At 39.2% G+C, this 72089-nt stretch overlaps 1 protein-coding gene across 5 annotated transcripts; it reads left to right on the top strand.

Annotated features, from left to right (window-relative positions):
* The first annotated feature begins 17053 nt into the window (after window positions 1-17053).
* Window positions 17054-56485, top strand: epha4a (eph receptor A4a). Of its 5 annotated transcripts, none has more exons than XM_058753406.1 (18): window positions 17060-17298; window positions 18387-18454; window positions 20723-21386; window positions 37793-37948; window positions 42416-42751; window positions 44080-44204; window positions 45272-45431; window positions 45843-45954; window positions 48121-48179; window positions 48415-48552; window positions 48707-48892; window positions 51949-52010; window positions 52134-52343; window positions 52582-52758; window positions 52846-53039; window positions 53659-53817; window positions 54176-55083; window positions 55442-56485. In XM_058753406.1, exons 1-17 carry the CDS (start codon window positions 17199-17201, stop codon window positions 54288-54290), a joined length of 3021 nt encoding a protein of 1006 aa, XP_058609389.1. In that variant the 5' UTR covers window positions 17060-17198; the 3' UTR covers window positions 54291-55083; window positions 55442-56485. The 5 variants fall into 5 exon arrangements, with proteins under 5 accessions (XP_058609420.1, XP_058609389.1, XP_058609397.1 ...); XM_058753414.1 differs by having other exon boundaries at window positions 17062-17298; window positions 48439-48552; XM_058753422.1 differs by having other exon boundaries at window positions 17063-17298; window positions 52609-52758.
* The last annotated feature ends 15604 nt before the right edge of the window (window positions 56486-72089 follow it).

The raw sequence follows: 72089 nt of genomic DNA, 5'->3' as shown, positions 1-72089 counted from the left end.
CACACACACACAATCTGTAGGCAGAATGCATCTTGACAAGAGGCTTCTCGGTGCGGGTGCTTTGTGTTTTGGTGTCAGGAGCAGAGGAGTAACACAGATAACAGATGGATTTATGACAGGGCTTAGGCAGGGATTAGGGCACCTCAGACCTAGATGATTGCACAGCTTATCATGTCACCTTTAGCTTTATCACAGACATAAGCTTCTGAGAAGACCGCCAGAAAGAACGGGAACGAAACCGTGTGGGGCGGGTTAGACAAAGAGAGAGGCAGAAATGCAATGTTAGCAATGAAATACTAGAGGAAATACAGAATGAACTATGATTTTGATAATTGTTTTGCTAGTATATAGTACACACACTCACAATAACATTTGCGCAAGCGTTTTTTAGCAGTGGGAGGAGTGACGGAGGAGGAAGATGGTGCATCTGATGAATGGGGCATTTTGTCCAAAGAGCAGTGGTTTGGGAGATGGTCAGAGAGGCCAAAAATGATGTGATTGTATATTATCCTCCTCCAAATGTGTGTGTTGATGTTAATGCCCTTCATTTTCACATCACTGGTGTGTCTTTGTGGGCAGTTATGAAACCCATAAACTAGATATATGCTGAGAGGTCGTTTACATATTTCTTTGGCTATCTTGGTGTTTTATTGCTTAAAGCTCTCAGCATACGTGTTAATGCGCTATGACTTTATGTTTGAGTGAATTTACGACCGATTTATATTAACCCACAGAAACATTTCCCATGGATGGGTCTGGCGGTATTTTGTGGGCTTTCCCCACGTCTTCTTATTTTGATTTTGAATTTTACAGGATGGATTTAAACACGTGAAAAGTGATATTAGAGGACAGATTCACAAAAATTAATGTTACGATTGCCTCACACTTAAATCTGTTTTAAATCCAAGAAGATTTTTCATGAATGTGAGTTATTTAAAATATTAAGCATTGCAACACTTACATATACATATTGTACACACACTACCGGTTGAAAGTTTGGAATAATTCATAATTATTTATTTTTTTCATGTTTTTGAAAAAGACAGAAGAAATGGCTGCTGAAAAATCAGCTTTGCCATCATAGGAATAAATTACATTTTATTACTGTTCTTACTTCATTTTTTTCATGAAATAAATTCAACCTTGGTGAGCATAAGAGACTTATTTAAAAAGAAAAAAAAAGTAGTGTATTACTACTCATATTTTACTTATACATATAATATAGAATACTTGTATTGGCAACACTTTACAATAAGGTTCATACAATAATGTATTAACTAACATGAACTAACCATGAGCAATACATTTGTTACTGTATTTACTAATCTTCGCTAACGTTAGTTAATAAAAATACAGATGTTCATTGTTAGTTCATGTTAGTTCACAGTGCATTACCTAATGTTAACAAGATTTTAATAATGTATTATTAAATTTTGAAATTAACATTAACAAAGATTAATAAACGCTGTATAAGTGCAGTTCATTATTAGTTCATGTTAACTAATGTAGTTAACTAATGAACCTTATTGTAAAGTGTTACCCTTGTATTTTTATGGGACTAGTATAAATTGGGCAACATAAAACATGACATTTTATACTTGAGGAAAAATTCAAATGTTAAGGTAACTTAACAATTTGCCAATACTTTTGCGTACACTTTATCCTAAAACTTTATGAAGTGAAAATATATGTAAGAATTTTTTATTTATTTATTTGTTTTTCCTTAAGAAAAATGTTTTATTTTTATTTTTATCATACTTCCTACTTGTCTACTTGGCAAATAAGTAAATAAATGGACATGAAATATTTATTGAAGTTCAAAGTTGAATTTATTGTATTATCAGAGGAGGATCTGGAGTGATACATGACAGTAAAACAGTGTAAAAGATCAAATTTAAAGTTTAGTCATCATTATACAAAAAACATACAAAATTGCAACTGGCCAATCAAGCAAGTATAAGAAGCCAAAACATTGAATAAATTAACATGCATTGTACAAGTTTGTGAATGACAGGCGCTTGAAATCTGCAGAGTTTTCTGAAGGCCTCCACATAAGGAGGATATACCACATTACAGTAAGTTTTTCTCCTCCAGAATACATGCTGGAAACTTCTGAGGGTCCTGTCACTCTGTGAGGGTCCATGGGTGTTTGTCATTGTGTGTGTATGGCAAAGAAACAAAAAGTGCATGCAAAGTGAGAGACACACAGCAGGAATTCAAACAGCTAACTGTCACTTCCTCCCCCTTCTGTTCAGAGTGTGGGCGGCAGCTCGAGATCTGTGTGTATGTGAGTCCGCGCTCGGGTTGTTGTGTGTCTGTATGTGTGTATGTGTGTGTGTTTGGATGTATTGCTTATGTATGCAGGAAAGCCGTTTTGTTTGTGTATAAAAGACCATGACAGAATGTATATTCTTTGATGCCGCTCGATCATGAGTTTGTGTCACTGAAGCTGAGAGAAAGAGACAGTCAGAGAGCCCTGTATAAATAGAGGATGTCTCTCTGGTGTGTTCGCAAGCTGAAGTGTGTTTATAAGCTCTATGAAAACCAACGCATTAGCAAGCTGTGCTGGGTTGAATGTCACGAAAACATGTCCGGGTTGTATTTCTGCATACAATCAAAGAGGGAAAAAAACTACAGATGGTATTTTCATGAAGTAAAATTTATTATTTATTTATTTATAAAAAAAAGGATGATGGTCCATAAACAAAAATGAATTAATGAAGAAAGAAATCTCTGTAGTATTGGATTTATATTCCACTGTTTGTTCGTTTCAGTTTAACACTTTACTTAGTTTGTCAATCCCACACTAAAGATGGACTGTTACTGTAATATATATATATATATATATATATATATGCATATATATATATTAGTGCTGTCAAATGATTAATCGTGATTAATCGCATACAAAATAAAAGATTTTGATTGCATAATATATGTGTGTTTTGTGTATGTGTATTATGTATTTATAACTACACACACATACAGTATATGTTTTGAAAATATTTACATTTACATGTCTACATTTATATTCATATAATTTATATTATAAATACATATATTTAATATATAAACAACATATTTTTCTGAAATATATACATGCATGTGTGTGTATTTATATATACATAAAAATATACACAGCACACACACATATATTATGTAAACAAAAACTTTTATTTTGGATGCGATTAATCGCGATTAATTGTTTGACAGCACTAATATATATATATATATATATATATATATATATATATATAAATCTCCAGTGGCTTTAATATTGAGAACAACTCCAAATATTTATTTATTTATTTAAATGTATTTATTTATGAAAAAGGATGATGGTCCACACACAAAATAATAAACAAAAAATAAATAAAAATAAACAAACAAACAAACAAATAAATAAATAACTTTAATATTTGGATTTAAGTTTATTAAATTACAATTTATGCAGTTCAGATCAACACTTTCAGTTTTTTTGTCAATTCCATCCAAATACTTAGTTATTTATAAGTTATTTATGTATGTATTTATTTTCATTTTTTCTTTATAAAAGGATTACAGTCCATGCACATTAAATAAATAAATAAATAAATAAAACACTTTTTTATTTGTGAGCAAATGATGATGGTATACGCACACACAAAATAATAATCAAAAATTAAATAAATAAATAAATAATAAATCACTTTAGTATTTGGATTTATACTAATTAAATTCCACTGTTTGTGCATTTTAGTTCAACGCTTTTATTAGTTTGTCAATACCACATCAAGAAAGGCCTGCAGTCATAAGAATATTTATTATTCCAAGTGAAATTCAATATTGAGTATAAAGCCAAATACAACACTTTATTTATTTAATTTTAATATCTATTTTTGCATCACAGTCATGTGAAATGCAGATGAAATTGTCATTAAAATCTCAAAAAAATAAAATAAAGACATGTTTTAGCCTATGTTTGCCCTCCTAAAAGTGTGCTGTTGCTAAACCTGCGAGACAGTAAACCCCTTCCACACAGGGACAGGAAATGACATTGAGGTGTTGTAGCTGCCATGCAATCTGTCTGTTTGTCAATAGGTCATCCTCTGAACAAGCACCGAGCCATAAACCCTAAACCTTAATGATATGCTTTATGGTACATGGATGGACTGCGCAGTAGCCTGATGCTGATTACCCAAGATTACGCGGGTTTGAATAGGGATTGTAATCTGCTCGTAACTCATGTTTGTTCAGCGCAGATGTTCAGCCATTGTCATGAATGACAACAAAGCTAAGAGACCACCCTGTATTCAAGAGCGCATGACAATCATCTTAAATGAAATGAGAGATTACAGTGGATTAATGGTCTGAGAAACGTGCAAATGAGAGACTAAATTTCCGTCAATGACAGTGTGTGCGTGTTCGCGTCTGTTGAGTGTACTCAGAAACATGATCATTTCACTTCACATTTCAGGCCGAGGAAAAGTGTAGTCTGAATCTGTTTGTGTTTCATATCACGTGAAGTTTATAAATGTGTGTAAAACTGTTCATGTGTTACTATGTGAAATATATAATGTAGAAAATGTCTGTTAGAAATAATAAACAAAATAAGTTTGCTTTATTTAATAAGGTTTATGTTTAACCCTAGATTTGTTTTTGTTTTTTATTTAAAATACATTTATTTCAAACTAAGTAATAGTTCAAATATATTAACATATTTACTGATATATCGCTCGTGACTTACTGATATAAAAAAATACTACTTTTGCACAATGCAGATTTCCTAATATTAAGCCTTAAATGTGTGTTTAATGTCACTATTGATGATAATTGTATCTTTGAATAATATCGGTCTTTAAAAGCTAAATACTTAAAGTGTACCTGAAGTATACTTGCAATAGTTCCACTTTAGCACAATCAAATATACTTTAGTATATCTTTAGTTGGACTTCAGCACTACTTCTGCATAATTAAAGTGCATTAAGTACAAAATTAGTTGTTCCAATTTAGCAGACTTAGAATGAAATAAATGTATTTTATATATATATATATATATATATATATATATATATATATATATATATATATATATATATATATATATATATATATATTTATTGGAAAAATGAATTTAGGTTAATATCAACATTTTAAGCATCTGAAAAAAAAGTCACAGTTGTTGTAATTATTACAAAATAAGTATAAATTACCTTTCTAAAATATATATATATATAAATGTTTTGCCTTTTCTGTACGAGCTTTTGTACAAGATATTCCACATTTTCTGCCAATTATTGTGAGTCATAATAATACATTTTATATTTTAAGATTTTTAAATATTTTTATTTATATATTTTTATTTGGTATCGTTTATAATTCATATTTTGTGAGGTCATGTATATGTTTAAAACTTTATTTAAGAAACAAGTAGACAAATGTTTTAAAGTAGGTTTTTAAAAAAAAAATATTATTAATGTCAAATATCATCACATCACATTGACCTATCATATCAACTACCCAGATGCACTTTAAGTACACACACACACAAAATTTTCCAGACATATTCTCTAGAAACAAGTCTTGTGGCAATTTTGCATCTAAGTATGTTTTTACTTGAAACCAAGAAAAAAAATAAATACTGATTAAGAGTAGTTTTTCTCTCACAGTACAGTGCTTGTAAATGTACATTTATAATGTCTATGTGTTTCCAAGTCTCTCTCTCTCTCTCTCTGTGTGTGTGTGTGTGTAAAACACTTTTGAGTTTATTTTGGATCAGCGTTGCTGTGGTTTGTATGTTCCCCTCAGACCACATTCCAATTTTTCGACCGCTTGCCAGCTCAAGTCGAGATGGAAGTGGTTCTTGGTCTGAGTAGAAATATGGGGCTCAAACCAGGCCTGTTTGTGTACATGTGTGTATGTTTTGGCTGAACACACAAAACGTCTAGTGCACCAGTGTACGGCATGCTTATAATTCAGCTATACGACTGCATGCGCTCTGTTCCGAGTGTTTGTGTGAGTGTGTGTGACTGTGTTTGGGTCGCCATATGGAGATATTTACTCAGATGTCATGACACAACTGTGGAAAATTCGTCTGTAGATCTGAAAGCACAGATCTGTGCTGAGCCAAGCGTTGCCTCTTGCAGGTACTCCCACGTCCTCCGAAGAGAACCGCAGGGGGGGAGGCCGTTCTTTGTTACCCCCCTCCCTTCAGGAAGAGCCGGGACAGGGAGTGGGAGGACAGCTGAAAAACCCCTCTATTCCCCCTTTTGGTGCTGGGTAAAGCTTTAAACACTCTCCGTCCAGAACAAAACAACCCTGCCGTGATCCCTCTATCTGGCTCTTTCACTCTTTCTGACTCCGTAGGAGCCTCTATCCAACGGGAGATCAAGGTATCAGACTAGGGTGCGGATTGGATTGGAAGTATGAACTGGAAAACACACACTGACCCCTAGACCGCAACTCCCCACACCCATCCGCAGATTACAAGCCCCTCTGTGGCCAGGGCATGCCATCAACGTTATTAATGGCTGCTAAAATGTGGCTACCTCAAGGTCCTGAGCAGAATAAATATCATTCATCACCGGCACAATTCAAACAAGCTAGACAGATGAGTATTAAAGTACATTCTTTTAGCCAGTGGGGATGAATGCACAGTGTGTAAACTTGGAAGGGAGATGTGTAACCAGAGGGGAAAAGTGAAATGTTTGACTTCAAGAGTACGTAGAGAGTGCAAACACACTGCTCTAGTGGAGAACATTTAGCATTTGAGTATATAGGTTACAAATAGCCTATCACTACCTGGTTTATTCGCCTCTCAAGAACCCTAAAGGTCTATAACAACCCTAAAGACATCACTTTGTGCTTAAACTTTGATTGATGTTGTTTTTTTGCACATCTAGAAAATTTTTTATATTCATTTAGTTCTCAACCACAATGCACTCTTAAAAGTAAAGGTTCTTTGGCATCTGTGGTTCCATGAAGAAACTTTTAACATCCATGGAACAAACGTTTCTTTAGTGATTCAGATATTTAGTGACTTTGAAAGTATGTTTTCACAGTGATCCCATAGAAGAACCATTTTGGGTTCCTCTAAGAACTTTCATTGAATAATTTATAAAACATCTAGAACCTTTTTCCACTATGAAGAAACTTTTGGCCAATGGAAAGCTTCCATGTATGCTATGTTCTTCATGGAACCATCAATGGCAATAAATAATCTTTATATTCACGAAAAAGTTCTATTACATTGCTATGAAAACACCCTTTTGGAACATTTATTTCCAAGAGTGTAGCATAATACTAAGACATCTAGTCAGTATGTGTATTTGTTTGTGATATTTGATTTTAAAATGCCAGTTCAAGGTCTTTTTAAGATGTTTGTACACAAATATGATGTTTAAAACCAAATGTGCTGCATTCTAGAAGGATTAACTTTTGCACAGATGTCACAACAATGATAGCATTAGCCAATGAAATAGTACTGTAGCTAACATTTAGCAACTGCTATTTCACCCCCTCACTACTGCAATTTTATGTTTTCTATATTGTTACAAACAAGTCACCTCATCTACATTAGCATGAGCACCCTGCTAAAAAAAACAATAGAAGCCCAATAGAAACCATCACAGAAATTCCAATGGTTTGCATTAAAATACCATTAGCTATTTCCAGTAAAACCATTACAAAATTCCTTTTTGTAGTGTGTTTTTGGGCATTTTTCCAATAGGATTTAACATCCCACCAATAGAATCCATCACATACCAGTAGACATCATTATAGTTTCCATTAAAACCAATATTGTGTTTTGGGCAGGGTTCTATTGTTTTTTTCAGCAGGGCGCAAACACTGCAGTTTGCTATGGCAAAATGCTACTGTATTTATAAAGTTTCAATAGATAAATGTTGTGAATTTGATACAATGGTACTATGATATGCCATGATACTGTATTCTTATAAAGAATACCACGGTTTTGCAATTATGGTAAATATGGTAATGGCACATTTGCAAGTTACTAAGAACTACTGTCTGTCCTATAACATTAGCATGGGTGCTAACAGTTGTGGTTCTTGTTAGCAAAAAATGCTTAGAGTGTGTTTTCAACAGATTTTCTTGGAAAAAGTTGTGATTTTAATACTATGGTACTTCATATAATAGGCTACTGCATTCATGCATGGTATTTCCTTCAAGGTGTTGTATTTAAAGAATACAGGAGCACTACAGTCAGGGGACCGAAATATGGTATAGCCACTTGTTTGTAAGTGTACTGAAATACTGTAAGGACAGAAATGTTAATGAAATACAGCCAAACCCATGTCTCCACAGAAGTGTGTCCGAGTACCTGGAGCAGGCAAAGAAAGTCTTTCACTGTGGACTACTCACCCAAAATTGGACTAAAGAATTTTAATGGACTCCAGCAAATGGGAGCTAATTGGAGCGAAGTCGAGGTAAGGATAGGTGGAGGGAAACAAATGGACTGTAGAAAGAGTCATGTTTCAGAGAGGCACGCTGAGAAGGATAGACACTATAGCAATTAAATGGAAACCGAACTTTAAGAGAGCCAAAGGGAAAGAGCGTATGAGAAACAGTGGAACTTGACGTCCAAGCAAAGGGAACTGCATTCCTCCAGTAAATTGCTGGTGGGGAATAAAGACAACGCAAGAAATGTCAGTCAGACTTTTGAGTTAGAGATGAACAATAAATCAAACTAAGTCCTGTGCTATTCTAGAGTTTATAAGCATGTGGTTTATTTATATTCATAAGCAAAAACCATCTTACAGTGCTGCCATACCAGAGCTGTCTGTTTTGGGAAGTTTTTTTTTTTTTGTTAGTTAAAAAGGGGCTATGTTATTTAGCCTATTGTTGGTTGTTAGAAACCTACAATATTGTATCAGACACAATATGATTAAGTAAGGTAATGCCAACAACATTTATCTATAAGCAGAAAATCAGTAGGCTACATTACATTTCTGAAGGATCTTGTGACATTGAGTTAATGCTCAAAAAAGTTTACAATCACACGAATAAATCACTTAACTTTTATTTAAAATATAATAAAATAGAAAGCAGATTTGTATAACATTTCACAATATTACAGTTTATTTTATTTCATTATTTTACTTTTACTGTATTTTATTTTTATTTTGTGTAAATAAATGTAGCCTTGGTGAGAATAAGACATTTCTTTCAAAAGCAAAAAAAAAAAAAAAAAAATCATACCAATCTTAACCCCAATCTATATCCACTCATGAATAATAATAATAATAATAAGCTCTTATATTGGCCTATAACCAAAATGGTATAGATATAATTCAATATTTCTTATATATTATTCTGAGTTTTTGTCCAACCACGCAGACATGTTTTGTTGGTCCATTCTAGATAGTCCCGTCCACAGTGAAATCTTGTTGCTCTAATGATGCTTGCAATAAAATTAAACTTCAAATATGTTCTGATTGGCTGTCACTTTGTGCTGGATTTGCGCTTTTAGTGAGTACATATAAATGACTTAAACAAGCTGCATTGCACTTGGTTTGGACAGTGTTCTTTGAATGAATGATTTTTCTTGGTTGCAGGGGACACATGGGACAGCAAGGCTCTCCAGGGCTGTTGAGAGGTATTTTTAGAGGCAGGTCTTATCTGAACTCCCGGAGGCCTGAAACTCAGTCCTTCACCTTGCCAGGTCAGGTGCTGAAAAGGGAATCAGCGGGCATCATGGGAACCAACCGGGCGGTGGAGCCAAAGGGGTCGAGGGGTGACCTCACGGTGTGGCTGGGCGGCCCGTTGACATTCAGACAAGACCAAGACCACCAACAAGTCTATTTTAACTGGTACCTTTCCTGCTGCCACACACACTTACTTAAAAAAAAAAAACCAAAAAAAAAAAAAACACATGAACAGACACCTTTATCATCTTAAAAAATGACTCTCCTTGCTGTAAACCAAATGCACTCATCTAAACTTTGATGTATTCTCATAAAACACACATATGCTCTCAATTTCACCCTAGATATATGTATCACAGGCCTTTCTGAAGCTCACAGTAATACCCAAAATAATTTGCTTGTTTATCAGTAAGCATGCCAACACAATTACCACACTAATTACTGCAGTCAGTGCGTAAAATATTACCAAGTGTGAGGCGATGCCTCCTCTCACGCTGTAATATTCATTCCATAATCATGTTATTACTGTAAACGTGGCTCACTTTACGACAGCAGTAATTAAAAACGGCTCTGATCGCACGTATCAGTGGCAGCTTAGTGCTGCCGTACTGTCAGTAATTAACACTGCTGCCCCATCTCTCCCTTTCTTAATGAAATCGCTCAGACAGATCATAGATTTCTCATTCATCTCAGCAGACCAGGCACGGGCAGCTCACCTCCACTGCTACTAGTAAAATAGGGGGGAAACATACCCTCTCTCTCTTTTCTACAACAGTAGAATCGATAATTTAAGCTGCTAAAACTGAAGCTGTGTTTTTGCCTGTAAGCTGTGTTATAGCACTAAAAAAAAAACATGTAATGATAGAATGATATATGAAAGGTTTGCACAGTGTAGCTATTCTAATTTCTGGCAAATTAAAGCAGTGACTTGGAAGGCCGAGGCTTTGCCATGTTCCAAGCGCTGCTTTAAAAATCAATATGCCAAGAGGAACAGATGGGAGAAGGCATTGTGGACGGAATTCTTTACGCGATATTTACATATCTAACTAGGCGACTGACGCTCCAAGATCCAGTCAACTGCTGTCTCAAGACCTCAAGCCTCACGTCTGATGATTTATTAGGCTTCTGGCACTGGTGAAACACACTACCTGGCTGTCTTCCGCCCTTCTCTGCGGGTGTGTGCGGCGGGTGCATGTGTGTGTTTGTGTGTGTGTCAGTTTGCTACTTGGCATGTGTGTGCGAATTTGTGTTCATTTCCATATGTCTGTGTTTGCTTGTCTGGGATCCTACGTGTTAGCGCATATGTCTGTGTATATTTGAAGTTTATTTTATTTATTTTTTTGGTGTGGTTCTATCATGCATTCATTTTTGTATGTTTGCATGGACACTGAAACACCATATCAATGTATTTAAAAAAAAAATATATATATATATATAATTTAATTTATTAATATTAAATTAATAATAACAACAGCAGCTATTATTATAATCAGTAGTAGTATTTACTGCTACTAATAATAACAAACAAATCATAAATTATTTAATTATTACTATTACATTATTATTATTATTTATTATTATTAGTTATTGTAACAACAATAATAATAATAATTATTATTATTATGATCATCATCATCATTATTATTATTACATGTAAACTCTTTACATGAACCACTGAATGATCTTTACATGAGTATGAGTACATGAGTATGAACCACTTCATAGGCGTACAAATGTTTATGTATTCTTTGAGGCTCGTAAAATATTGAATTCTAAGAATAAATAGGTTTATGGTTTTATCTTATTTATAATAAATTAGACTAATGGAGTATGCTTAACGTTATCACATTTATTTAACACAGTTAATGCATTTACCTAATTTGACATTATCACATTTCATTCTGTTCGGTGTGATTTTTAAAGTCTAGTTGGAACAATTCTGACAGGACACACACATCGGCAAATGAGTAAAACAGCTTAATGAGTGCAATAAGTTAATGTTACAGCGGTTCAGTTATATTTCATAGTTGTTTTGGTTTTATTCTAATTAATTTAGTCCATACAAAGAGAACAAGTGACTTGAATTTTATTACTCCCATCTGGATTTCATTTATGCAAAATGTTTCTTAAAAGGGTCTTTCTCAGTTTCCTTCAGTGCTAAATGAGTGTCCTGCTATATTGTTTCTTAGTATTTAACATGCTGAACTTGTTCTGGGTGCTTATTAAAAATTTATAAATCTCCAATGCTGTACATAAATCAAAGCAGTAACCGTGGTCAATATGTTGATATTGTAAGTCAGTTGTTGTTTTCCAATGATAGAGCAAGAGAAAAATGAAATGCAGTGTGTATATGTAAAAGTTACATACAAATACCTGTGAATACTAATGAAATAGTGCTTGTAACTGAGTATATTTGACTAAACCTTATGTATGCCGGGATTGAAATTGGCACAGCAGCTTGTTTTAAACAACAAAATGTCTCGCTGTCTTCCTGCCTCTCTGCCAGCACCTGCTGCCGCTGTGAGGCTCTGTTTGTATGTCAAACTTTACCTCTCAGCGCCATTGAGCGTGGAGCCGACTCTCAGACAAATGGCAGAGGACATTTAAACAAAGCAATATAAGGCTGCACTGAAATAATTCAAGGTTAGAGTTACAAACAGTCATGGCAGTTAGCTTAGTCATATGACAAAAGGCAGAGTGCAGTCTTGCATGACAGATGTCTCAGTCTTTGAGCAATAGTATACATAAGTCACAGAGGTAGAGGTTATGGAGCTTTCTAGAGTATTCGAATATTGTAATGTGTTTTACAGTCACGGATGACTCTCTCTTTCCCTTTCGTTCCTCATTCATCCTGAGTTTTGCTCCGTACAGTCGTGACAGCTGCCTGGTGCGATGGGACCGACAGTGATGCCTTCACCATTCTAATGACTCTACTTATTTTTGAAGTGCTGTAGGACACCCTGCACTATTACACAGTCTATCCGTCTTCACCAAACAGCCACTCCGCCACATCTGAAGCCTGCTTTACTGCTGCGGGGTTGTGGCTGGCACTAGGCTGTTATTTAAAACTCTTAAGAGAAGAAGAATTAGCAAATAGAAACCATGCTAGAGCAAACCTTGAGGCCGTGTGGCACTCGGTCCGCACCACTGTGGGATGTTTGCCAATGGAGGTCTGGAAAAATAAATATAGCTACAGTGTGCAACAGTTTCCTTCGTTTTAAAGGTGGCCACACTTCAGGATTGGTGATTTCTGCGCCTGTGGGATTTGAAAGCTATATAGTGCTTTGAACTAGTGATAGATCGGGTTAAATCTGGCCATTTTGAGATGATCAAATCAGCAAACAAACCACATTCACATTCTATTGACAGCTTTGTCAGTAGATAGTAAACAATTTGTGCATTTATTTATTAATCAGTTTATTTATTCATTTAATGCATGTGCTCATTCTTTATTTCTTTATTAATTAAATTATTTTATTTTATTTCTTTGTAAATATTGTATAAAATAAATATTAAACAGCATATATTTTTAAATAATTTTATGAAGTTTGCGTATCCCATTTGCTGTGATTAAATTTCATTATGTATGTACTGCAGGATTTTGGACAATTCGTAATTTAATTAAGATTCATAAATTAAATTCAAATTAAATTCCTGAATTTGAAGTAAGGTAGCAAGCAGGATGCAGAATTGCAATTGGAATTTTAATGTAAGAAAATGTAATTAAAATTAGTTCAAATTAAGTGTAATTTGTAACTAAAAAGCAGTTTGTTAAAAGACGACTTTGAATGTTGGCTTGATAAAGCCTTTTTTGAAAGTTTCGAAGGGAGATATATTGAAGGATAGTGGATGGGTGGGTAGATGCTGTAGAAATGTGTATTTAGTTGATATATTTCATTAGATTTAATGAACATTCGACAAGGGTGGAAGAGCATTTAATTTCCTAGTATGCATTAGCTGTGCTAATGGGATAGTTCACCAAAAAATTTAAATTCTGCTATAAGTTACAAACCTTCAAGTTGATCCAAATGTGTTTAAGTTTCTTTCTTCTGTTGAGCACAAAAGAAGATATTTTAAAGAATGTTGGTAACCAAACAGTTACTGGTAGCCATTGATATCCATAGTATGGAAAAAGAAAATACTATGGAATACTGAAATGCATACTGTCAACTGTTTGGTTACCAACATTCTTCAAAATATCTTATTTTTTTTGCTCAGCAGAGAGAATAAATTCCTACAGGTTTGGTAAAACATGAAGGTGAGTAAATGATGACAGAACAAATTTCTGCTTCTGCTTTCTAGATATACCGATATCGACCAAAACCCATATCTATCGACCACTAATGTGAACTCAAGGAAAAGAAGTGGACATGTGGGACCTGCTCTTCAGAACAAATTCAACAAATAGCAGTAGAGACTCTGCATGTCATTTACTGTGTAAGTAACATTTACATAAAAACTGTCCAAACTCCATTCGAGTGTCCGATACATTGATTGTTGGGTATCTGATGCTGTAGTTGGGAAAACATCAGGGACTCTCCGCTGCCGATGATCCATTGATTTCTCCTCTACCCGGGGATGAGCGGTTGAGAACACAGGGCAGGGCTGATAGCTTTGTGTTTGATTTGCAGAGTCTGGAATCCATTCACATACTCAAGGGGGAACAGGACTCTATCTCAAACAAAAAGGTCTTTGGGAAAATCATGTATAGAGACAGAGAAAGGGACACCATGAGTCATTCCTCATCTTTATCAGAAGGAGAAAGAGGATTTTATGCAAAAACCTCAGCGAGGTCTTTTTGGATTTACAGAAAGACAGGCACGTTCTAACAAAGAAACTTCTCTCCTCATTTGGTTCCTCTGAAAGGCTATAGAAACATCTAGTAAGCGTATATCTTTATCGGAGATGGAAAACCAATCAGTCTCCAATTTTACTGGGTTCAGTCACATCTCAATCGAGCTGAGGTGAAATAACCGTCTGTGCTGTACTTTAGAGCTAACAGAATACAGAAAGAACTGAACAGCCCAAAGCTCTCCTTCGGTTCTTTGTTTCTCAATCACAAACACCCACATCCTTCTTCAGACTGCTGAGCCTGTCCTTTTAATTTGGCCTGCCTGCATTCATTCCCTTTACTAAGTTTTAACCAATCCATCACACGTTCAATGTTTGCATGTGCACAGGATGTACGCATTAGTGCAGAGTTCCGTTGGATATGAGTGTACGTTGTTTGGAAGGTTCCGAGAGAGGCCAGAACGAGGGGCGTACAGAAAGTAGAAGAGCGTTGTCTTGCTCGAAGTTGGCAATTACAGACCGCACAGTGTCCCTTGGGGGTCCCGGGTGCACTCTGTCTGGAAGCCTGTGTTAGCGTCGCACAATACAGATGTGTGGGCAGATGCCATCTGGGGCTCGGAGAACAAAACCGAGTGTGGGGGCGCCGTTCAGGGAATTCAGTCAGGAGACCCGAGAATCCAGAAAGAGAATGGAAAATGATCTGACGGTAATCAATCAAAAAAACTGTGACACAAATGACCAAACACAACGGCCCAGAGCAAAGCCTCGCACAAACACACCCCTGCCTGTGGTGACTCCCCGCCCACCAGCCATAACGCGATCAATAGGCCTTCGCCAATATGAGCAGAAGCGATTGGCCGAGACCGCTAAAAAGCGAACCGCCTCCTCCTCGGCTAATTGCGCCTTTATGATTGCGCAGTCTTTCGTGCAGATCGAGAAAATAAAACGCCATTCTCTACGTCAAACTGAGTGACAATCGATGTTGGGCGCCCATCTCGGAACGCCAGATGCTCCTCCCGACTTCATTATGCTGGCCGAAATGGTTTCGCCGGAGCAACGGCGTCGCCACAAAGCGTTTCGATGGTGGCCCTAGAGACAAAGTTCCGAACGTCACCTGCTCCTCAGCCTAATGCTATTAAAAACGAGATATCCCAGAGAGGCCCCAAATGTATATGGAAAAGAACAAAAACGTCGCTCCTCTGGCCTATACATAAACAGGAAACGCTAGCTGTGGTCAGACAAATCCTGAATCTTAAAGTCTGAGAAGGCAGCGGAACATGTTTCAAGTCTTCATCCAATCCATTGAGACCAACTTTCAACCAGCATCTTTCAACCAGACACATTCTTTATTGTGAGGACTTGACTAAAAGTGCATTTTTTACCATCTGGCACTTTCCATGAATAGGGTATAAAGTGGGGCCTGAAACTGAAAAGTTTAGTTTTTTCTCAACAAATGTTAAGTGAAGGAGGTTTCTTCAGACAATGTTGAACATTAACCTGTAAATTTTGTTTTTAGAAAAGTTTGGTGCTCAACTCTGGTTGTGGGCGTCGTGAAATGATTGATTGACAGGGGCAGGAGAGGTCATGAAGTGTAGGCGTCCAGTTGATAAAAGCTTAAAGGGTCTCACCCTAACATTTAATAACTTTTAGTCTTTGCAGCAACACATAGTACTGAATAGCGACGCCCGGTTCCCGAATGAATCCTTTTAAAGTTAAGTGATCCGGTTCACAAAAACAGGCTGAGCAATTCTTTCATGAATATCGGCCCAAGTGGTTCTCGTTCGGACATTATAAACAGATCTTTTATTAACTGCCTATACGTCAATAAAAAAATATACGGCAATATGTTTATTTGAACTTATGTAATGTGCCACGCCAGGGTACCAATTACGCAATTGTGCCGAGAACTTAAAATAATTGCTGAATGGTTTTTTTTTTTCACCCTATTGAAAAGAACTGTTTGAAAGAAACGATTCGCAAAAACGAGTCGGACTTTTATCTCTACTGAAACTGTAGCACCGAAGCACTGCAGTTTAAATCTGAATGCAAAAGTGGTTTCCCATTCCTTTATATTTTATGATTTGTTCATGTTTGAAAAATAATTACTGGAGTACTCTTCCCCTGAATAAATTGTCTGTTAGTTGTAATAGAAGTATTTATACACGACCTAGCAAGTTTAGAAACTTGGCTTTTGATTGAGTGTTGTGGATGAGAGACAGGCTAAATTGCAAACACTAGAAGGCGCACTTGCTCTTCACACTATTTAGCTGTTTGGCTTAACTTTAATGACTTGCACGCGCCATACAGACTTATATGACGTATACGGCTATAATAATTATGATCACGGTATTTCCAATATATTATGGGCCATGTTCTGTATGTAAAAGTAGCATTTTAACAACAGCCAGTCTCTCTTTCTCCTTCTTTCTCGCGCGTTCTTTCACACGCGCACTCTGAATTATCTCACACACACAAGTGAGCGTGGGTTTTTATGAATACGCAAAAGACTGAAAGAAGAAAGACTTTTTTATATATATACTTATTCAATTCTTCATTTACCATATACCTGAAGAATGGGCTGGCTATTTACCCGAATGGACAGACTGTTGACTTTTGGTGTCTCGCTGTGACAGGCGCGTCAGGCAGTAAAGATCCGCCCCTCGGCGGTGTTCAGCTGCGCTCTGTGCATCACTCTCAAACGCTAATTCCACCGGGACAGACGCAACTTCGGTCCGTGCGCGGAGCGGAGGAGACGCACACGAAATGACACCAATGGCTGCGCTTGTGTTCACAGCGACTTTTGCGCTAATAATCTGGATACCGACTTTCGTATTAACCGCACGGGTCTACCCTCCTAATGAAGGTAAGGATTTACCAAACCAAGGGAAAATCTCTCCAAGAGTTATTTTTTGTTGTTGTTTGGGTTACGACATGGGACGGTATAGTGCACAGTGTATGACTGCCATCTGTTTTTGTTTTGTTTTTGTTTTTATTTTGAGACTTTATCCCGTCAGCGAAAAGGAATTATAACATTTTTCTCCGAAAGTCCCTTTGGGGATCTCCAAGTGCCTGTGGTTCCCAAATCCGCAGATCTAATGGAAGACTGAGGCATTTTTTTCATCAAACGAAGTTTAAACTCGGACTCTATTGGGAGTAAACACTCTGGTTCAACCGATTTCTAATTTTATTGGAACCTATTTTTTTTCCCCGCACATATATTCATTTATTCATTCATATTTCATTAAATGTGCATGGGTGACCAGAAAGGAAAATATAAGTAGTTCATGACTTATTTCCTTGGAGTGTTTTCACAAGCGAAATTTACGAAATTCAGAGACGCGCACGAGACATATAGGCTACAGTATAATATAGATTTACAGTCTCAATTAAATTCTCTTAAATGTGGCATTACACTGCACACTTTTAATTTTAATTATACTAGGGCTTTGTTGTGGTATTAAATATACCACAAACGCAAATTTGAAAGCGTATATGCATATATATATATATATATAGTCAAATTTGCATTTATTGCGTCTGCCGTCTGCTCATTTTAAATTCTGAAACCCTTAAAAAACACAAGCCTTTTATGTATTCTTTGCATGTTCATTGCACTGAATATTTTCCTCTCTCAAAAGACCTAATTTTGCTTGAGCAATAGCCAACTTAGAATACTGATTAAAACAATACATAATCATGCTCCAATCAAAAAATGATAAAAAAACATATTTTGACCATATATTCATTTGTATTATTTAACCAAATCCAATAAATAGACTTATGATAATAAATCGGTGTACATCGAGGAAATGGAGAGTATAATAACTTTGTGCAGTTGGGAACAAAAGCGTATCAACAGAAACAAGTTGTGACTTAAGAGGTAGTTTGAGCTAGTCATAAGGAGGTTGATGATCCATCTTAAGAGACTCACGGCATTTTGTCTTTCTGCAGTGACGCTGCTGGACTCGAGAACTGTGCAAGGAGAATTGAAATGGGTTGCGAGTCCGACGGAAGGAGGGGTGAGTCTACAGAGAACAGACAATGTTGCTTTTACTTTTATATTTGTGTGGATAACTCTCTATCGGCAACTCTTGAAGGTGTTTATTGTCTTGGAAATCATATTTGCACATGAAAAAGCAGACTAGAGAAATAAAATAACCTTTTTTTTTTGAGCACAGCAGATTTGCTGTTCCACACTGCATAGAAGAAGGTACAGGATCTAACTAAGGCCTCATGTTGTGCCAAAACCCCACTAAAAAAAATATTGATAACGGCTTAAGAGGCATCACACTGTATGCAATCAGTATTTTCTGCATTAGTGCATGAAGCACATAAGACTAATGAAACCTATACAAACATCCATAATTATAAATCCTGACAGATGAAATGGCTTTGTTCTTATAATTTGATGTTTCTTACAGACTGAGAAACGACTTGAGTTTAAGTGCTTGTGCTCAGGGTAATTCATTTAGAAATTTTGTGCTTCGTAATTATAATGTTCTTTTCTGTACATCATTTATGGGTTGGCGTCTTAAAATTCGAGAATTTTCTAGTGCTTGATGTACTGTACATTGCGTATGTGACAATGAAGATTTTCACAGATAGGCTGTGTACAGTATTAAGGCTATGTGCTGATGTTTAAGAATTTAAGTGTTAATATATGTATTTTTTTTTCTTTTAAATATATAAAGATATTTTTTTTAATTTTCCTTTGGAAAGGACAGTGCAATTTACCTCAAGTTAATTACACACACATTATGCGATTTATATAAAAAAGGTTTTGTTTAACTTTTTGGCCACACTAATATTCATACTTGATTATAATTATTATGCAGTTATAGCAATTAAATGTGTAATTATCTTAAGCACCTTGTATTTAGTCAGTATTATTGTTGGTGATATTGTGATGAATTAAATTATGTAGTCGGTGTAAAATGGATGTTCTAAACAAGACTTTTAAAAATATTTCTCAAAAATAGCATACGTCAATATATCACGTTAACAAAAATGTTATATAGTCATTTTTTCAAATGTTTCTTTTGAAATATCTAAATCAATCTGCTTGAGCATGCGTGAAGTTATTTATCAGCGATTTGATTGATTACGCCACAATTAGGCTTCCTTGTTGTCTCCGTACCACTTTGGTTGGTTTCAGGTTTAATGGTGAACTTGGCATTTGAGGAAATGTGGTGCCCCCCCCATCCTCTTCTGCTTTATCTCATCGACCCATTTGATTGACAGGGTCCCGACAGAGCCCCCTCCCTCACGCAAATGTACAGCTATATCGGTGTGACAGCTGGGATTTCTACACTTACGACTTACAAAGAGTAAAAAAGCGAGAAGAAAAGACAGCGTCATAGATCGTGACAGGCCTTTTCAAAACTCTCCTTCATTGCGAACGTCTCATTTGAAACTCTCACCAGCAGGAAGCGTCAAACTCTAGGCCCCATAGTTTTACAATGGCCTAATATGGGATTAATTGTGACCAGGAAGTCAGGGCGTTCTTGTAAATGTTGCTGGGAACTGCATTTGTTTGGTTTGTGTGCTAGGGTGTTTGTAATGGTGTATTATTATTGAAAACCATCTTCTGGCCTTAGTTTCAAGGTTTTTAAACTAACATCTTTCGCTCACTCACAGGGACCAATCATTTTACACAACTACTTCCAAAAATGACTGATTTTGAAACATTTAGAATGTTTAAATATTACTTGCTATTCTGATGTACAGAAATTGATCTTAATATTGTTTTGAAGAAATATATTATGCCGATAACAATGATAAATTAATGGCCAAAGAGTTTGTTTGCAAACTGCTTGTCCAAAATGGATTGTTCACCCAAAAATGAAAATTCTGTCATTTACTCACCGTCATATCCTTTCTAAACCTGTATGACTTTTCTTCTTCTGTGAAACACAAAAAGATAAATGCAACTGAAATATTCTTTGAAATATCTTGTTTTGTGTTCTGCAGAAGAAAGGCAGTCATATGAGTTTGGTAGAGCATTAAGTAGAGTAAATGATGACAGACTTTTCATTTTTGGGTGAACTGTCTCTTTAATTTTTGGAGCAGCACATGCACATAAGTGCACAGAATCTGGCAGATGTGTGATTAAATTCTCATTATCATATCGTAATCAATGAAATCATTGCATCATTGCAGCTGTTGGTCTGTGGAACATCTCCAGCACCGGGAATGGAATTGTGTGCACCTGCTGTGACAAAAGTCTCTCCAGTAGAATTTCTATAGGCCTACTTACCTCTCTGTCTTTCCCTTCGTCTCTCTCACAGTGGGAAGAAGTGAGCATCATGGATGAGAAGAATACGCCAATCAGGACGTACCAGGTATGCAACGTAATGGAACCCAACCAGAACAACTGGCTCCGAACAGACTGGATCCCCCGTGGTGGAGCTCAGCGCGTCTACATCGAGATCAAATTCACTCTGCGCGACTGCAACAGCTTGCCAGGAGTCATGGGAACTTGCAAGGAGACCTTTAACCTCTACTACTACGAGTCCAACAATGACAAAGAGCGATACATTCGAGAGAATCAGTTCACCAAAATCGACACAATCGCGGCCGACGAGAGCTTCACGCAGGTGGACATAGGAGACCGCATCATGAAGCTGAACACGGAAGTGCGGGATGTGGGAATTTTGACACGGAAGGGCTTCTACCTGGCGTTCCAGGATGTGGGAGCCTGCATCGCTCTGGTATCCGTTCGGATCTTCTACAAGAAATGCCCCCTCACCGTACGCAACCTGGCCCAGTTTCCAGACACCACCACCGGGGCGGACACCTCATCGCTAGTGGAGGTACGCGGATCCTGTGTGGACAATTCGGAGGAACGCGAGGTCCCTAAAATGTACTGCGGAGCAGATGGAGAATGGCTGGTGCCTATTGGAAACTGTTTGTGTAACCCTGGCTATGAGGAACACGGAGGAACATGCCAAGGTAAGAGCTCAGATAACTCCCTCGCTCCATTTTTTCCAACAGAGCGTTTCACCAGTCGAGATTTACGCACCTCCCACACCATGGAAGGTAAAAAAATACCCTGATCGCCCATCAGTGATACATTATATAATTTAAGATGAGATCATTATAAGAGAAGCTGACCCGGATGAACTTCTTCCCCCTCAGGGATGTGAGAGTTTACTCAGATGTAGACAGCTGGGTACTCGGCGGATCACTGTGGATTAAGCCAGTGTTGCTATTCGAGAGGTCTGGTTATGATTATGAATCGCCCTGTTTGATATCAAAACACCTCCCTGTGGATTTGTGCATGAGAAACGTTGGCGCTAATTATTTTGTTGGAGCAACAGCCGTGTGGTTTATGAGCAGAATCTGCTTAATTAGATCATGGGCCAAGGCTCTCGTACCCTTTTCGCTCTCATTCTCCTTTGCTATCTCTCAAGAGCATGTGCGATGGTTTTCAGTTCACATTAAAGGGAATAGACGTGATTGGCAAAACACTGAAAAAGCAGGAGAGATAAAAGAAGAAAAGGAGAGGATCAGATAGATTGCTTCTGTCACCAGAGGGCCATTTCTCTTTCTCCATGCCGGCTTTGATTCCCAGTGTCCGTAGTCAGGCCATACGGCATGGAAAAAGCAGTGATATACTGTTTGGGGTAAAGCTGAGGTCAGTGCAGGCAAAAAGGAAGAGCCAGAGGACATGTAGACAGTTTGAGCACGCCCTTTCTTTCTTTTCTGTCTGGTCCAGAAGAGGGTCATCGCTTGAGCAGGGTGATAAACGGCCGACTGGCCAGTCTAACGGCCTTTATTTATGAGCGCTATCTCAGCGGGCTAATTGCATGACAAATACGGGCTGTAATTTAGGGCTCCTGCGGGCTCAAGGGGGGCAGTCGGCATTCACCGCGGGCGATCTCTCTCAGTGGATGGGCTTGTGTGGGTGGTTGAAGGGGGTACACTGGGAAAGGCCATTCTCAGAGATCTGGCCGTTTTTCTTGGCCACTCTTTTATTAACGGAGCTCGCTGGCAGTGGCCGGGTTCCCCACTCGCTCCTTAGCTTTCCTTCTCTCTCCCTCTGCTCTCTTTTGCCGTTCAGATATGTTGAAATGAAGGAAAGAGGCTGTAATTTACTGAGAGCAGAACGGCGTTTCCACACAGACATTTGGTGGAACGATTTATTTAAATCACTTCAGGGCTTGCAATGATGATTTCATTACTCTGAGATATTTGGAAGAGGGCGTTTTTTTAATATTTCTGTTTTCAGGTTTCATTTCCCATCTCACACATCAATTAAAAATAAGTCCCAAAATCTGGTATGTAGAGGATAATTGTTTAATTTCTGGGTACTTGTCTGCACAGGACTGAAATATAACGATAGCCTGCTGGCCAAGAGTTTCAGGTTAGTTGAACAAAACCATCACCCATTGCTCTTTCAAGCCAATTTTACACTCATCGATCTTGCATGTCTGTTTTAATAGCTTGTATGTACATTTTAGAATTTAATGAAAAAATATATAGAAAATACTAAAAATGCATTTCTAAAAATACTGACCAGCAGAAAAAAAAGAAAAAAACTTATTGTTGAGCTTTGGTACCAATGTGAAAAAGGACCAATAAAAACAAATCGCAATTCATAAAGTATTTCGTAGCCAAATTCCAGATTTCAGTAAACAGCCTAGGCTCCTTTTTTATATATATCTTTAAACCATCTTCTTTATATCAGTTTTATTGAAGCTTGAGCCTGTCATCAATAGCTGATTAAGCCATCACATGCTGTCTTCAGCAAGGCAACAGGCAGTTGTTTCCTCATTGAAGCGGGTTCAAAAGGTGGCTTTCTCTCCCAGCATGCAGATGCGAGTCACTGTCAGTTTAATAAGTCTGTGTGTGCAGCCCAGGCCAGGGGAGGGATGCAGAGGTTCACCTTCAATGTGAGGGTGTAGGAGAGGGCGAGAACTTTCTCAATGGGGCGTCCCGAGGACCTTGTGAAAAAAGCCCATTGAAGATAAGGGATACAAGCCCCCATACCCCAGAAGGCCTCAATGGGAGCCTCTCCCCAATTGTTGGGATGTCGTGATCGGGGATGGGGGCGAGAGGGGAGGAACACTAGACAGGGTCAGGGGTGACCCCTGGCTTTATCCTCCTCTCCCCCTGAGAGACGGGGGTCATGGACGAGATTTATTAAGACGTCAAAATTTTGACAGCTGCAGCCTAGACGGACAGGTCCAAGAACAGAAGAGCGAGAGAAGGCCACAAAACAGCCGCCGTTTGGTTAGTGAATGGAGCGGAGACTTGGCCAGAGGATTTGGTGTCTTTTCTTCTTTATAAGAGTTTGTTGTTTTCTCACTGCTCATCTGCTGTGTTGAGTAGGAGGTGAGGACTGAGAGGAAATCTCCGCTTGTTAGTGGGCGTCCGGCGAGCTGGAGACGTGTAAAAGCCCGCTGAGGTGCTAGGCTGTAATGGAGAATGACAGCCCGCTCTCAGTGTTTCACTACACTGTAGACGTAGTTTAGTGAAACAGCACGACAACATGGAGAAAAATCCAACCAACTCGAGTGAGTTTTAGCTCTTTTGACTAATTCACCCTAACAAAATGTACTATGGTATTACTACAAAAATATATCCTCATGATAGTATCTTGTAAGCATAGTAGTACCTTGGTACTGCATGTCAAAATGTCCAAAAACCATAGTAATTTTTGGTACTTTTGTCATATTTACATGGTATTTTACACACGTACCATAGTAGTATCATGGAAGTAACATAGTAAATGAATTTATGCACCATGGTATATGTCAAAGCCACCACACCACAGTAGTACCTCCACAGTAGGAAGTGGTAAAACTGGTAAATGTCCAAAAAACATGGTAATACCATGTCTAATAAATTATGGCACTACCATGATACTTTTTAGTAAGTGATACTATGGTGTTTTTGATGTACCATGCAATACAAGTGCGATAATGTATATCAAATTACCATCTGATACACCATTCAACCACGGTGCTGCCACATTATTTTTTAATGGGTGCTAATGTAAAACAGCTCACGCATATTTAAGTAATTAGAAAGGATAAAGGGTTTGAAAACTAGAGCATGATGGGAAGGTGTGATAATATGAAACACTGCTCTTTGAATCAGAACAGACAGCAGCTAGTGTAACTAGAAGGAAAACGATGCTTGACAAGACATTATTTATGTATGTACACTGAGATAGACTCTCAAGAGAATGGCGTTTGTATCGACTTTACAGAGCAAAAGTACATTTTTGCTTTAATCACACATTAAGCAAATTGGTGTACTTGAGGAGAGGTATTGATCTGGTTCTCATGTGTTATTGTTGAGGCACAGCTTTTTTTCCCGGTGTAAACTTTGCACCTTAGCACCTGTATGCGGTTGTTTGTGTGCCTAATTAGAAAAAGCTTGCATGTGTATCTCATTGCTGTCATAATTATGAGCAGGTGTATGAGACTCATCATCCTCAGCTGTGAGTCGTTTTTGCTCTTTTCTTTGTTAAACAATAGTCACCGCCTGCCAAAATGCTCCTACCTATGAATATTCATCACTTCCTTTTTGCTTTTGATGGCAAGCACATATGTTGATTCCTGTCACGATCCTCCTCAGTTCTCCCCTATGAGCCCCTCCATCGTCCCCTGAATGGACTGTCAGCTGTCCTGGGAAAGAGAGATGGAGAGAGGTGCCCTTTGATATCAAACAAATACGTTATTTGCATATTTCGTCCGTGAAATGCAAAGCCAGCAAACTTGTCTCTCAAAGACAATGGGCGGTTCGTCTGTTCAGCAAGAGCGAGCGAAGGTTGGGTCCATCCTCTTCGCTCTGTGATCATGGCAGCGTGCTGTATATGTTTGAAATAATTTGGATAATATGTTTCGCGTGATTAAATCCAAATCTTTTGAATCGTCCGAGTCTGACGTTTGCGTTTCACATGCAGAGTTCAGACGCTCCGGTCTATCTGCGTCGCTCTCTTGCTGTCTGTATGTGTGCAATTGCTTGCTCATGTGTGTGTTGTTCTCCTTGACCTCTTCCTGTCCATCATCATCCGGTGCTCCCATACGGAAGCTCCCCTGACAGCTCGCAGCCCTTCAGTTGTCATGTTGTGATGGATGCACCGGGGGCGGAAAACGGCCTGAAGGACAGAACTGGTGGGAAGGGTGAGAGATAGAGGTGACTGTCCCCCTCTAACAGACTGTTAGCATTCATGCTAATAAAGTTTAGGTCATATATGACGTGACAAATGCCTTTTTAGTGTTCGTTCAAATGTTATTTGATATCACAGCATTCAAAGTACCACGGTATTACCTTCTGATACAATAACTGTACCTTTGTAACATCATAGTAATTTCTGTATTCTTATATTTTAAGCTTAATTTTGGTATTTTAACATAACAGATAAATTCACAGCATTTCTCAGCAGAGACTGTTGAAACTGTTGTGACTGTTTTGCTAATGCAGATTAGCCAAACTGTTTGCACCCATGCTAATGCTATTTTAGGACTGAGATGAGGTGACAAATGTACAGATTATGAGGAAAAATGTGGTATTACCATGGTACGCTTCAAAGTACCTTTTAAATTAGGGTGAACAGATGCTGTTTTTTAGGAACCTGTCCTCAGAAATATCCTCTTCTTACTATGCGTTCAAGTGTGTTTGTAATCATTCAGAACAATAGTATACATCAAAATACCATGGTATTCTGATACCATCATTGTACATTTTTGTAAGGTAACATTTCTGGATATTTTCACTTAATCTTGATATTGTATTGTCATTGATAAATTCAAAGGCTGCTGAAACTACACGCTAATGTGAACTAGCCAAACTGTTTGAGCTTATGTTGTTGTCTGTGTTTTCCAGGAATTTGGCTGTCCCCACTTTGTTCAAATAGTAACTGTTCAATACCATGGTATCAAAGTACTATAATATGATACCATCATTTTTCTAAGGCAAAATGTCTGAAATACTCAGATTAAGTAGAAACTATCCAGTGTCCTTGATAAATTCACAGAATTTCCCAAGAAAGTCTGTTGAAACTACACACTAAGCATTTTTTTGCTAATGTGAACTAGCCCCCATTCCCTTTTGAGAAATTCTGATAGCGCTAGTCTCATCTCTCTGGTGTTTAATTATATTTTAATTACGCCGTCTGGCACACATTCATTACCGGCGGTCTGGATCCGTTAGATCAGAAGAGCTGAGCTGAGCACAGATCTCCTTTAGCATCACCGGTACAGCGGTGTGGACAGCGCTGTCTCAGCGCCCGCATGCCAGGGTAAATATATTTTTTCGAGTGGATGAGCCTTATTGACTCACTGCTCGAGGGTCTGTCCTCCCATTCTCCCTGATTAACTCAGCATCCATTTAGACTCTGCTCTCCACACATGCTTCATGCCAAAGGGTTTGTGTTCATTTGACAAGATGTCCATCAACGGCGGACATGAGCGTCCAACCCAGCTACTTTATGCGATCCTCCCCGTCAGTTAGTGCCTGGCTCCTTTCTTTTCCCGCTCCATACATGAAGCCTTTAAGTTGGCTTCCACCCAGAAAGGGTCATAGGTCGGCCTGAGCCTGTGTCGGAGGCAGGAAGGCCCAAGCCATCATTTTCTTCTGAAAGAGTCGTTGAAGCTGCTGACCTGTTTTATGCAAGAGGGGCACGGTTAACTTTACAGTTAGCATGGCTGCTGTGCGTCTTTGTCTTCGGGTTTGATTAGGACGCTGCCAAAATTTTCTCTTTACAAATGCACCAGATGGAGCCCATGAATGCAGTTGTTCTTTTCTACTAATGAAGTGTTTATGAAGGCCTAATATGAATGGTTTGATTCATGATGATTGATGTCACAAATTAATCTTATTGCAAGCAACTCAAACTAAATGACAAACCTTTTCTCTGCACTGTGAATGACAAGAACTGAAGTGAGTCGGTGTTTTCTCACTTAGGTAAATATGTGAACGTGAATGAAAGAAATGTTATTCATAGATGTGCACAAAAGCACTTTTTGAACTCTCCATTGCACAAACATGCATACTCGGCAGCATACTCAGGGATTCCTGACTGAAGTGCTCTTCGCAAAACTCTCTCTCGGCACTTCTAGATAGGACGTCAGTTAACAGATGTCAATTAGCTGAGAGTGTGTCTACGAGAACGGGAGCTGGAGAAAGGACAGACTTAGTAATGGGATTATTTCAGGGGTCGGCAGACCTGTTTCCACAATGCAAGGCAACACTAGTGATTAGCCCGGAGGGGTCAGAGCGGCGACTTCACAATGCACATTAATACTGGTAATTATTTGGAGGGGTTGAAGCATGGCTGAATCTAATGCTCGCCATTAGACTTGAGGGTTTATTCCATTCCTGGGGTTTTCGTTAGAGTGGATTGGTCTCTCTCAGACCAGCTGCTGTGGAAAAAGCCACTCGGATTGTTACTGAACGCAATTAGTTTTGACTTTATGTCTTTGTTAGCGCTGAGAGAAAGACACGGGAAAACGGGAGGGAAAGATGAAGAGCATTTGCTGAAGCACTTCTGTAGACATAAATCTCACCAAGGAATTTCAAAACATAGGAATGGAAGCCTTATATAGAAGCAGTGAAATGTAGCTACATGTTGTTGCTTAGAAGTTTTTCTCGCTAAAATGTAACTGTGAAATCACAGTAATTCATTGTCCTTGAGGAGAAAAGGCTTAGCTACATTTTTAGCTTGACAGTAGCTCAACGGTTTTCAAAACTGCCGCTTTTTCAGCTGCAAATTTTCATTAACTTTTTCAACAAGTGTCAGTTTAGCTTGACAAAATGCTGTACTGCTGTCACGTTGAATTGCAAACTGAAGCAATTCTCAAACAAACTAACAAAAATGTTCATTAATTAATTTGAAAAGTCACTGCATGGCAATTTCCTTCTGTTTTGTAACAAAATAATGCTAATGTACGAAGGAATTTTTAGTTTAATTTATTTCTGATTATGTATATGTTTAATAATTTCATCCTAAATTGGATTATCTTTACATAAATTAATGATTTATTTTATTATTATTATTTTACATACATTTTATAATCAAACTATAATTATAAAGTATTTTACTTAAAAATATAATGTAATGATATTTCTTTCTGTAATAGCTTCAGTGTAGTTAGCCACTTTTTCTTAGTAGCTCGTGTAGCTTCTTTTCTCTCTCTTGTTTTTAAGGGTAGCTTGACTGTAATTTAACCTCTTTTAAATCATGAGTAACATGACGTGGCAAGATAAAGTTTCAGATGGCTTCCCCAACACTGCACAGTAATAATACCAATGTTCTGTCATGTTCAGAGCAGGTGATACGAGATGAAAACTGTATATTTTTCCAAGTGTTCACTAGAAAGAAGACTGTAATCTGAGAAGTTATTTTTTTATGCAGATAAAATGACCTTCCATTTATACATCATTTAACATAATACACCCACTACAGGAGAAGATTTCTTCACAACGTTTAAACCAATCAGCTAGGAAGGAACCAAACTCATGCATTTTATAATTAGCACGCTCACACTCCTCTTGGCATGTGAACGACCTTTAACAGGATTACAATGTTGTGGGCCTCCTCTAACACATGTGGCTTACTTAAATAAGCTGAGTATGTTACTCTCAACAGACTCCCAGTGCATTTATGTGTGTGTACACACAGACTTTCCCAATCTAACCACACTTGCATTTCTCTCATTTATATTTGAACTCCTCAACCTTCCAACACGAACACACGTGACTGAAAACAAAGCAGAAAACTTGAAAAAGAGACTGTTGCGAAGTGTAATTCACTCATCGTTGCTGTGGTGTTGACACATTTACCCTTTAATATCCTCTCCTGGACATTAATCCGAGAACCCAGAAACGTTTTCTGCTCGCTCACCACCTCATCCGCACACACCTCTGCTCCGAGGCACGAGCTTGTGGCCACACACTCACAGTAACCACAACCCATAACCCTTTGCATGTGCATTCAGTATGTCTGAGGAATTCTTGCGCTGTGTCGAATTTTGGCTCACTTGAGAGAAAGAAATCTAGTCTTAATGTTGCTTATTTTCACTGTAAGTTGTTACTGCTTTCTTTGGCTCTGATTTGATGCATGTAATCAAACCGTTAGATTTTATCCATTCCGTTTGAGATTTAAAGAGTCTGCCTGTTTCTCCACTGCAATGTTCTCCATGTCATGAGCTGTTCTTGGTAGTTTTTTTAAGGCACAGATTGCTCGCTAAGCAAGAGCGGCCATTCAACGGGCAGCATAGTGCATTCTCCCTGTCTTTGTGTGGCAGCCTCCCTTTGAAGGCCCTTGGCTAAGAGGAGGTGGGGGACTGAAGCCGACAGCGAGAACATTAGCATGTCAAAAGCTCCTAGAATCAATAAGGGCCTTTTTCTATCTCTCTTTTTCCCTCTCAGTTTCTATCTCTCTCTCTCTCCTGCTATATCTCTACCCAGAGGCAACGACCCTTTCTGGAATCAACCAGCACTGTACAGACCTTCACTTCATTTGTCCATGTTCACTAAATTTAGCATAGGTGCTGTCTGGAAAACTGATGCTAGAACTTCCCAAATTTAGATTTTTAGTAGAGAAAAAAAACAGAAAGTGATCAGGAAGAGACAGTGGAATAGGATCAGGAGCACAACTCAAACTTGCATTTTCCACATGCGCACCACATTTAAACCGTAGTTTCTATTTTAAAACGTACATTTCTTAAGGGGTTTGTCTTGGAGAATTTCTTTTTGTCTTCACCATGAGCTGTCAAAGCATGTCCCGCCGTTACTGGCTGAGACCCAGTTGAGAGTAGCCCTTTGCAGTCTCTGCGGTCTGGCCGCTGAACAAAACAAGTGGACGGGACACGACCCGTTCTCTGCAGCATCAGCTCTTCAAGAGAGCACCACTTAGCCAGGGTTCACGCCGAATGCACCGCCCCGACCCCTTCTGCAGAATTTAATATAGCAGTCCAGAGAGAGCCCATTGCCAAGCCTGCTTGAAGCGAGTGCTATTTGCTAATGATTGTAAGAGTAATCCTGCCTGTGAGATGTGTTGAAAGAGACAGACAGGGCTGAAGGGGGTGGTTTATGGAGTGCCAGAAAAGCAATTGCGGGCCAGAGCATTTGCAGTGAGGGGAAAAATGTTGGCTTTGCAATGAGGGGACAATGATTCTGCACCCTCTGAAGCGAGGCAATTATGACCACGAGTGAGTAGTGGAAAAAGACACAAACAGAGAAAAAAGTGAAAGTGATGAAAAAAGAACAAGAGCCAGAGAAAGTGAGAGTGAGAGAGACCTGAATAAAGTCAAGGAGAATGTAATAAGTGAAGAGAAAATATCTTTTGGACATGGGATGTAAAATTATACTACTATGGTTTTTGAGGTTTTACCTTAGTAGTACCACATTTTTGGAAGTATTTTGATATGCTATGGTCTTAAAGAAAAGTACTATACTGCTGTCATAGTATCAAATACCACAGATTATAATGTAAATTCCATATCAGTACCATATTTTAAAGTACCATAGTATTACCATCTGATGGCATCACTGTAAAATAGTTCCATCATAGTGCTTTTTTTGTTGTTGTGAGGGTTGGAGTACAATGCAAACAGTGTTGTTATTGTTAACTATAAAAAGATTTGTAGTTGTAGCTTATTGAATTAAAACTTATATAAAGTAAAATATTAATATTAGATGAAAAACTTAAATGTAAACACCTTAAACAAAAATAGAATAGAAATGTTGCATTGCAACTAAATTAATATAGTAATTTTTATTCAATTATTCAAAAAAATTCATGCAATTATTGAAGCTAATTCGAAAAAAAAACAAATATTATAATAATATATAAATAATACTAAAATAACACTGCATGCAAATACCATGGCACATAAGTTCCAGTACTATGGTATTTACATTGTACACCAAATGTTCAAAATACCATGAAATGTTAAAAACAACAATTAAATAAAAGTAGTACATTATATTCCTATAGTCTTTTGAGGATGTTTGATACGGTAACTTTGTCTGAAGAATATTCCTTAATAGCTTATTGGCTTAAATTGTGGTCTATACCTCATTTTACTACACAACGTTCTTAAATATCTAACACTACATGTTTTAGCGACATGAGGATGAGTAATGACTGAATTTGCATCTGTCAGATGAACCTTGCCTTCACATACACACACATTGCAAGGCAGCTCCTCCTTGTTTGCTATGCAGGAATTGTTAGGAATGTGAGACGTTTGGCCCCCTGCCTCTCTCAGCTGCCCGTTCCTCTCAAAGGACAGTAGACAAGACAATGAGCTGCATTTCAGAGAGACTTCACCTCCACATCCCTGCTGCTGCTCTGTCCCTACCCCCACTGCGGACTGAACGGAGAAAAGAGTGTTTTCTTGTCACCTGCCTGAGCCAACCCTTCATAAAGGACTTCCTGAAATGCCGTGAGTGTGTGTGTAGGTGGAGTTCCTGTCTATCAGATCCGAACCACTGGCTGGGATCTTGATATGATTCAGAAAGACCTACCCTGGAGTTGTTGTCTATGCTGCTTTGCCCCCTTCTGCCTTTCCTTCAAAGCTTTACGCAGCTCTCTATATAAAACGCAGCGACACACACACACTTCTGTACAGCAGATGGCCACGTAATAATTTACCTCAGAGCGGAGCTCTCGCACATAAAGGTTAACACACGTCCTTTGTGTACGTTCGCCTCTAGCTGTACCTCCATACCTTACTTCAGTAAGACCTTGGGACTGTCTTTAGAAAAGTTTGAAGAAACTTTTGACAGGTTTGTGGGGATCAGAGAGCGAGAGAGGGCAAGGGAAGGGTACGTCGAAGCAGAGACAGACAGAAGAGCGATAAATAAAACCTAGGCGAATATATGGAGATTAAAGCCAGTAAGCTTTGACGCAGCTTGGCCCCTTGCTGACAAACGAGTTTCTCAGGGGTTAGAGCCACATCAATCACGGCATCATCTCACACACTCACGCTGCGGTGATGAGGAATGTTTGCATGCAGCGAGTGGATCAAGGTATATCAGTCACTGCAGATGTAATTAATAAGCAGAAGAAGGCGGGAACCGATCAATGAGGGAATTGGTGTGTTCGTGCTGGAGGGCAGAGATGATAATTGTCTTTCTTTTTCTCGTTCTGTTTTTTGCTGTACTTCTTTCTCAGTTCATTCAAGCATAGCATCAGATAAGAGTTAAAGCAGTGTTTGAAAAGACTTGGGGAATTTTGTGGAAGTAATGTGTAGAAGAACAACCTTCATTTAAATGAGAATATATATCAAAAAAATACATTCTGTAGAATATAATATAAATAATACTTAAGAATTAACAGTCTATATTCTGTTAAGAGTAAAATAATAAGCCTGTGAAGTGACAATAAGTGTGAAGGAGAAGCAAAGAACTGCATAAAAGGCAATGAACTACATAAATGTCATGAAAAGTCCCTGATATTCTGGCATGAACGTGGTAACTCGTGAGATAATGTGAATGTGTGTGTGTGTGTGTGTGTGTATGTGAGGTGGATTAGCCGCTGTTGATCCTCCTGAGCAGCGGCTTCAGAGATAAGCCAGCATCATAAAAGTGTCATAAATATGTTAGCCATTAGCTCACGCAGACCCACAGGTCTTGACTTCACTTTCACTGCCTTCGGCAAGTGAGTCTGTGTGTGTGTGTATGTGGGTGGATGTGTGTGTGAAAGAGACTTTCTTTTTTTTTCTTCAGAGAAGCAGCCAAATTGTCCAATATGCTCAAATTCTAATCAATTTCACATTTCCTAATTTGTGAAATTGTTTAAGAGCATCACTAGCTGGGTTTTGACATATTTTAATGCATAGAAAATGTTGGATACACTCTTAAAAATAAAGGTGCTTCATGATGCCATAGAATAACCTTTTTGTCTAAATGGTTCCATAAAGAACCTTTAATATCTGAAGAACCTTTCTGTTTCACAAAAGGTTCTTTGTGGTGAAAGAAGGTTCTTCAGATTATAAAAAGGTAAGGAAGAGATGGTTCTTTAAAGAATCTTTGAATGAATGGTTCTTTGTGGAACCAAAAATGGTTCTTCTATGGCATCGCTTGAAGAACCTTTTGAAGCACCTTTATTTTTAAAAGTGTATAAACATGCAAAAAAAATGTAATGTAGCAAAATGTGCAAAAAATATTATTTATTTAAGACCTACACTTAAACTGCTATGTAATCTAATTTACTGAAAAAATTCCTAGTTTTTTCCGTTTCTATTTCCGTCCAATTTCCAAGTGAATTTTGTACTCTTGAACACAAGTTTGGAAATTTACACACAAAATGTTTTTACTTTTTTTTTTTGCATAAATTAAACTAATAACAGCATTTTTTTAAAGAAAAAAAATGGACAGAACCGAGAGAGAGATAGACGGAAAGAGTCTCACTTCACTTGTGTGTGTGAGGAGAGAAATATAACCTGGCAGAGTTAAGTCAGTGTTGAATTTCCGAGAGGACACACACACTCTGAAGACCACCCAGTGCTGAAGCTTCATTCCCTCTCATTTTCCTGTCCCCCTCTCTCGTCCTTTTCTTTCCACTTCTCCTCACATTTCTATTTATTTTTCCTGCAGTTTTACCTCTTTGTCCGCTATTTATTTATTTGCAGTCGTCTGAATAGAAACCACTGATGTTGACGCAAGTATCATCAGACCTCTTTACGTGTCTAACCGAACGTCCTCAGATTACATGCATCTAATTGAAGTCCTTTTGTCCCGCCTGGAACATCTTTCAATGCTCATAAACCGCCACACATACCTTGTAGAATTCCATAATTCATTCGCTTCCCAACACGATGCCCCAATCTGCTTTTGTCCTCAACTCCACCCTGAGTTTTGTCTTTCTATGCAGGACAACAGGTGACTGTTTTAAGGTCTAAAGCCCACAGAAAGCATTCAGAGCTCAGTCTGAGAAGGTGTCTTCATTGAGGTGGACATTGTCCTCATGTTGGACGGTAGGACGAGAGCGTTGACCCTGAATATTGGGGCATGGACTGGTAATTACGACCCTATTATGTCACAGGCAGTAAACTCATCTCTTCAATCGTCCACCGGAGTGGACAATGAGACCGTGATTGTCCTGCTATTGTCCAGCCCAGTGGTCATAGGCTTCATGGAGAGAGAGTGGAAAGGTCAGATCTGTGGGGGGGATGAGAGCTGTGTGTGGAATTGAAACCAGGAGCTGTTAGGGGTCTCATGAGGGACCTAGGATGGAGGACTTAGGAAGGGAGGGGACAGCTGGTCGTCTTCCGTAAGGGTCTGGGACTGAGAAAACACTCAAGCAGGTGGAGGGTGTTAGATATCCTAAGTGCTTGAGAAAAGTGCTACAAGTCAACGAGTGCATTCGCTTATAAACAAGACTGAAACTCCTGCACTCGAGGTCTCTTGATCTCTCGAACACACCTCCAGTTTCCTACCATGGTTTTAAGCTTCCCAAGAATCTTCTTCAATTAACTCTGTCCTCCAACCGGCGTTAAGATGATCCAAAGCTGATCAGATGAAACCTCCAGCTCTAATTCCCATCATTCCCCTTCAACTCATGGCAACAAAGCACACTGTCCATTGGAGGTCGTGACCCAGGACTGCATCTCTTCTCCCTGAGCTCTTTCTATCTTTCCATTCTTCACCCCCTACTGTTGTTTTATGGATCTTGTTTAGAAGATGACAAAACTGTGTTAATCTCCTCTCAGAAGATGTACGTTAACTCTCTCCTCTGATCAAGTGTGCTATTGCGGCTGATTGCGAGTGATTGGCCCCTGGGCAGACTGTGATGGAGGGAGAAATGAAACAGAGAAATGGAGGAAAGTGGAAGGTGGTGATTCCCGAGGGCAAGCGCTAATGCGGCCCCAGGGTTCCTGACACTTATGTGAGATTAAAAGAATTGGCCAGCAAAGAGAGAAAATAAGAGAGAATGAGGCAGAGAGTGATGAGGGACACTTGTTTGAAGTACTGTCTCTTGACCAATGTTGTGGAAAGTTACTTTTAAAAGTAATCCAATACGATATTGCGCTACGTCATTAAAATGGAACTAATTGTGATACTTAGTTACTTTTTATGGACAGTAATGTTGTGTTACTTTTTGTCACCTGAGCTGGGCTTGTTTGTTAATTTTCAAAAACAAAAAATCCAAAAGTTATATTTTTGGCAACTGTAAAGGCCCTTTCATACCAAAAGTGAAATTAGCCTGAAGGAACTGTCTATGCCTCTGCATCTCACTCCTAGTTTCTCTCAACATAGGGAGACAGGAGAGGCGTCAGTGAATAAATGGGAAAATAAAGTAGTTACTTGAAAAAAGTAATCTAATTATGTAACTCGCGCTACTTGTAATGTGTTACCTCCAACACTGGTCCTGACCTGCATCTTGTCTGTCCTTGTGACCCTGGACCACAAAACTTTCGAAATTGAGATTTATACATGATCTGAAAGCTGGATAAATAAGCTTTGATGTATGGTTTGTTATGATAGGACAATATTTGGCCGAGATACAACTATTTGAAAATCTGGAATCTGAGGGTGCAAAAAAAAATCTAAATATTGAGAAAATTGCCTTTAAAGTTTTCCAAATGAAGTTCTTAGCAATGCATATTACTAATCAAAATATATTTAAGAGTAAGAAATTTACAAAATATCTTCATGGAACATGATCTTTACTTAATATCCTAATGATTTTTGGCATAAAAGAAAAATTTATAATTTTGACCCGTACAATGTATTTTTGGCTATTGCAACAAATATACCCCAGCGACTTAAGACTGGTTTTGTGGTCCAGGGTCACATTTGTGAAATGTGGGGAACTTTTCTGTCCTCATTTGAAGTGAAAATGCTGTGTGAAGCAAAACATATCACAAACAATTAGAATGTATTACATGTTTAATATGCATCTATATTTTGGATTGGACTATATTTGTCACTGTGGCTCTATGACTGGTTAGGAGAAGTATAAAAGGGCAGTCACACTAGATTTTACATAGGAGAAAACATTTAATTTAATTTAATAGTATTTATTTATTTATTTATTTAGTATTGCTACTTTTTCTAACATCTCTAGTGCTTAACCCTAGTCAAAAATAAATAAATAATAAATACAAAAATGTAATAGTACTGTTCAATGGCCTAGCTTAGGAGATCTCAAAATTAATAGCATATTTATCTTTCATATTGTACAATTTGATGCCTAAATTCACTGTACATTATTCTGTATAGTATTTCAAATAATGACAAGTTAGTATAAATTATTTTTTCTACAACACTGCAACCCTATGAGTGTCTTCCTTTTGTTCTTCCTTTCATTCATATTATTATGGATGCAAAACCACTAAAATGAGTTTCCTCCATGTTTGATTTTGAGGCCAGTATGTGACATTTGAATCTTCTGTTGGTCTAACGTCATTTTGCTTTGCGAACTTGCAGGTCAGAGTTCACCAAACCCAAACTTTTGTAGGCAGTGAAAGACAAATATTCTTCACATTTGTTCACATTCATATGAATGTAAGTGAATGGCACACAAAACCCAGTGTGTCCGCCCTTTAAGGGCCGTCCTCTTGACACACGAAAGCTTGTTTGTCCTATTTGTCATATAAAAGCCTTGTGTTTCTTTCCCATAATGCTTTGCTAAAAGCATGTATGATTATCGCTAAGAGCATTATTATGATTTGTGATATTCCGCATGGAGCGTTTATATTGATAGGACCTTTTAGGGAAACACATCTGTAAACTATCTACAGATCAATAAACTCTTAGATAAATGTCATAAGTAGCGGCTTTATTCATGTTCAAATGCTATCTGTACTTGTGCGGGTATCGATGGCTTTGTAGGGAAAAAGTCAATAAAAGACCTCAAAGCATTCCTTTGTCTCTGTCACCGTAAATAGGAAATTATGCTGTGTGTTTGTATGTGTGTGGCATATTAGAAGGAATAACAGAAAAAAAAGAAGGAAGTAGAAAGACAAACAAACAAAGGAAGAAAAGAATAAAGCTGGAGGGAGGACAAAAATGGGCGAGAAATAAAAGAAAGCGGACAAACATGAAAAGAGAATGAAAGAGAAAACAGAGCTAGAGAACAAATGCTGAGAAAGGGCTTGGCTTGGGTGTTGGGATTAATGACAGTGCATTCCTCTAGTATCACTTCCTCTCTTCATTAGCGTGTCATAAAGCCGTGCACTGCTGTCTGTCATTCAGACATTCCACACCACTCCCGTACAGAGTGTTTCACAGGCCTGACATAAACATTCACACACTGAGTGTCGTTATGATAGCTGGAGGTGAAAGACTAAGAGTTCTATCTCAAAACGATGAGCTACTGTAGCAGTATATGTTAAATAGTTCATGATCATTAACGTCTCAATTTTCTCTCACTTTCTTTCTCTTCACAGCCTGTAAGATCGGTTACTACAGAGCGCTGGCTACAGACGACAGCTGCTCTAAGTGTCCCCTGCACAGTTACTCCATTAGGGAGGGATCCACTTCCTGTGCCTGTGACAAAGGCTTCTTCAGGTCTGAGACAGACCCTGCTTCTATGCCATGCACACGTAAGTGTATTTAACCTTCACACACTTTATCTGGGTTCACACTGACTCCTTGGATGAATATACACTTTGTGCACCTCTGGTTTTTGGAGCATGTGCACAACTTTGAGACCGGTTGTAGTCCAAATTACACTACCATTCAGAAGTTTGGGGTTGATACGATTTTTTAAAAATATTTTTGAAAGAAGGCTCTTATGCTCATCAAGGCTGCATTTATTTGATAAAAATTACAGTAAAAACAGTAGTATTTTGAAATATTATTTTTGAGTTTTCTATTTTAATATATTTCAAAATGTAATTACTGCAGTATTCAGTATCACACGACCTTCAGAGATCAGTGTAATATGCTGATTTGGTGCTCATAAAATATTTATTATTATCAACACTGAAAACAGTTGTGCTGCATAATTTTTTTGTGGAAAACATGATAGAACAGCATTTATTTAAAATAAAACTTTTGGTAACCTAATAAATGTCACTTAAGGCTTCCTTGTTGAATAAAAGGTATTGATTTTTTTTTTTTTTAAATGTATACTGACCTCAAACACATGTTTGATGATCTCTTTCTAAGTGTGCCATTCTTGGCAAGAATAAGCTGTAATGTGGACCAGATTATGCTTGTAGTCAAAAGTCGGCTATGTGAGACTAAAAACACAGGCGTAAACAAACCACCCTGGACATGAGTAATCATTAGACCAGGTCAGAAATTTTGAACTGAGGAAGCACATATCACTCATGAGAACCAACACCGCCTGGACTTGTATCAGACTGCAGCTGTTCACTTCACACACCAATGGAGCAGTTTTCCTAAAGGCTACTTACCAAAGTTAAAGACAAAAAATGTGCTTGACAGTGACAAATTATTGGACGTTTAATTGCAGCGGATGTTATTTTGTGTCTTTTATTCCTGCGTTGCCTAATCAAAAACTTTGGTGACTGACTGAAAATGTGTGTGTGTAGCAGTGAGTTGGGAGGAGCCCTGTCATGATGAGTAAAGACAGATATGTGTGTCAGACCCTGAGGTGAGTCATAGACTTGATAACAGTGTTCTGCTTGTTAAATAGAGACCTGCATTGAAGCGGCAGCAGTCGATGCGCCACAGCTCTGAGCCAAGACGACAGGGTTAATTGTAAAAAACGAACACACACGTCAAGTCGTTCTTTCTCACATACGAATCACTCAGGTTTTTGCAGACACACACACACACACTTAAGCCGGCGTGATCAAAAAATAATTACTTGATAAATTTATTAAAGATCTCTGGGAAAAGGGCAGAGAGGCACCCAGACCAGATGTGTTCACGGTGTCAGATTTAATAGGTTTTCCAGATCTGAATGATCAGGGGCGGCAGGTGGGGGGAAAGGGCTCTTATGCACCTATCGGACGTCTGGACGTGCATTTTACGTATCGGATTGTCTTTCTCGCTTCTATCTCCTCTTTAATTGGAGCTCTCTTTCATATCGCCGTCTGTCGTTCACCCAGAAGCACCCGTCACACACTCAGCAGCCAATTCGCTAAAGGCGCACACAAAAAAACGAGATAAAAAGGCGCTAGGTAGCAAGGGAGGGAAAAAAGGAGAAATGCAAGAAAGTGGGGAGACAGACAGCGAAGAGGCGCGAGAGAAACGACCCCATTACGCTTGCCGAGCTGAGATTCTCTCTCTCACCTTATCGTATTAAAATGCAGCGAAGCCAGTCGACTTAATCAGCTCCTGTCAATCACAGAGCGTGTGGCACCAAGCCACCATGGGAGCGTGCTCGGTTCACCCCACTCTGCCGGGTGGGTACAGCAGCCACATACTTAATACAGGTTAAACAGAGTTTAAAGACCATTTACACTTAAAGCTCAGCCAGGAGGAATTCAATCTAATCCAGACCTAGGTCAGATATGTGTTTGAAGTGTTTAAATGATTTGGAGGATATGGAGATATTTGAAAATGGCTTTTGCCATATGAGAGACCTCAAGGAGAGATAATGAGACACATCCTGTTTGAATGTTTGTCCTCTTCACTCACTTCTTCGGGTTTGATGTTGGACATGTGGTAATCGAGACCACCCATAGGAATGAAAAATCTCAAATGAGATCTTTTAAAAAGTTAAATGAGTATTTTTTAGTGCTGTCAATCGATTAAAAAATTGAATCGCGTTAATCACAGTCATGGACTGTGATTAATCATGATCAATCACAAATTTTAAATACTAGGATTTACCTGTAAATGTGTTGAAATAAAGAAATGCATGACAAACTAGTTTAAGGAAACAGAACCTTTCACACTTCTGCCAGGTATGAGACATAATCCTTTATTATTTTGTTTTTATTCAGCCATTATCAGCCTTTAATTATTTAATTATTGTACCTGTTCTGCAGGTGTATTAGAGCTAATATTAGCATCATGCTTCATAAGACAATTTATGAGATTAATAGTACACTTTTACTCAGAACTCACTTCAAACCACCATCGAGTGTTTGTAATAAATTCCTTTTGTGATCACATGTGGAATTTGGTCATTTACTGCACAAATTAGCATAGATGTACACATTCAACTAAAGAAAATCACATACAAACCATATCTTATCGTAATCGTGTGTTTATTATCTTATATAATCTATAGCGGCTGTTGTCAAGTTTATTTCTGCTGGCTAAAACTCACGTTGTTTGTGATGTTACAACCGTCTCTCTGTTCTTAAGTTGCCAGGTATACATTCCAAGTATAATACACATTAGTAAAAGGATCTATTTTAATTTTTATTTGTCTATATACACTTTGGGCGGTCGCGGTACATTATAAAAGTAGCCCAAAAAACCGCAACCCTCGGCTCTGTAATTTTTCCGGCGACTGTATTTTCAAAATAGCCCACTTGTGCAGCGACCCTGGCAACACTGGTTCCCCGTACCCTCATCACTCAATGGTATAGATAACCTTCCACGCTGCGATGATGGCGAGAAGTTGGGGTCAAACCTTGTCAAACGATTAATTTGCGTTAAAAAAATATTAATGCGTTAAAATTTTTTGATTAATCGCATGCCATAACGTGTCACTGTTGACACCCCTAGTAATTTTTAACAAAGTACTAGCTAAATATGCCAACTTTGGCTCTATCAGTTGTGTGATTTGGAAACAAGACTACCTGCTTGCCTGGCCAATAGGAGATGAGGAGACACACTTCAAGTTTAAAATTTCATTTGTTTCTTCGATTCAAATGAGACCCACGTGGAGACTTACATAAGAGCATTTATAAAATTCGAATGTGCAAGGTTTTCTGGGCAAAAACAGTCTGTCATGCTTCTTGTTATTGCAAACTGGTATGTTATTATTTTAATTATCATAATCAAAAACACACTAGTGTGTAGCATAATTAGTTTTATTGTTTACTGAACTTTGTTATTCTTTTAGTTATTTACCTATTGTAGCTAATGAATCGGAAGTCTCGCACAGTCACAGGAAATAACTTGCTTCCACATTGAAAAGTAAGGTGGATTTCTCTTGCTCCTCAGATTTCATCATGATATTAAAGACTCTAACAACCTCACATAATCTGGAGTTTGAATAGAGATCTCAGCAGTGTCTCAAGCTGTCAAGATTTGAGATTTCAGTCTGATTTTAAACATTTCTCATCCAGTTTTCACAAATGATCTGCTCTATAAAATCCAGATTGATATTCTAGAAATGTAAAAACACTATAATGTATGTTAACAATTCTGTCACTTCTTTCTATATTTATTTTAGGACAAACATCTATATTCAAGTTCATACTTAAATACAACAAAACCGAGAACTCAATTAAGTCTCCTGAGCAATAAAAGAGCAACCTCTGAGCAATAAAATGTACCTCCGGGCAAGCTTTGTGAGAAAGTCAACCTGGGATTGCTGATTTAGAGAACCATATTTATGATGAGAACGTCATTGCTATACCAGAAATGGCAACGAGGGCAACCAAATTAGCATTTATGAGATCCCTATCAGCAAGTTGCTCAATTATGGAGATGTAATCATTTTCTCTCTCTTGCTCTTACTCTCTCGCGGGTTGAATGTATTTCCTTTTTGCGCAGCTAGCACTGCGTCGCCTGTGGTGCTGGTTTGTCATAAATGTAATTATCTTTAAATTCAGCAGCGCCTGGTTTACGAAAACACCACGGAGAAAAACAGTGCAAATGTACACAAATACACACAAGCACAGAAACAGACTTGTATCCATCATAGGCTGTAACATCACCTGCCTGCAGTGGCAATAAAAGGGTGTGTGTGTGTGTGTGTGTGTGAGCGTGTGTGGATGTGTATTTGTTTGCCATTGAAGATTCCCTTGCCAAGGGTGTATTTTGAGATCAATCTCTGCCAGAGTCATAATCCTGTTTTGTTTGTTCCAAAACTTCAAGACATCACTGTGGTGGAAATTAAACATAAATCATGTGCATATTTTGTCATAGTGTCTCTAAACTATGTTTCTTTTTCCAAAATTGTCTTTTCGTAGAGCCCCCATCTGCTCCTCAACACCTTATTTCCAATGTGAATGAGACCTCTGTGAATCTGGAGTGGACTGCTCCAGCATCCTCCGGCGGCAGGCTGGACCTCGCTTACAATGTCATATGCAAGCGGTGCAGCTCTGACGGTCAGCGCTGTCAGCCCTGCGGCAACGGCATCCATTTTTCACCTCAGCAGCTGGGCCTTCGCACCACCCGGGTATCCATAAACGACCTGCAGGCTCACACCAACTACACATTTGAGATCTGGGCAGTCAATGGGGTCTCCAAGCAGAGTCCCGGACCAGAACAGGCGGTGTCTGTGACGGTTACCACCAACCAAGCAGGTAAGTGTGTGGTTTATGTTCACAAATTATTGTTGAATATAATATTCCTACTATTATGAATTCATTAAATACCAGGCTGATGTCGTCATGTGATCTGGTCACAGGCTGATGTGTTGAATTTGTCACCAGAGTCTGATACAGAACATAGTCATCAAGTCGGTAATCAACTTCCCGTCTGTGAAAGTGCTCTGTCTTATATCACCACAGAGAAATTTCTAATTACTCCTTGTCTGGGTCTGTCAGAATGGATTTTTATGACACTAAACCGCATGTCGGGTCAAATTGCGCATATGTGCATTTGTTGGCTGCTCACATTTGTTTGCGCTGAGTGGACTATTAACTTTTACAAGGTGTTTAATTTCGGGTTCTTGAGAAAGCGTGAGACAGGAAGTGCCTTTTTGTCTGGCTTTCGGGATTTTGTGTGTAGGGCCCCCAGGAGAGGGGTCTTCCAAGAGTCTTTCTCACCATCATTGTCTTGGTGAACTCTGATAGTAATGGCCATCACACCTGTCTGTACACTCTTCAAACAGACCTTTACTCCTGACCGTCTGTTCTTAGCTTTTATAACCCCATATATTTGGGCTCTGAGCAGTCATTGCCCTATAGCACTAAAGTACCTATTGGTGCTTGCTAAAGGCCATATCAGTATTAATATTTTTGATATTTCTAGCCACCACCAGAATGTCCTACCAGCTGCCCTAGTAACCACCTATTGTTGCTTTTGTAGCCACTCAGAAAATCTTTGGAACTGCATAGCAGCAAGTTGTATTGATTTTTGTCAGGGAATGTAAAAATCAAGCTAATATAAATATGAAACACTGATCTGTCTATAATTATAATTTTCATCTGCACTGAGGAATTGAGCCATGATCGTTTTGTGGTCTGGCTTCCCCTTTGGCAACTGTAGAGTGTCATTGATAAAACCCTAAAGATTACAGATAAGCATGTGCTCCCTGGATGACTACATCAATGGACCTTCTGTAGTAGCAAAGTGGAATTATGAGAGAAGGAAAAGAATCAGAAGCACTTGAGTGATTCGCACAGCGGATCCGGAATGATGATATAATGGGCACTTCACTTTGATGATTTGATGTTTTTCTGGGAGTTACGAAGCTGTAATCACTACATTTTTCAGATGCTAACCTGTGGAGCTTCTAGCGTTTAGTTGTTTTTTGGATTTTCTCAGTATGACAACACATATCTCCAATATCATACCTCCTCATTACTTTATAGCACTAACATGTTTATGTTTCTTTGAAACAGATGGGCGGTCGGGGTTCTCCTAGCAATACTAAGCTTATTCTCTTTGTGTTTTTCTCCTCCTCCAGCTCCCTCTCCAGTTACCACCATCCAGGCCAAGGACATCACCAGACACGCTGTGTCTTTGGCATGGCAACAGCCTGAGAGACCCAACGGAGTCATTCTTGAGTACGAGGTCAAGTACTACGAAAAGGTGAGAAGATTCATGGGAAAGCAGTTTCCAAAATTTTGCCCTGATGAAATTATCCGTGTTGAAAAGACCAGCATAGATGGTCACCAACATATGTTGTGTTTTGAATATGGGTGTGCAGCCCCATGAGGCTTCTTAACCAGCTTGGTCAACCTGCTTCACCAGAAGGACCATGCTGGTTGGAAACATTCAATTTTGTGTTTTGTGACGTTCTTCATCATGACAGCATGAGATGAGGGATATACAGTGTTTTGGAAAATATAGTTCAGGATTAGGCCTAGTGACATGACTTACCTGTCAGGAGCTACAAATGGGAGAGATGCTTCTTTGAAACCACAGATTAAGATGTAGCAATCAAGGTGAAGTCCTTAACATGAGCCGTATGATGTCAGGTACATCAAAACGAGAGAGCTGCATTTTAGTTCATGGCTAGACCAGACTCACTCACATTCGCAGCAGGAGTGTGGTGAACCGGCGGGTCAGAACAGCATGGGGTGGATGGACAGATCTAGGGTGAAGCATACAGGCCGTTGGGATACAGGGAAGATAACAGCATTCTCCTCTCTCTGCTCCCGCTGTGTCTTCCTCTGGCTGACTGATTACAGATTGCAGCAGTGGTCAGATTCTTTTCCCTTATACTCTGAGGTTTTCCATTGCAAACACACACTGACACACACACAAAAGTTCTTGTTTCGCGATCCAACAATTACAAGCCAAACATTAGGGGACATCGGGAAAAAAACAAAACAATTAAACTTAGTTCCTTTGCTTGTTTTGGTTCAAACTTGACATCGTTTAAGTGGTTTGGATCTAGTGATGAAACAAGGGAATTTTGAACAAGCAAATTCAGGTTACACCCAAGGGAGCAAGTGAAAACAAAGATGGCAACCTTGTTTTTGTACAGCGAGGTTGTGGTTTTCCCTACAAAAGCCTGGCTGTAGTTTCTGTGTCAGACATTAAATAAATCTCTCTTCCGTTTTGTTTTATCAGGGTTTGATTCCAAATAAAACAATCCTAATGACCAATTCCACAAGTTGGTTCAACATTTCCTGTTCCTCTCATCCAATCAGGATCAAAACGAGCGCAGCTATCGCATAATGAAGACCTCATCCCGAAGTGCCGAGATCAAAGGCCTGAGCCCGCTCACCTCTTACGTGTTTCATGTGCGTGCCCGCACCGCCGCTGGCTACGGAGACTTCAGCGCCCCCTTCGAGTTCATGACCAATTCAGGTAGGTTTGCATGTGCGTGTTACTGAACCGACAATGGCAAGTCTTTGTTTCCACAATTAGAGACTCGTGTTGAGTTTTAGGGTGGATCAGCCATTCATCCGGAAACTATTTCTCTAAAGTAACATAATTATAGCCTGTATGCATGTTTTCCTTTTCTTTACGGTAGTTTCTTTGTTTGCTCACTACAAAGTCGCTGGTATTTTTAAAAGCACTTTAAAGTAAACTCTGTAACGAGTGGAATGTTTTGGAGCTTTGATACTAGGTCATTTCAGCAACTTAAAAAAAAAAATGTTCCTCTCTGATGAAACAAGGCTCTCCTATACAAATTCAAAATGGCTGACAAGTTTAATCTGACACTTTAAATGAGAATTACACATTTGAGATGAACTTTAATGTTATTTTTCCTTTCAGTTCCTTCTCCCATCATCGGAGATGGCGCTAACTCCACAGTGCTGTTGGTGTCTGTGATCGGCAGTGTGATTCTGTTGCTCATCTTCATCGGAGTCTTCATCATCAGCCGCAGGTAAGCCACCAGGCCCAACTGGGTGTCAGTCGTCTCACAGATACTGTCTGAATCTGGAAGCATTCCTTCGTCTTTCCCCTTGTCCCTGTGGGCATCTCCGTCACCTCTCCCTCACCCTGTCTGTCATCCTATATCAGTCTTTCTATCTGTTGTGCTCCTGCTGTCTTCCCCTCTCTCTACCTGTCCATCAGTCTGGTTCTCACGGCTCTTCCTCCTTCTCTTTCCCGCTCTCTCGCTCTCTTTTTCCCTGTGGTGTAGCTAGTGGTATTGTGACAGGCCGTTGGCAGCTCTGCCTGATTAGTCTCCGCTGTGCTGCTACGGGTCTCTGTGCCGTGTGTGTTGAAATCCGTAGGGAACACGTACCATTCCCAAGGGAGCCGAGACGCACGGCAGGACGGTGTATGTGTGCATACGTGTACGTCTGTGTACTGTACTCAATCAGAGTGGCTGTCATACTCCCATGGGCAAAACGTCATGGTTGCTTTACCTTAATCAAACAACTTTTTCTTGCCAAACTCTCTGCCAGCTACGGGCTTACTCCACTATGGTTATCATCAGCTACATTTCCCTTTCATAAAGCCTCCTCCTATTGTGTCCGATCGTAGTTTCCCAAGACCAGGGTGAGAGTGTCTATTCTTACAGTGGTTGACATTGTATCATTATCAGCTGAGATAATCATTTCTGCATCCTCAAAGTCCCCGAAGAGGAGCTTCACCCTCATTCAGGGTGAAAATAACAATCCAAGCTAATGAATGGGGCTTTTGTTTTGGCCAAGCAGCCATTAAGCACTTCCTCAGTGGAGCCCTTCAACGGGAGACAAGACTACACATCCCAAGTAGCTCTCACCTTTGGCCCACTCTTCTCTACCTTGAGGGGACACCCACCGCTCGATCGTGAAGGCGAGGAGGGGGTTTACAGCCTCTCACAAAGCCATGGGTTCCTCGCTTCGGTACTTGGATAGCACACCTGATAATCTTCTTGTTCCTAAAATAAACGTGTACCGACCATTCGGGCTGATGGCAGGGCCTCCTCCTACGAAGGCATGGCCCCCTGCAGGCAGAGCTATTTCCAGCTTCTGCGGTGCGCTCAGGCGTTAAAGCCTGGCTCTTTCCTCCTGTTCTACCTGTGGATATGCCCCTCTCCCTCCCTCTAGCCTTTTCTTCCTTCACTAGCCCCGAACCTTGGGGGCCTTTGTCAACGCCAGAACGCACTAGAAAAACAATAACAGCAGTTGTGCATTCCCGGCCGAGCCCCCACTCTCTATATACAGGCAGGTGACCCCATCCCCAGCAGGGAGTCTTGGGCTAGGGCAGCGTCCTGGGTGGGGTTGTTATCCGTTCCATTGCTTCTCTTCTGCTCCCTGCGCCCATGCCGAGGGGTCAGTGGTTGGCCCTAAGGGGTCAGCAGGTGATTGGGTGAAATGGTAACTTTGAAGGTGGCGCATACTAGCTCATTTATGTCATTGTGGACAGATGAGGTGAGATGTTTTTAGGGGAAGGGGTGGAGTGGTTTAAAATGGGATTTAGTTGCTGCTTTGGCCACTTGATGAGTGTGTGTTTACTAGTCTCTCATTCTCTTTACCTCGTTCATGTTTGTTCTTTATCTGTCAATCTCTAAATGACTTCAGATGAAAGACTTGGTTTGTGAACAGACCTTCTTTCTAATTTGATATGGTGTACTCTCACTCTCTGTGCAGCTTTATTAGCATTGCAGATTTTTACAGCCCCACTTTTAAAGAAAAGGTTAAAAGGTTATTCAAAACTTGACCTGGTTCAATGACTTGGAACAGCATGTTCCTTCATGTACTGGCCCACACGTCTCACACGTGCCAGATAGTCTTTTTTTTTTGTAAAAATATTTCATCTGATTTAACCCCCCCACAATGTATATAAACATTCAACACTAACCTAGAAGGTGAAAAGCCTGTGTAAGGATGTGTTTTAATAATAGTTCAAAGTCAAATAATTTATGCAAAATTTAATGCAAAAAAGTTACTTTACCCTTCTGACTTTTAAATTGCACACTTTGTTCACGATCAGATTTTTTGACATTGTTAAATCTCAAAGAATTTCATTCTTGTAAAAAAGAGAGACATCAAAAAAAGAGATCTTATTTGTGATTTCTCTTTCATGTGATTTAAAATCCCTCTCATCTCTCTGTTAACAGGAGAAGCAAATACAGCAAAGCCAAACAGGATTCTGATGAGGAGAGGCATTTACATCCAGGTAATGCTGCGGCCATGTAAACACATATACACAATGACACATTATCTAATATGTATGTATCATCTAAGTTAAAGTTGTAAATAAGAAGAGAAGTTTGTATGTTCTCAGTGTGGTAGAAGACAAACAGAAGCCAACAAGAGAGGGAGGAGAATGGAAAACAGATGTTGTATATTCATCATTTTGTCTGTCTTCCAACTATCCTCCCCTCCTCTTCTTTCAACCTTCTAACATGTAGGCACCTCTCTCCGTCTCTCCACAGGGGTTCGGATCTATGTGGACCCCTTCACCTATGAGGACCCCAACCAAGCAGTCCGTGAATTCGCTAAAGAAATCGACGCCTCCTGCATCAAGATTGAAAAGGTCATCGGCATTGGTGAGCAAAAGACCTGCTGTTTTCCTTTCCGTCTGTCTCAGACCGAATGTAGCTAGACCACAACTGTTACAGTGAAATGTTAGCCCACCGTTCCAGAGATATCTCATGGGTCATTATGTACCACAGACATTTCTGATTCTTTTTCCATTTAAAGGAGAATTCGGGGAGGTGTGCAGCGGTCGTCTCAAAATGCCTGGAAAACGCGAGATCTGCGTGGCCATAAAAACCCTCAAAGCAGGATACACCGACAAGCAAAGGCGGGACTTTCTGAGCGAGGCCAGCATCATGGGCCAGTTCGACCACCCCAATATAATTCGACTGGAGGGAGTCGTCACTAAATGTGAGTCTTTTGAGTGTTTTTAATATGAACAAGCTACTCATTTACTGTGACCACATCCTTTCAAACTGATTTGTTCTGGATTTGCATATCATTTGCAAATCGTGACCTCGTTGATCTCACAATTCAAGCTGTGTGCTTCACTGTCTACAGCCATCTTTCATGAAAAGTCTTTTTACTAAGTGATGCATGATGATTTTGTTAATTAAATTAAATTCTCTTTTTATTGTTTATTATTTCTTCTTTAAAGCCTAAACCTCATTAAATTGGTAGGATTTATACTTTAAAACAAGAAACAAGACTTTATTATTCATAGTAGTTTTATTACCTTAAAAATAAATAACGAGTAATAAAGTCGTATGCGGTTTTGCTTCTTACATAACTTTTAACAACTCTTTTGTTGTATGCCAAGCACCTAATATGTTTACATATTTTACTGGAAAACAAGACAAAAATACTTATCAAGAAAAGTATTGTTTGCTGTGTTGCCAGCTTATTTGGCCACCCATTGAAACTCTGCTGTAGAGCTGATGGTTTTCATTTCTTTAGGTTTTTGACTTTTGCTTTGACTTTTAGCCATCAAAAGCCTTTTATTAAAAATTGGACCGCTTTGCTTCTAAATTTTTTTTACTGTTGATGTCTGCCTCCTGTTTGCATCTTAAATGCATTTTGGAACCACACTGAAGAAATGACGTACTCTCCATTCCTTAATTTGATGAAAATCAACCCTGTCTTTTGTAACGCACCCTTCCCATTACCAGAACGGAATCTTGGCAGGCTGGCAGACCTGACATCAAACCTTTTAATAACTTGTTATTGATTGAAAGTTGACTCTCTCATATGTGTGTTTAAGAAACCTCTAGGGTGTAGTTGTGGCCAGACCTTACCGTGCATAACAAATATGAGGAGGACCTAGAGTGTGTCTGTGTGAGCATGGAGCTGTGATTTGCATTAGATGGCTTTGCATTTGACAGCTGGACTGAAGAACACCCTTAGTGTCTTCTGACGCTGATGGCTCTTGTGCTGTCTGGCAGCTCGGGAGCTCTGGAGAAACACAAAGATGAAGATGTGTGCGTTTTTTTTTTTTTTTTGGAGTTTGTTTTGGTAGACTGCATGGGAGAGAACTGCGTTCATATGCAGGGGCTTCTGCAGACATGCAACAATCCCACAAACCCACCGAGTCACATCTTTTCTCCAGACAGCCCTGGCAAATCCCCATCCTCTCTGATGTATTAGTGAAGACAATGCCAACAGATGGGTTACAGAGAGAAAGTGAACAGGAGTGAAATAGAGAGCAAAGACATAAGGAGCAAGAGAGAGACCACTCATGGAAAAATACATGATAAATAAAAATGGCGATCCTAGGAATCGAAGTATGCCTTACATGAGTCATTTGCCATTTTGATAGAGTTTGTTTGTGCTATGCATGTGCATTAACTGGACCAAACTGAATTGAACTATTTTATTAGTTTATTTAATTTAATTATTTTTAGAATTATGAGGTAAAATTAAGAAAATGTATGAAACCACTGTGATCAGAACTTTTCCTTTAACTGGTGTCTCATAGTTGGCTTAGTTTGAAGCGTTGGAGTGCTGTTTGTTATTAGCAGCCCTTCTCCCATAATCCTCAGCATGGCAGAAGTAGTGTCTTCAGGATAACTGTTATTACAAACAGACAATGGCAGCCCTCTCATAGCCTACGCCTCCAACCGGGCCAATTAAACCTGTTAAATAAATTACTAATGATGTAGAAATTGTCCTAAATAAATAAAGACAAAATGCCCCTAAGCCTCAGAGAGCGGGAGAGAAGCAGGATGCCAGCCGTCTCCGCAGAAAGCATTCACAGACTGGCTTGGTGGGCGCAGTCTTTTATGCGCTGGCATTAAATGCAAGATTGTATTTGCATAATGAAGGCACCGCTAGAACACTGAAATGATTCCTCTGAGGTGAAGCGTGTATGTGCGTATGCGTTTGTAAGCGGCTCTGTGTAGGTGTGTGTGCGTGTGCCATTGTCCTCTTTTGTGAAGCCCCTGCACTCCTTCCTTTCGGCTCCGTGAGAGGGGCCTGCGTTGCCATAGCATTGCCTTGTCTCGGTACTGACTGGCAGGTAATGTGGGAATCCAGCCCTGATAGCCTCCAGCAACGGCTGCATTCAGTAAACAAACCCACACAGAAATCCCACTCGCAAATAGGAGCGAAGAGGAAGAGAGGGGGGAGTGTGAGAAAAGAGGAGGGGCTAGCAGACGGACACTTTAGAGCTTGATTGGGAAGTGTCATTGAAATGTTCTGATGTGTGCAGAGTGCCTTGAGTGCATGCGGTAAAAAACAACAACATGAAATCTCTGCATTTTTCAATGCACATAAAGTTTTCAGTCACTATTTGACTGTTTTTGCCCTTGAAGACAGATGATTGAAGCGGATAATTGGTTCAGGACCTAGATCTACTAACTCTGATTGGTTCTAAATAGGACAAACTACAGCCAATCAGGTGCTATTATGCAGCTACAAAGGATCTGCTTGCTTCATTCTGTTCAGTGGAAGTTAAATTTCCAACTTGGAAACTCAAGTGAAAATTAAGTTTAAGCAAATTAACTGCTTTCATATGTTAAATTCCCAACATATAGTCTAGCATTTGAAATTAGTCTCCACATTTGTTTTTTTTTTTATGTTTTTGAAAGACATCTCTTATTGTCACCAAGGCTGCATTTATTTGATCAAAAATATAATTTTTTCTATTTTAATATATATTTTAATGTAATTTATTCCTTTGATAGCAAAGCTTAATTTTCAGTAGCAATTACTCCAGTCTTTAGTGTCGCATGATCCTTGAGAAATCAATTGATTATGTTGATTTGGTCCTCAACATTTGAGCAACAGCTGTGCTGCTTAATATTTTTGTGCAAACAGTGATGCATTCTTTTTTCATGATTTTTAGATGTATAGAAAATTCAAAAGAAAAGGACATTTTTATAAAATATAATTATTTTGTAACATTATCAATGGCTCTACTGTCACTTTTCACTTACAGTACATGTTCTTTTTTTTCTCTCTCTGCACAGGTAAGCCAGTTATGATCATTACTGAGTACATGGAGAACGGATCCCTTGATGCCTTTCTTAGGGTGAGTTTGTTTTGTGTTTTACAAGTATTTCAAGCACATCTTTTTGACTCAGCAGTCATTTAGTACTTTGGTGTTCTGTATTGGCTTAAACATCATTTAACTGTAAATGTTGTTCCTTCGTAGAAGAACGATGGGCGGTTTACTGTAATTCAGCTGGTGGGCATCCTGCGTGGAATCGCTTCAGGAATGAAGTATCTATCTGACATGAGCTACGTCCACCGTGACCTGGCGGCACGCAACATCCTGGTTAACAGTAACCTTGTGTGTAAAGTGTCTGACTTTGGCATGTCTCGAGTTTTGGAGGAAGATCCAGATGCTGCTTACACTACTAGGGTAAGTTTGACCGATATTATTTGTTTGCAGCCTTGCATTTGCAGCCCTAACACAAGCTTTAACCCATTATCTTCAGCATTTAACCCGCATGTGCTTTCATGAAGTGCTGGTATCTTTTCAAGTGTAATAGAAATTAGCAAACTAACCCCAGAATTGAGTGCCGAGCGTGTGTATGTGCGTGTGTGCATGCGTGTGTGTGATTAACCTCCATGCATGTGTTTGCTATCTCTTTTGAAAGGAAATAACAGGAACCTATCAATCACAGGGAGGCAAGATACCTATTCGCTGGACCGCTCCAGAAGCCATTACATACAGGAAGTTCACCTCCGCCTCTGATGTATGGAGTTACGGCATTGTCATGTGGGAAGTGATGTCATATGGAGAACGGCCATACTGGGACATGAGTAACCAGGATGTAAGTGTTGGACGAAGTGGATTCAGAGCTTCAGTGTATTCATTTTCAGCTGTTGTTTAACACCATTTGGATGTTTCTTTGTTTCAGGTTATAAAGGCAATTGAGGAGGGCTATAGACTGCCTCCTCCCATGGACTGTCCAGTTTCTTTGCACCAGCTGATGCTGGATTGCTGGCAGAAAGAGCGTGCCGAAAGGCCAAAGTTCAGCCAAATTGTCAACATGCTGGACAAACTCATTCGCAACCCCAACAGCCTGAAAAGGACAGGAGGAGAGATAGCCAGGTAATAAAATACATCTCATATAAACCAAGGGACAACTTGCACCTATTTTTTTGAAGGGCACCAATCACAGTTCTGGTGCAATTTTTCCACTGTCTGATACCTTTCCATTCATTATTTTATACATTTATATGATAAAAAAATATATCATTTTAATGTAATTTTAATGCAATTTCCAAATATGTATTTGTTTAAAATATATATATATATATATATATATATTTTTTTTTTTTTTTTTTTCTGTTTGTGTATGTGTGTATATATATATATATATATATATATATATATCCATTTAGCTCATTTTAAATTTGGCCATTTTAAAATCCACTTGGCTTAAAATCTTAGCTCAGCCTGAATGGGCATGTCTCTTGTCGTATAAGTCATGTTCTTGGTTCCAGTCTCATTTTTTACCAGTGATAAATTGGTGTAAATGCTTTTTTAGCTGTGGCACATAAGTGCATGTTACATGCATGACTTGCAGTGTTATAGAAACGTGTTCCAATGAAGTGAAGCTCACGGCTATAAAATATTTTATAGTTCTTTTATACGTTGTTCAAAGTGGGCAACACAGAGCCAGCCCAAGCTCTTGGGGCTCCTAACTTAGTCTTTTCTCTGTTTGTAGACCCAACACCACCCTCCTGGAGCCCAGCAGCCCAGAATTCACATCTACCCTGGGATCAGTTGCCGACTGGCTGCAGGCCATCAACATGGAACGTTACAGAGACAACTTCACCGCTGCTGGCTACACCACTCCAGAGGCTGTGGTCCACATGACACAAGAGTGAGTCACGTGAACAAAACCTGGGCATTCTTAAGGTGTTAGGAAACGTGTGATGTGTGTATGTTGGCTTTGAGAGGGCTTTTGACTAACACAAGAGAAAGAAACCCAGTTCTTAAATCAGCGCTCAGGGATACACGTCCTGACGTATGGGTTCAGTAGTCACATTTCCGTACAAAACCCCTGTAGATGCCAATGAAGCATTGAGAACTTCTACTTTGGCATTCAAATGTTCAGCCAGGATCGAGTTCTTAGATTTCATGTTAAAAGAAAATGAGGAGAGAGGGATAAAAAAATAAACCAAATTAGACCAAATCAAACATGTTCTCATCACTTCTGTCTTTCTGTTTTTTTGGAACAGAGACATGGCGAGGATAGGGATCTCCTCTGCCGCACATCAGGATAAGATCCTCAACAGCGCGCAGGGAATGCTGTCCCAGATGCAACAAATGCAAGACAGGATGGTTCCTGTCTGAACCCATGGGATCAGAACACACAAACTCGAAACATACTTTGGACTTCCTTTTTTTATTTTGGTTCTAAGAAAATCCATTTACCTCATCCATGCACTTTAAATTAAATTTTGGGAAAAAATACAACAAAAAAAAAAAAAACAGATTTCAGAGGAACGATTCAGCACTTTTCTTTTAATAACGCCATCCCCGCCGTCCAGTCAAGAGGATCGTCCCGGACTGTACTGATGCTCTGGATATGATTGTAGGAAGCTTTTCATTTCAATGAAACAACGAAGGAGTTTCTTTGTTCGTTTATTTGATTTTTGTATGTATGTGCCTGTAAGTAAATGTATAAATAGTACTGGATTTTTTTTTTTTTTGGCCGCTCCTGCCATTTCACGGTTACTTGAGTGAGCGGCACCTGGCTGAATTTTTATGCTCGAAATGGAGGCGTCGGAGATAAAGATTTTATGCACTCTTTAACGCTTTTGTTCCGGAGATTTCGGAGAGGCATTCATCTTCCCAACGTCCACAATGGAGGACCAGCTCTGGAAGGTCTCCAGGTCTCCCCACCCTCAGAATGGAATATCTGTCTCCACTCCACAATTCTCCACACCGCTTCACTTGGCCTGTGTTGGAATAGAAAAATCGGCCCTCAGTTTACATCTTTCTCTCTCCACCTCACTCTCCATGGTTTTTCCCCGCTCCATCCGTGCCCTCTCTCTCCTCGCCTTCCTGTCTCCGGAGACCTTCGGCGGGCTGTGAAATCAACACATGTCTCCCTTGCTGGAAGTTCCATCAGAGCTGAGCTAAGGTAAGCACAAAGTAACAAGTCCAACCCAATGTTTATTGGATCTGCTCTACTTCCTCTCCGTCCCCTGCAGTTATTTATCCGCTCATTAGTTGGGATTAGAACCAGTACAGATGAAAACAAGGGATATATATATTGGTGCCGTTTGATGGGATGAGCTCAAAATGAAAACTGAGCCAAAAATGGGAAATGTGTTTTTCCCATGCTCCCCAGCAACAGAGCAAACAGGGCAATTTCAGTTTCCATACTCTGTGGATTACTTCAATTAATGCTGCGTTTGTGTGTCCTGGTCTGTTTACAGAACGCTCTTTGAATCCCTGAATCATAATCATTTTCTTTTTCTCTCTCTCTCCCTCCACAGAGTCACCTTCACACATCTGCTCCGCAGCGATATCTGCTGCGCAGACTCGCATCCATTGCAGTTTCAATAACTACTTTTACTTGACACCGGGACAAAGGACTTCAATTCCCATGATTCCCAGCAAATGCTGAACGCTTCCACGATGGCAGACTGAAAACATGACAAACAACCCGAGGAGCAGTTGAAGGCCCTTCAGTTGTCTCCTAAGAGATTCGATGAGAGATATAATGAACATTTTCATTTGGTCTCACTCTTGACAGGAAAAACTCTCCGTTCTCAGTGCAGCGTGTTGCTGTTTTCTTTGAAGGATGACGGTTTGTTTTGAGGCGCATACACAAAGGACAAAAGCACATGATGTGTGCTAAGACTGCAGAACTTTGTGGCTACTCTCTGGAGACCGACATACTGGAGTTGTTTGCTATATTCGTCAAGCCACTGCTGTTCTTCGCTTCTTACCTATGCTGGAGGTTGTAACTAAAAAACACCACTTTTATTTGGGTCATTTGACTCCAACCGAAAAGATTTAAATGCTAATTCGAATAGTCTGACTGTGGACTGCAAGAAGAAGCACGTTATTTGTACCTAAAATAAACTTATTACAGGAATGTTTATAAAAAGGGAAAAAAAAAAAAAACTTTTAACATTTCAAGTGTGCTCTGTTTCATGTCAGCCACATCCATCCGTCTGATCTGAGAGACTTTCTTCCCGTTCCATCTTTCGATATTCCCTCCTCACCTGTTTAGGACCTGTTTGGAATATGCAATGAATGTGAGAGGAGAGAAATTCAATAGAATGTACCGTGCCAAGTCTCCTAATGTAGTTTATTCTGGAGGAACACTAACAAATCGCATTTTTCCCAACAGATCTAGACATTTTAAGTTTAATGTTGTGCATAATTGTGTCATCGTTTTCCTTCTCTTTCATTTTTTATTTTATGAAATTAGGTACATGAAACATGTCATTTATTTATGGTCTTTTTTATCTAGTTTGTAAATTGTAAAATAGAGCTATGAGAGAAATAAATGATTGCCAAGTGCATTGTAATTAATGTCTAAAGTGATTTATGTGGCTAATTTCGCTAATCCTCCGAAACGGATTGCTGGAAAGGTATTTGGATGGGCCGTCTGATGAGGTATTCTCGCATGGAGAGAAACAGATCCCGTGTTTATATCCACATAAAGTGGCAGCCGAGGGTGAGAGCGGACAGTTGGCTCCAATGCTGGTCACATATTTCTATTACATTCTGGCCGCAGTTTAAACGAAACGCTCGAATGTGGTGGTATAAACAGGTTTGTTGGCCTTGCCAGTAGCATTCAGATTATTTTGAGTTTCTCTTCTCCTTTTCACCCATCATTCCTCTCCTGGTCTCTTTCAGCCTGAGCTTGAAGTGAGTGTTTGTGTAAACGCTGATTGTGAGTAAAAGCAGCTTGGCAGGGATAACCAACACATTAAAAGCGTATCAAAAATAAGAGAAAAAAAAAATGAGAAAATTCTCCACCGAAGAACAATTTCAACAATCAAACCATATTATGGTTGAAGCGGCGGCAGAAGAGGGGGCTGCCCGTGAGTGCCTGCGTTTCGTCAGCCTTTCTTTTTTTTCTCCCCTTCCTTTTTTTTTTCTTTAAACTTTTTTCCTGTCCTTTCTGCACTTTGAATGGGCTGTAATACAGCCGCTTTGGCACGGTACGCCTGCTTAATCAGTAAACATCTGTTTCCCACAGCCGTCCCAGTCGCGATGAGGGCTGATTGTGGAAAGCCTTTGATAAATAAAGGAGGGAGGGGGAAAAAAACGAGGAGAAAACGTAATTTTAGAATCCCAGAAAACCCTGCCGTGAGCCAAGCAATGTTTTTCCTCTGACAATCATTCTAATGAGAGATGCATTCATTATGCATGTATTTAGACGCCCGTCACCCTAAAAAAAAGGAAGGATGGAGCAAAAAGAAAAAAAAAAGTTTAAACTTTGCTAGGAAAGACTCACCAGCCTGAATCTGGTTGATATGTAATGAGGAAAAGAAACAGCATTCCAGCAGGATGAGAGCAGAAACAGAGAGAGAGAACAGGAACTAGAGTGTTTTGATAGCTCTCGATGAGGTTTAACAGAAACGGTGTGGACCAGGACTTAGACTCTAAGAGGGTGGTGAAGGACAGAGTGTGTCTGAGGACCCAGAAACAGCTTACAACTGCAGTCTGAAAGAGTCATGCTACAAAACCAACCCTGAATCCATGTTTTAATCCGTAAGCCCTGGAACAGCACAATCTGGACCATCAGGACATAAGCCAGGTCTTACATTTTATATGAATCTGTTCTAGTGTCCTATATCTGTCCTCTGTGAGATCTGTGTATTGTAGTACTCGCATCTTTTATCAGCTAGATATCAGTCTTTTTCAATAGCCACTTTATCAGTTCTTTTCAGCAAGTTCCAGCACACGGATTTTTAAAAAAGAAAGAAAGAAGAAAAAAGTTAAACAAGGAAAAGATTAAGAATCGAAATTCGGAGCAGCAGCAGCAAATGAACTCGTTCCCTCTCTTTCATCTTGTCCTATCCCAGACAAGCATTGAAAATGTCTTGAGTTGCTGTTAGTAAAGAAAGAAAGAAAGAAAGAAAGTGGGGGGAAACACTCAAGTATTTTTGTCTTGTTTTCCAGGTTACAAAAAAAAAAAAAAAACATACTGTGGCTCTGGCAGATATTTTCTCACTAAACAAAACACAACAATGTGCAATATATTTATTGAATGATTGATTGATATTTTTATTACATGCTGTGTTCAAAATTGAGGGAACCCAACCCAGACAATATAAGCCATATTGGGCATGGCTGTTGGGGTTAAATAAGTGATCAAAACAGATCCTTTCAGCTCTTGACAAATGGTTGGTGGGAACTTTTGCATTTTGCATTTCCATAATCAGGCTTTAGTTGTAGGAGACCTCTGGTCCAATAATCCCTAAACAAACAGCCGTTTTGTGTGTGTGAAGGCCGTTGCCTTCTTGACCTCCCTCTGAACTGAAGGAATCTCTTACATCGTACGTAGGTATATCTGCACTTTGTTGTTTCTGATGAGAGAATTCGATAAAGTGCATTGACCAAAACTTTTCCGTATCAGCGATGTTAAATCCCCTTAAATAATAGAAATATTAAAGTAAAACTAAAATCACAAAAGCACAAATATATATTGGTTCGCATATAGGTTACATCTTCATTTGTATGTTAATCTATAAGAGTTTGGGCTGTTTATAGGATGTTGTCAAAAATCCCCCAACATGCCCCCCAGCACCCCCCAGATAAAATATGTTCCCACGGCTATTTTTTTGCAGTTCGTTTCTATGCTATTTGGTTGCATTGAGTATTTAAGGTCATTGCACACTGAGTCCGAAATTTTCACGTGTGGTTTTCTGTTTTTTCGTATTCCTCATCCTTTCCTATCAAAATGCATGCTAAGGATGGGAAAACGCAGAAAATAGAACCTGATCCGATTTTTTTCAGGACGGACGAAAGTTTCGGAGGCAGTGTGTAAACGGGATTGACACAACGTGAGATCGTATTTACTTTTTAACATGCGAAAATTTCGGACTCAGTGTGCAATGACCTTTACTCTGCGTTTCTGTAATTGGTCGCGTTGAGTATTTGCCGCGCGCAGTATGGTTGTGCTGTGAGTATTTGCAGCACGTGTTGTTTAACTGATTACTATTTTTTTCTTAATTTGCTAGTGTTTTATTTCTACTTGCATGTGTTTTCTTCAGTTACAGTGCGTTGAGCTCTCTTGGCCACCTTATTTTGGCTATTTGATGTTTTTACCAGAAAACAATTTTGCAGTACAGACATTTCAGATGTGACCTTTGCTCATCCTCCTTCTAAATATATGAAGCTGATTCTAACTTATCACTTGATGCTGGATTGCGTTCAATACATTATCGACAGTTCATGCCTATTAATATGTGAGGTGTATAAGAGTGAGTGATTGACTTTGGCTGTGTGCACATGCTGTGGTGAGCTTCATACAGCCCTGCATGATTAATGAGAAAGAGATGACAAAGGTAATGAGGTTTGCTTAACAGTGTCATACTCACCCACAGGCTTTTACCGGAACCACACATCTAATGGAGAGAGAGATAGAGAGAGCAGAGGGGGTTCAATGCAATTAAAATCTTCAATTTATTTTCCTTTCCCACTGTCTCTCCACTGTCATTACGTTGTATGTAGTGAGTCTTTTCATTGCTCATTCTTCTGCACTTTTACTCTTCATTTGCCACCCTCTTGAGGATTTTTGATTGATTTTACCAAGCTTTCTTTAGGCTTAACACAAATACAAGCTCTGTTTCAAAACCTAGTAAGCTGCCTACCTGTCTGCCTTCTACATAGCATACTAACTGAAATGGAACCTCTGATTTAGAACACTTACATAGAAACTCTGCACATCACAAATATAGTGTTAAAACTAATGGACATTTTTCACATTTCTGGGTCTGTAATGCAAAAGTAAACTTTAACAGGGTAAATCTGTCTACATGGGAGTCCACTTTTGCATTCCCATTTGCTCCAACAGCAAATTATTTTTTACGATCAAATTAATATAGAGAGATTAATGATGGCAGCCAAAAGAGAGAAAGTTGTCAAATTTATAATCACTCCCTCAGATACCCAGTTGCAGAAGTGTTCACTAGTTTATTTATTTATTTTTACCAGGGTATAGTGTTACAAACATATATTAATAAAAAATTAAAACCTCTGCTAGATTTACATTATTTAATTTTTTTTTTTTTTTTTTTTGGGAGAAAGTTTCATCACAATCTGTGAAAAGTGCCTGTATGTTTACCATTAGCATGTTGCTAAGCAAATAACACAATACTCTAAACACACAAATACTTAGTATACAAATATTGGTCAGTAGTCTATTTTAAATCAGTTAAACCATTTGTTTATTAATACCTTATTAGTTCAATCAGCATTTTTCCCAAATTGTCCACCATTTGATTAGCTCATTTACTGAATACATAATGTTCCCCTTCGAATAGAAAGTGTCTTCGAAAGGTAGAATCATGCTGCCTACTGTTTGGACCAGCATTTATGTTGGTTGCGTACTTACAATTTCTAAAATGCTGTCTAGATAGGTAGCTCACTAGATTTTGGAACAGGTGTTGAGTTACTACGCTAAACACAAGCATCAGATTTAAAAGTATTTGAGATGCACTTGCCCTAAAAATGGTGTTGGTCTAACATGAGGTTCTGATACGCACCCATTTTCTACATTGTTGGCAACACAGCATCCTCATCCACATGCCAAACGGAGTTTGGTTTTCTATCAGGCTAAAATGCTGCAGACACCACTGCAGCCAAAAAGCAGTCCGCTTAATTTCTTCTCTGTCCGGTGATAAGTATTTATGAGATTGTGTAAGAAAAACCCAGCAGTATAAATCAGACGCGAGCGGGGGTTTGGCCTGTGCCAGCAATCTTGAAATCCTCAACTTAGGAAAAGTTCAACAGATCCATCTCTATAATGCAACAAAGCCCTGGAACCTTTTCAACCACAAAGTGTGATATAGAGAACACTTGTGTGATTCATCAGAAACGAGAGATAGAGATAGTGATGGAGCGAGGTATAAATACTAAGAGCCAAAGAAAGTGAGGGAAATGTTTGGACAAGGCCATGAGCTTAGTGCCTCGGTTTGCATGTGCACCACAGGACAATTCATACAGACCGCCATGCCAAAAGTCCCCTACGCCGAGCGCAAACACATTTCTTTTCCGAGGCTTTCAGGTTCGCCGTGGTCCAAGACCAATACTGAGGCGAGCTTTCTTATTTCTACAAAACTCTACGTCTTTGTCAACTTCTGGAGCTTACGAAACGGGATTTATAGCCGAACCCTATACAAAGGGACACATATGTATGAATTACGCACAACATGGAAGAAGTAATCCACAGACCGTCCTCATTATCTCTAGCATGCGAAACATCGCTCGATCAAAACACACACGCTGCAATCAAATGGTATTTCCATCCCGTGTTTTTGTTGAAATCTGTCTTCCAAAGTGAGCGAGAGAGGACGCTGCGCTGGTCTGCAGTGGTCTGGCCGGTGTCCATTTCTGACTGCGGGGACAGGGGGCAAATGGAGGGAGAGAGAGAGAGAGAGAGAGGCGAAGAGCACGAGGGAGAGTGGGACGGAGAGGGATGCTGTGAGCCGTTCTGTTGAAACGTTCAGCGGTGGAGGGAAGCCATCTGCTGCATTACAACAACCTGCAGGAGAGAGAGAGGTGAAGGAGGTAGCGTAGCGCCTCAGGTAATGATCTCACCCAGGTTGGACTGAAACAAATGCACACGGTATTCTGCTACAGTGACTTCAATCTGCTACTAGACATTTATGAGCAGGTGACAAAACGGCAGCCAAAACAGTACACACACACACATTGAGTGAAAGATGACCGCATCCCAGAGGAACATTTCATTGCTGAAAGGTTGCTCTTTCAAAGCTCAGAGATGAGTTGTTTCTTTGTAGTATCAATGTTTCTTAGATGCATTGCTTAAAAGGAAAAATAAATGATAGACTATTGTTGACATACATTGAGATTAAACAATAATAATAATTTGGATTTGGGAGACCTTTTTGATATCTCTATGCAATTTGACACGTTGTTGAGATCTGCTCTCAAACCTCCCCGCTGAAAGACCAGCATGTTGTTTTTTGGATCTTGGTGTGACTAGTTTTAACCAGCAAGACTTTCTTTAAAAAGCATTAACCATCTTAGAAGCTGATGCTTTGACACACTGAAAATTAGTAAAAGGAGTAGTCTTCATTCACTAAGTTCATTGCTGCTCAGAAGAAATGACTGAGATTTTAAAAGAGATTTTAGATCTCATTTACTCTCAGTTTTAACTAATTTTTGTCTAGTAGAAATTAATAATAGTAAAGATAATATTAACAGGAATTAAATAATACTGAAGAGATCTCATTTGTCTGGAAAAACCTCAGTTTACTATCAATTTTTTAATCTCATTGATGTCTTGGAGAAACAGTTGAGGTATCAATTTGTGTCTCAATTTGTCTCAAATGAGTCTCAATTTGCTCTCTATTTAATCAATCTTTAAAAAAGAGATCTCATTTGTGATTTTCTTAAGGAATAACAATCAACACATCAAATTTAAAATCCAATTTTATTATCCATTAGACCACTAATTACCTTCCCACTGCTTTTACTTATTTATACAGATAAACCACTTCATATTAAGAACATTTGTCATTTGTTTCAGGTGAAATAACCACCTATATGAGAGTTCTGTCACCGTGTCAGCTGTATCAAAATGACATGGCCCCGACTGCACAATCGACCATGAAAACGCAGAGATAAGGCCATTGTTTACAAGGAGGACGCTTTATTTGGAGTACATCATTGACATTCCCATTCGGTGCAGGTAACAGAGATAATATGGAGCCAATTGCCTCGCTCCAAAACTGGCATAAATATTCACCAGCCCTGCCTGCACAAAACAAATTGATTCCACATTCAAGGTTACTGATAAGATAACATCCGTGAGTGAATACCAATCTACCTCCCATTGACTGAGCTAGGCTGAATTTGGTCGGGTGGGGGAAATCTGCACGCGTTGTGTTGTTGAATGATGAATGGACCAATTGAGTCTGCAGAGTTCTATTACTTTCCATCATCAAATGAAAGTTGCTGAGGAGGACTGCTCTCCATTTTAGCGCAGGAACAGATTATGCATACAAAATGAGGACAGAATTAACCCTCGCCAACTACAACTGAAGCCTAAAGGCAGCTTCTTTGTGTTCATGCTGTTCTTGCTCCATTATTTTCCCTGACCATTCTCTAATAATGTTATCTCCCTCTAAAATTTACTATCTTACAATGTATGTTCATACCCCTCCCCCGCATTAATCTTTCCCGCTTTCCTCCAGACTTCTGCTCTTCAGTCAGTGTCCCCCGGGCTCCGACTAACTCCAATATGTGATATAAATATCCTCCGCATTTAATCTCTATGCTCTTTGAGTCTTCTTCATGGCCGGAGGTTCTCTATGCTCTCCTAGTTCTCCCATGTTCTTCCCCTCTAACTACCGAACAAGTTTGAGCCACTAACTGACTGCAGGACAGAATTTAAGAAACATTTTTTGCCTGCTCACATGTTTCTACTGCATGATTTGCTCATATGTTTATTTTTCAAGTAGAAATGAGAAAATACCAAATGATTTTCATGCTGATGGTTCCTGTATGCGCATCCTTCCTCTGATGCAGACTGAATGCCATATTAAAACACTGTGAAGATATTCTACACATTTTTCAGTTATACCAGTGAAGCCTGACTCCCGAACTATCACTTTTATATACCAGCACTTTTTAGTAAACCACTAACAAACTGTACAGCGCAACCAATGAAGTCTGATTCTCATGCGAATAACCTTTGTAAGCCAGTTGTATTTATTGAACCTCAACCATAGACTGCGTCTGAAATTTCATACTCTCTGGGTAGATGCTTCTTTTGAATAATTAATTGCTTCGCAACCACATAAGCATGTTCTATATAGTAAGAACAGTCGAATGTAATCCGGATGTAATGCATTCGCCATATTGGAATGTGACGATACAGTTAATAGAAATTTTGTGGACCCCCCATCTGCAGGTTTCAATTTCAGTATCCAAGTTTTAATTTGTTCTACATTTAATACTGTCTAGCAGATACAATTGAGATCTCATTTGTGATTTTCTTTTGTTCCAATGGTTTTTACTGTTTCTGTTGTTCATCCTCCACCCACCAGTCTCTCACACTTTCCCTATCTCTCCCTTTCTGCATTTATCTTCACTTCTCTCTCTGTTTCTCTCTCTCTGTGTGTGCTGATAGATCGGTTGTTGTGGGTTTGCTGACAGCATCAGCACGCAGACAGCCCGGTTTATTTATCTCCTCTTCTGTCCCTGATCCATCTCCGCTGTCACACACGGTCCTGCTCTCCCTAATCACCGCCATCTGCGAGCGCGCGGGAGAAACAGGAAGCCGCACTCGGACATGTGACCTTCTGCCGCCACTCGCCACGGCTAATCATCGCCCGTGTTATCAGCTGTTGGAGAGTGGGAGTGTGAAGGGAGACGGAGTGAAAAAATGATTCCATGATGAGTGATGTTGCTTTGATCGATGCAATTCAAATTTCATAACCTCAAATCTCTTAAAGTGGCCACATGGCCGAAAAGGTCAACCATCATAATAGAGACAAGGGGCTGGATAATTTCACTGCTTGAAAATGGAATTTCATTTGGATTCTCATCACACTACAACGGCTTGTTACACGCTGATTCAGAGTCCAGTAGTGCCGGACTATGTCTGCTTAAGGTCGATGTCAAACTATGTTTGCAGCCTATTTTAATTCCATAATGTGTCATATTTTTGAGTAGAAGGACATTCAAAGAAATGGTGATTGAATGGAATTGGACTGTGAAAAGGTGTTCCAAAACAGAATTGAGTAAGACCTAAATTTTAATACGGAGACATGCTGGTTGAAGCTTGAGCAACCTTAGGCAAAATAAACCAAAAAAATAAAAAATAAAATAAATCATATATATATATATATATATACATATATTATATTTCTTGCTTAAAATCAACCCAGAGTAGGTTGGAAATTAACATTTATTAATATGTAACTAAATGATACTAATAAAGATACACTCTAAAAAAATGATTGGTTAAATAAAACCCATCGCTGGGTAAAATATGGACAAACCCAGTGGTTGGGTTGTTTTGACCCAGTGGTTGGGTTACTGCCCAGAAGGTTGGGTTAAACATCTAACCCAACTTTTGGTTGAAAACAACACAATTTCTGGGTTTGTCCATATTTTACTCAGCGCTGGGTTGTATTTAATTCAACATTTTTTTTAGAGTGTACTAAGTCGCAACATTTATAAGACATTATTCAGATTTTAAAATATCAGAAACTCTACATTCGCATGACCAAAATTAATTCATATTAAAATAATAATAATAATTTTAAAAAAAAAAACAATCCACATTACATTTGTAATATGAAAATAAAAAGCTTACAGATTTGATTAATAGCAAATCTGTCCCAAGAATGCACAGTTTATCACAACCACATAAATAAATTCTTATTCATATTTCAAACTGAATAGAAGATAATTCTTGAATAGGCTTCACAAGAAACATTTTTCACTCACTACAAAAGTGAATTATTTAAAATAATTATTTATAAAATGCAGAGAAAATCCTTTTGTTTTTGTTTGGAATGAGACGCATCTAATAGCAAATGCATATTAAAAAGTAAAAAGGATATATTTTGTTTCTATGGAAAGTTTTGGGGTAGTGTAAAAAATTCTTTGGGTTTTAATATTCTTTGCTTTGTGTATTTTCATAAGCTAGTCAGCAGGCAGAGCTCTCTTCTCTCATGCTAAACAAACACTGAGCTGATCTGTGCAGGCGGAAGTCGAGGGAATTTAAGAGGAGCTGGTGTGGTGTGCGTGTGTGTCAGGACTGCAGCGTACTATGTGTGTGTGAATCAGAGAGGGTTTGTTAGCCTGCGGGCGGTCCGGTCTGGGGACAGCAGGAAGTATCTGCACTATGCATCTCGCCAGCTCACTAAGCCCTGTGAGTATTCATAAAGTTCTGATCCAAGGAAAACAGATTACAGATCTTGTTCTCTTTCTCTGTCTCTGCCTGCCACAATTATTCCCCCTGTGCTATCAGAGGTAAAATCATCCCTTTTGACAAACACTTTGCCCTCGATGGAAACTCAAAATAACATAGCGCGATGCAAACCAGACCAACGTGCTGGAAAAAATGGAAGGGGTGTGAAAAAGAACAGACAGAGGGATGTAAAAGAGAAGGGCACGGGAATGAACGAAGACCTGGAGAAAGTGAAAGAGACGAGGGAATGGAAGAACAAAGGTGAGGCTGAAATTAATGGCTCTTTTACACAGAGAATGGTGTCAAAGACAATGGCAATGAAAAAGAGGACGTAGCTAAATGGTTGAAGATAACAGGCAGCTTTGCACAGGCTGACATCGGAATGTGTGTGTGCATGTGTGGACCTTCGGCCAACCACTGATAAAACTCCTGCTGAGGGCTGCAGGGGTCTGATTTCATTCATCCAAGGCTGGTAGCTGAGAGTTGATGAGTTCGGCTCACAGGTCGGCAAGGATAGTCTTTCTGTGTCAAGATTCGCTCTGTTTTTCTTGGCCTCAAACAGCATCTCATTGGCCCCGTGCAGCAGGTCATCTGTAGCAGTGAGTCACTGTCCATCTGATTATCACTCCAAAACTCATCTCTCCATGAAGACTTTGATGTGGTTTTGCTTTTTTTGCTACAGTATAGAGAGGTCAGGGAATTATAGCAAGGACCCACATCGCCTGCATGAGCGCTGTGACTTAAGGTGTCAGCATTTGCACACCCAGTTCTAGAGAAAAAAAAAAAAAAACTAATTTAATATCTCTGTTGGTTCTTGAAGAAATGGAGATTTTCTCAGATTTGTCTCCTGAGAAAAACACCCTGGTAATAACACAATTATATAGATTTTCAAAAAGATCTCAACAGTATTCCAAGGCTGAGATTTATCAAAATAAAATCTACAATCAAAAGTCTGATATTTCTATATGAAATAAAACACTTAATGTAATTATCTCCAATTTCCCAAAACACCATGGACACCACACAACTGTTTTATAGATTTTCAGAAAATAGTGCAACATTTCAAAGCTCAGATTTATCAAGATACCAAAGTCTGAGATTTAAAAATATTAAATACTTTTCATGAAATTATTTCCAATTTCCAAACACTCTGGTAATCACAAAATTGTCTCCTCTATATTTGCAAAGCTCCGATTTGTCATGATACCAAATTCTACAATCAAATGTCAGATATTTCTATATGAACTCAAACACTTATCATTAAATTATTTCCAATTTCCCCAAAATGCCCTGGCTATCACACAATTGTCTTGTCTAGATTTTCAAAAGAAATCTCAGCAATGTTTCAAATCTTTGATTAATCAAGATACCCTACAATCAAAAGTAAGAGATTTCTATATGAACTCTAAACACTTTGCATGACATTCCTTCCCATTTCTATGCATATTAATGTTATAGCTCTGTACTTGTGCTATATGTGAATAAATAAATACATTATCCTAAAGGGAAACATCTAAGTTGATCCATAAATAAAAAATAGCAATAATTCACCTGAGGTCTAAAAGTACAACATTTGCAAAGTAAAAATTCCTCTAGGCTAACCACGAGGCCATGTCTCCAACCATAGTGTTGCCTCCTTGAGAAAATCTGAATATTTTTACCACTGCTGAAATTTTCCCCAGTTGTGCTGCTGTATATCTATGCTGTTTATTTGTTGTTTAGATCAACTTTAGCAGGAACCTTATTTGTATTCGCTGTGCATACATTCATTAACGTACTGCGCCCAGCTTCAATCAGTCTTGTGCGGCCTGGCGTCTGTGTATGTGGTGCGCGTGTGTGGACGTAAGCATTGACTAATGGAAAAGAGAGTCGTGACAATAACGATTAGAGCCGACCCTGTCCCTAATGTATCTCCCACACAGAGTGAATACAGAATTAGGAACCGTCTTGAAACACTGCAGACAATGTCCAGTGTTTCAAAGAGCACATCTATCTATCTATCTATCTATCTATCTATCTATCTATCTATCTATCTATCTATCTATCTATCTATCTATCTATCTATCTATCTATCTCTTACCATTCATAAGTAGGATTTAGGTTGGTAAAACCATTTATTTGATACATTTTTCATGTGAGTATGCATAGGTCTAGTTAGTGTACGAGACTGTCTTTTAATCTTTTCAATATCCAACTTGTTGTTGTTGGTATGTATACTGAAGCTGAGAATGACTCGAGGTGATTCATTTCCTAGCTGAGGAGAAAAGCAGTAGCTCAAACTATTTCAAACAGCATTATAGAGCTGGCATGTCGTAACAGCTGCTGTCAGGAGACATCTCCTGCCACCAGTGTAGCTAACGACTCCCATATCTCAGTCTTTTCAGCCCCTGTATCACCCAGTCCAAAGTCCCACTCCATTCTCCTCGCCTACAGGAATGCAATTTAGTAGCCTGCAACAAAAAGTGGATTAGGTTTGGGAAGGAAACCCTATGTCTGTACCGGCACCCCCTCTCTTTAAGCTTGATTTTCTGCCTGATTGCAGCTCTCTGAATGAACCAATGAATGAATGAATGTTTCAGAGACGGATCGGAGGGAAAGAAAGAGAGCAACTTTTACATTTCATGTTCTAAATGCAAGAATTGCAGGCGTAAGCATTTAAAAAAAAAATGATGCTGATAAAACAGTAGTGAAATCAGGAGCAGAATTCTGGACGCCTTGCTCATCCCAACCATATGGTTTAAGATTTTCAGTCGACTGCAGAATGTTCAATAAGACTATTTTTTATCCGCTGCTCCTGCATAAGGAGGAATCTCAGATTTATGCTTTTGTAAAGGTTGTAGCAATTACCCAAAACGCCTCACTCGTGTCTGTCACAAACATTCAAATTGCCTTCATTTTCAAATGATTTACATAAAGTGGGATCAATATCCCTGAGCGCATGGAGATGACAAGCAAATCGCCCTCTGCGTTCCTCGCTGCCATGCCCAACCTCATGCTTTTCCCATAATGCAGCGCAGCTTTTGCATACCATCCCAGCCCCAGGCTGTGTGCAAACAAACAGACATATAAATACACTCGGAGACGTTCCAAAACAGCTGCACCATATGAGTCTGGACCGGACCGCTGTGAGGCTGAAAGGCAGCCCTTTGGGTGTGGGGTGCATCAGAGAGATACGAAGGGGGCGGCTGCTTTGAAGAGCTGATCTCTTTAACCACGTTAGACACAGCGGCCTTTCATTCTGCCCATTTTATTATGACATCCTGGCACCATCATCCGCTCTCTCATGTCACTCTCTCCCGTCTCGGCATGCGATCCGAGCGCGCTCCGCCTCTGTGCCGGATTCTCATCTGTGTGTTGATCCTGATGGATCATGACACGCAAGAACGACACACAATCAACCGGGGAAGAGCAGTCTAGATTGCATTATGAGCATATTTTGGGGTGGGCAAACGGAATCAAATCACTTGAGCTGCTGAGGAACAGTTTAAAACGAACCAGCCTTTCTCCCCTCTCCTTTTTGCTTGCATTGTCCCCTTTATATCACCAGATTAGTTTCTGTAAAAGGATCTCCTAATCTTCTAAGCCTGAACATCGCGGTGTGCCGGTGGGGTGTCTTTGCTGCGCGGCCAGCCGTGCCCAAATGTGTGCTGACGAGCTGAAGGAGAGCTGGGAGATGCCTTTAAAGAGCTGCCTGCGTTGCCCATTTCCATTTAAATGCCCGCTGGTCCAAGCGGGGCCTGGCTTTAGGGGTTCCCACGGCAACCCTGATTCTGAGCTTTTTTTGGAGGAGATTTTGGAATACTGACCCTGGGTGAAGGAAAGACAGATATTTCTGCAGTTGTTCTTTTCTTCCCAGCTGGGGTTGTTTGAGATTTTGACAACTCAATGAGCTCATGGCGGGTTCCGTCCGTTGGGGAGATTGGCTACAGATGAGGCTGAAAAGTGGAGGCTTTCAGTGTGGATTCGTGAGTGGCTTGTCTGCTCCCACTGACATGTGACATTACTTCCACTGCAGCTACCCGCATTGACAACATCACACCTACAACGTGACGGGAGGGATGTTTGCACGTCCGTTAGCACAAACATATACCTGCTGTATGCATATGAACACATACCAACATGTCATTGTAAGCTCATACACAATCAATCAATAAATCAACCGATATTTAATATTTTTCATATTGCTTTTTGGAAGAAGAAAAAGTGTTACTTTTTTACACATGATTTACACCATGATACCACGTTACTTTTTCAAGGTTCACATTATTTACTCACCTTCATGTCGTTCCAAACTATATTACTTTCTTTTTCCAAAAGTTGAATTTTTGAAGAATATCCTGTTCCCTTGAGTCAAATCAGTTGAAAGAATGGTATATTCATGAATCGGACTGATTTGATTCTTCAGTTGAACTCAGTGATACAATAGTCAAGAAATCAAGTCATAATTTTAAATTGACTTGAAAGACTGATTTGTATGCAATCTTATTTCTACCACATTAGATACACCTTATAATTATGACATTTAAAAATATAATTTGTAATTGTAGTCAATTTAAAATGTAAATTTTTTTAATTAGTGAAAGTCAAAATTGACATGTCAAATGTATGAGAAGTCAAAAATTCTAAAAAAAAAAAAAAAAACATCATTATGACTTTTAATCTCATAATTTAGATTTATGTTATAATTTTGACTTTATTTATAATAATTTATGCCATTATTATGACTTTGTATCTTATAATTATGTCATAATTATGACTTGCCAAACTATTATTTGTATTTCCCCAGGTGGCGGAAATGGACTTCCATAGATTTGTAAACAAAATGATTGGTGCTATTTTCCTCATGAACTCATGACTCATGAAGAAAGATTTTCAGTCAGTAATTTCAATTCTTTTAAATTTCTCCAAAATAACCTATATTCTTTCATTTATTTAATCATAATGCAACTGGAAACCTCCCCATCCCTTCACTATAATGTTCACGTACACCAAATCAACACGTGTGACAGTGTGGCTAGATTGCTCCCATTATATTCAACATCACTGTCTATACTGCAAGCAGCACAATGGCTATACGGGGTAGCTGTTGAATGCAAACAATGCCTTTGTGACAGCACAATATACCACTTCAAATTAACTCAAATCCACCTGCAAGCCAAGCACAGTGCTACTGCTATAGATGACAGATAACTTCAGCCAAGTAATGACAAAATAATACAGCAGTTCATAAAAGAAAAGTGCTATAATTAATTAGGACTAACCCAATAATGCAATGCATTATTTTTTTTAAAGTAACATCCCCCAACACTTCATATGGATTCACATAATCACTCACACACTGCAAGGATTATCAAACACACATCAGTTGCAAGCAGTAAAATCATTGTAAGTGCTGACAGCTGAAAGCTCTGCGCTTCTGGGATGATCCTAAAGGAAGCTGTAAATTTGGGTCTACGACGGGCCAAAAACCCAGTGCTGCTCTTTTATCCGGACTGATTTTGCATCTCTCACCATTTTCTCTCCCACACAAATAGACAGAAGATGCTGAGCCTTGATGACGGTACCAAATAAAGCCATCAGCACACTAGCTTATTCAGGACTTGTGGATTAAGGGCTCGCTGGCACTGGATGGGCGAATAACGCTCAGGGTGGCTCATAGGGAGAAACTTTGTAATTCCTGGGGATTTTTTCCCTATTCTTGGTTCAGAACAATATGGCACTTCAGTTGTGTTTCAGTGCACAATGGAATGGCCCAACATTAGGAAACCCAATCATGTGGAACATCCCCTTGCCCCTTTAGTGTGTGTGTGTGTGTCATTGAGACTGTATCCACAGGCCTGAATTGTATGGATGAATGGTTCTACCTGAGTAGTAATTGACAGATTGATGGCACTTAAGTGATGCTGACAGTGTGTGTAGATGTGTGTGTGCTTGTGAGAAAAGTCACGGGTCACTGGGACAAGATACCAGCTGACCAGATAAAGTGCAGTGTGTCCACATAGATCCTC

This window comes from Onychostoma macrolepis, chromosome 02 (assembly GCF_012432095.1).
Source record: "Onychostoma macrolepis isolate SWU-2019 chromosome 02, ASM1243209v1, whole genome shotgun sequence".
NCBI classification, from domain to species: Eukaryota; Metazoa; Chordata; class Actinopteri; order Cypriniformes; family Cyprinidae; genus Onychostoma; species Onychostoma macrolepis.
Note: the sequence above shows the minus strand (reverse complement) of the source record. Positions and strands in the feature narration are given on the sequence as shown.

Excerpts from the sequence above, each read along its gene's own strand:
- epha4a (XM_058753406.1), top strand. The coding sequence starts at position 17,199 with ATGACACCAATGGCTGCGCTTGTGTTCACAGCGACTTTTGCGCTAATA. Across the intron at positions 48,893-51,948 it reads GGAGGGAGTCGTCACTAAAT|GTAAGCCAGTTATGATCATT; the intron begins GTGAGTCTTTTG and ends CTCTCTGCACAG. Across the intron at positions 53,818-54,175 it reads GTGGTCCACATGACACAAGA|AGACATGGCGAGGATAGGGA; the intron begins GTGAGTCACGTG and ends TTTTTGGAACAG.